Source organism: Zalophus californianus, chromosome 4 (assembly GCF_009762305.2).
Source record: "Zalophus californianus isolate mZalCal1 chromosome 4, mZalCal1.pri.v2, whole genome shotgun sequence".
Lineage (NCBI taxonomy): Eukaryota > Metazoa > Chordata > Mammalia > Carnivora > Otariidae > Zalophus > Zalophus californianus.
The window spans coordinates 106,861,772-106,933,860 of record NC_045598.1 but is presented as its reverse complement, the minus strand read 5'-3'; the positions used below and the strand labels follow the sequence as shown (position 1 = coordinate 106,933,860).

General features: G+C 41.4%; 2 protein-coding genes across 2 annotated transcripts; both read left to right on the top strand.

Annotated features, from left to right (window-relative positions):
• Window positions 1-7,387: 7,387 nt before the first annotated feature.
• On the top strand, window positions 7,388-7,672 carry LOC113926545 (late cornified envelope protein 1A). The gene has a single exon (XM_027601612.1). It carries the CDS (start codon window positions 7,388-7,390, stop codon window positions 7,670-7,672), a length of 285 nt encoding a protein of 94 aa, XP_027457413.1.
• A 12,689-nt stretch (window positions 7,673-20,361) lies between these two features.
• Window positions 20,362-69,249, top strand: LOC113926359 (late cornified envelope protein 6A). Its single transcript, XM_027601148.1, is given in 2 exon segments — window positions 20,362-20,608; window positions 69,116-69,249. Coding segments are annotated over 2 exon segments (381 nt in total).
• The last annotated feature ends 2,840 nt before the right edge of the window (window positions 69,250-72,089 follow it).

The following is a 72,089-nucleotide window of genomic DNA, read 5'->3' as shown; positions in this document are numbered from 1 at the left end:
TGAACTTGTCACTCTACTTCTGAGAAGCAGGGGCTCTGTACAGAATAACACACACGCTTCTTAAGTCCTACATTTAAGACCTAACAGAAAGTGTTTCCAACTTAGTTTCTAAGGTTTGCCCTCCACGGTGCCCCAAGAAACCTCATGCTCCTGCCACACTGAACAATTCACTCGTATGTAGAGTGAACTCAGACTTACTTGTCATCTTGATGCCTTTTTATCTGTGAAGTAGGAGAGTTTACTATCCGTAGCTCAGTATCCAGAACATTTTGCATCCTCAATAAGAGGTAGCTCCTGATGTTATTGTTACAGTACTGGTATTGCCACCACCACCACTACGCTTGGCAGCGTTACCTCCTCTATCTGAAGTCCAATTCCTTCTCTGCCATCTGGACATTTTGCAATTCTGTCCCCCCTTGAAGGCCCACCTCAAATATCATCCTTCTGTAAAGCCTTCTCCAGTCACCTAAGCACTTCCTCAAGCAGGTGGATATTAAACAGTCTGACAGTAACAGTCAGATTGAGCAAGCTTAGCTTATAGGATGTCATACAAATAGAACTTTTCCAATATTACACTACTGTCTTTAAAATATTATTCATTGGGATAATCTTCTAATTCCTAAAGACCTGGGAATCCCTAGTGACTTTACAGCTCTTCCCAAGTAAAGGAAAGTAATTTGTCATTTTGAAGCACAAACCCAGTCTCAGTTCAGAACTTAGAATACCCAGTGTGAGAAAGAGCCCCAGCGCCAGACTTGGTGTAATGGCACATTTGTCAGTCCTGTGGGCTGGCTGATCACAGCAGGGGAAGGGAGCCTGGTCCTCCCCACTTCCTGCCTAACATTTGTTGTTCCTTCTAGTCTTCCAAATGCACTTCTGACCACTGCATGGCCACTGGGGAAAGGGGCACAGTTTCACATGGGAGTGCAATTTTCTTCTGATGCATTCTGGATGCAACTAGTTAGCAGATTCAAGTCTCTGACTCCTCCTCTCATGGACAGTCTAGTGTCTTCCCTTTATCTGTGATGTGAGTGATTCCTCTCCCATGGCAGATCACACCAGGTCACACCTGGTTCCAGTATCTTCTCTTAGACAAGGGATGAAATGGCTCACGACCAGTTGTTCTTCCCACTGTGATGGACGTTTGGTCACAGGAAGCATTAGTACATCATTTGACCCACAGTTGCTGCTTAGGTGACACAGCTGGTCTCGTTTACTCACCATTTCCTGTGCAAGACTTTGGGAATTCCTGAAATCCGGGAGACATCTATCCGGCTCCTCCCTGGAGAAGAATTAAGAGAACAGGGTCCTGAGGTCCTAATCCCAGGAAATTCCTTATTCCTTTTGTCTCCCAGCAGTCAAGTTATCTCCCCCCCCCCACCCCCCACCACCACAGGTCCCAGACTGGCAAGGAACTCATCTCTCTGCTTGTGACTTTCACACAGTTGAACCCAAACTTTGAGACTGGTGAAAATCAGATAACTGAATATAATAGAATTCATACAAGGATTTAAAATGTGATAAAGCAGGCGTCAATCAATAGGAGAAAGATGGTTGTTCAATATCTAGAGCTAGGGAATTAGCTTAATTGAAAAGAAAATATAAATCCTCATTTAACATCATACGCCAAGTTGAGTTCCGTGGGATTAAATAGTTAAATATTTTGGAGAAAATTAAGTAATAAAGGAAAGAGTACCTAGAGCCAAATGTTGATTTTATTTCAGAACAGAAAAAAATGTTCTTAGTATAAACACAATTAAAGAAATTATAAAGAAAAATAGATACAAATACATACATATGAAATAAGATGTTTTGCAAGACAAACAAAATACAAAGGCAAATTTTTGAATATTTTAATATATATGATGTATGATGAACTAATACCTTATTTTATATGTATGTATAAAATTTTGTGTACAATTTTTTAAACAAAATATTTTATACAGATAATGTTAAGTATACTAGTATAATGAACAACGGTGTTCATTATTAACAAATTAAAAAATAAAACATTATAAAGATTACTAAAACCACCCGCCTCATATATATGTCTTCTACCCAGAGCTGTTCACTATTCCATATTTTTAATATTTCCTTCCTGTGTATTTTATATACCTTACTGTATTTATCTTTAACTTATAATTTATTTATAATAAAATTTTAGAAGTATAACATTCACGTGCACTTCAATAGAATTTATTTGTATTTAACTAAACTATATTTTATTTATGGTTTATTTAGCATTGATTATAACATATTTTTAACTTTCTAAATGTGAAAACGTACCCCATGTCTTTGTTACACTTATCTATATAGATATAGCTGACTCTATCTCATTTCATTTATTTTCACTATTGTATGGTATTTTAATGGAACAGTACTCACACTTTACCTATGCATTCACCGGCAGTTTGGTGTTTACCTTGCTTCCAGTTGGTGCTCTATAAATAATCCTATTTTTTGAACATTCTCACACATGCCCTTTTTGTATCCCGTGCATAGACTTAGGAGTGGAATTGGTGGGTCTTTTAGTACGTCTTGTTTTTAGCCTGACTAGTTATTGCCATATTGCTCTTCAAAGTTGTGCAAATGCGTATTCTCATCAGAGGTTATGGGAATTTCCGTCCTTCAACGCTGGTTCCAATAATAAATACTGTCAGGATTTTAAAATCTTGCTAATGTGATGGATATGGTTTTTTCTTGCTTTTCTCTGATTCCTTTCAAGGTTTTTTTCATAACTTATTGGTTAGTTTTTCCCTTCTGGGAATCAATTTTTTGTGTCTTTTGCTCACTTTTCCCTTCTTTGCTTTCTTCTCATTGGTTTGTAAGGGTCTTTACATACTAATTTGTTGTCAATTTTGTGTGTTGCAAGTATCTTCTCATAATCTGTATTTTAGATTTTCACTCTTTCTGACATTATTTAATGAAGGAAGACTTGATTTTTGTATAACCAAACATTATTTTTTCCTTTCTGCTTATGTTGTATTTGTCTCTGACATGCACTTGTTTGTATTATTTGGGGGACTCTTCCCAACCAAAAGTTTATAAGGTTATTCTATAAGATCATTTTTGAAATTTTTGAAGTTTTTAATAAATGTACGTTTTCCGTCTTAGGTCTTCCAATTATGGAATTACTTTTGTATATTGTGTGAGGTGGAGGTGTTAATTCATTGCCCAAATAGATAAACAGTTGGAACAGCACCATTTTTTGAATTGCTTACCCTTACCCCACTTTTCTGTAATCCTGCCTGTGACATGGTTCAAGTTTATTATGATTGTGAGTTGATTTTTAATTACAGTACTCTGTGACATCATTCTTTCACCAATAGCCCACAGTCCTCATTTCAGCCACTTTATATTGCTTGATATTTTGTGAGGCAAGTTCTCATGTTTTGTTCTTCTTCATGGGTATCTTGTCTATTCTTGGCCTTTTGCTGTTTTATGTTAATCGTAGAATCAGCTTGTGAAGTTCCTTTAAAGTTCCTGTGGTGATTTTATTGGAATTACATGGAATCCTTAGATTGAGTTGGAGAGAACCGACATCTTTAAGGCAATGCTGCCTTCGATTCATGGACGTGACATCTCCTTCCATTTGCTGTGGCAGACTTTAATGTCTTTCAATAGAGTTTTCCAACTTTCTCCACTTCTACATCTTTTGAGATGTCTATTCTTAGATATATGTGTTTTTGTTGTTATTATATATAGTTTTATTTTTAAATTATATTTCTAATTGTCATGGTATAACGTATGTGTTCTATAAGAGCTTCAGTTAAGAAATATCTTTTCATGACTGAATATAGAACCACAAAATAATTTTAATCACTATGTATTTCTTTGCATGCTTATATTACAATCTATTATAGGTATTGCGGGTTTTTTTCCAAATTCTCATATTATAAATATAATAGTTAACATCCTTGTGTATTGAGATAGTCATATTTTTGTGATAATATCCACAGAATAGAAGCCCTAAAATTGGAATTGTCTGGTCAAAATTATGTACACTCTACATTTTAATCATTTTACTCATCAATAAATATTATCTGAATGAATGGACCAATAATTTGCCCTTTGGAAAGGTAAAAAAATAATCCCTATTTACATTTTATCCACACCACTTTTTCCTTCCACATCTACAGTCAGTTTATAAAACTTTAAAATTTTACCTATTTGAATGAATGCATGTATTTCATAGGATAAAACAAAATGTCTTTTTTCCTAGTTTTTCCAAATATTTATTGGTCATATATAAATCTAGCATTTTTTTCTTGCCTATTTGCCTCTTTGGTATTATTTCCATTGGGATTTTCTCCTTATTAATTTGTAAAATATAGTTGCATATCAACTATTTTAATCTTATTCATGGAATATGTGTTGTAATTTTACTCTCAATCTGTCATTTCCCTTTCAAATCTGTTTACATGTTGTTCTTTTCCACCTGAATAGTTTTATTTGGAAGTGGATAAACATCACCTTTTCCTTTTATATTACAGTTTTAGGGGCCAGTAGGCATAAGAAATAATCAACTACCCTTTCTTTACTACTTTAAGACTATTGTCTAATAATGTGGGTTACAAAAAAGAATTAGATGGGTGAAAAACTAATTCATGGGTTTACTTAGTGCTGGTCCAGGAGCATAAAAGTAAAATAAGACAGTGTGAAGCTCAGAGTGATTCTATAAGAATTGAATACTTTCAACAATTTATTAAGCAGCTACTGGATTATAGGTAGACACAGTCAAAATAAATTAGAAAACAAATGATCACAGTTATTTCTATAACTTTCCAATGTGAGGCATATGGCATTACTTTTTTTTTAAAATTTACCTTCTATTTCCACTCTAGATCTCATACCTAATCCCTGATAAGAGAAGACCTAAAAGCCAATCACTTGCTTAAAAATTTTTCTCTTATTAAATTGAATACCAGTCATTGACCTCATGTAGTCAAAGCAAGCAGACAAGTCCTTATGAGGTTCCAAACAAGTTGTCAACTTCTCACCCAGATCTTAATCAGACTGGTGGGTGGTTTGGGTACCACATCACTAAAAGCATGGGCTGTATGAACCCTCAGGCCAATTACCTCAAGAATCAGTGCTCAGCTCCTGAGTAAGACTTACCTATGTGAGCCAAGGAATTGATATCCTGACTGCTCCCTTATACGTAAGCCTTTTAATAACGTGAGCAGGAAGACAAGAGTCACTCTCAGGCAACATAGGGACAGACCTCTGCAGTGTAAGGTCTTCACCACATGTATCTGCAGGTTCCAGGTCTTATGCCGATGGCCTAAGTCACATGGGAAAACTATCTGTAAACTCTGAAGTCTTATGCAAATGCTGGCTCTGCAATGGACAAAAAAAAAGAAAAAAAATCTATTGATTGCCACAGCATGCATATAGAAGTTGATTAAGGAAAATGACGATGATGACGATGATGGGTTTTGGTGTGCATAAAATGTGCAAGGCAAAGTTCTTTGAGCTTCAAGTATGTTATCCCATTTAATACTTCTAGTGAACTCATGAAGTAGAGGTTATTAAAGTCACTGTTTTACAGATGAAGAGACTGAGGCAGAGAGGTTAAAAGATTTGCCCTAAGTTATATCAATAGTGTCAGAGCTAGAATTCATGCCCAGGATGTCTGACTTCAGAGCCCCAAACCTAACTCCTAAATAATTCTTCCAAGTCGAGTTGATTTTAAGAGGTAAAGCAGTTTTGGAATGTGAGCTGGACACAACACACACCTAATGCACACAGCACATTTAGAAACATACACAGACACAGACACCTGTTCGAATGCACAGATACACTCACTCCCAATGACAAAATGACTGGAACACATGTGAAAAAGCTTGGAAGCAGCTATGTTTCATTGTTCAATCTAGGAAGCCTAGAGCTAATGAATTAACATTGCAGGAGGGAGAAGGGGAGGGCGTGGACGCCTTATTCCAAGCTGGGAGCAGCTGCTCTGAGCCCCATGGAAGGAGGCAGGAAGGAGCTGCCAGTCACCACCTGTCACAGGACCATGTAGGTGGCAGGAGGCAGTGCCCTCATGCCCAGGTCCTGACTCGCAGGCTGAAGGCAGAGCCCAAGGCCAGGATAAGAGGGCCTCAGGGTCAGAGCACCTCCATACACTCCTCTCCTGAGGTGCTGACAGACCCAGTGCTGCCTGTGCACCGGTAAGTGTCCCCTGGGACTGAGAGCAGAGCCTTCCACAGAGGGAGCAGGGGAGATAGAGAGAAACAGAAAATCTAGAATTTCTGATGAAGGGGATGAGCTATGAGACAAGAGAGATAGGAGACAGCAGGCTGATTTGTGGTGTCTGTGCTCTAAATAAAATCAGTTCTGTATCTTTTTAAGTTTCTCAGGTTTTTGGTAAGTTAAACAGTTCTTCCTTTCAGAAGGAAGAGTTTACTTTGGAGAAATCAACTGTGTCCCTTCCCCAAAGCTTCTACTGGAGTCACAGTGACTCTCAAACAGTGGAACAGAGGAAGCATAAACCCAGACATGCATGGGTCTTACGCCCAGCAGGTGTCGCTAGCAGGTCAGGAGCGGTGCCCGGGCATCTGCGCCAGAAACCCCAAAGTTGGATAGTGAATGATGAATAACGATAACGATAGTGGATAATGAATAACAAATTGAAATTTACGGTGCTAAGGTGTGGAGAAGAAAGGAGACTGTGTGTTGTAGAGGGTACGTAGCATAATCCAACTTGCCACAGTCAGGTCTCGCCTCACTTCTACATTTCTAGAATGATTTGGGTAACCTGCTTTATATCTGTGTATATACATACGCCAAGTGTCATCATAAAAGCTGGTTAACCCAGATATAAATGTGTATATATATAATATGTATGTATTATATTTAATTATATGGGATAGTTTTATTTATACGATATTGTATATAGTATACGATATATGATAATAATATATATCTGTTGAAAAGCTAGCTGCAAAATTCCTCCAAAAGGAGACCCTTATTTCTTGCTCAGCAACGAGCACTGTCATCCTAACCTGGCTCCTAGGTGGGACATTTTCAGAATTCGGAGTGGTGCAGAGCATGGACTCGAGTCACACTCACACTTTGTGAATGCACAGTTTGCCTTCTCCACTTAAAGGACACTGGTTTTGGGTGACTTTGTTGATACAGCTGTCCTCTGTGCTTTGTTAAGAGAATGTCACCATGTCCATTTTATGAAAAGCTCCTAGGGTTCAAATGAGATAATGTGAAAGCAATTGACAGACTATTTTAGAGATAATTTCCCCATTACGTATCTTGAACAGGCTTTTAAAAATGTAGGTTAAAGAAATGATGGTAAAACAAGGGAGACCTGTGTATCCTGGGTCTGACTCGCTGTGTGACTCTCCCTCAGCTCCTGACCCTGCCAGCCGAGATGTCCTGCCAGCAGAACCAGCAGCAGTGCCAGCCCCCTCCCAAGTGTCCTGCGCCCAAGTGCCCCCCAAAGTGCCCCCCCAAGTGCCCCCCAGTCTCTTCCTGCTGTAGCGTCAGCTCTGGGGGCTGCTGCAGCTCTGGGGGTGGCGGCTGCTGCCTGAGCCACCACAGGCGACACAGGTCCCACCGTCACAGACACCAGAGCTCTGGCTGCTGCAGCCAGCCCTCGGGGGGCTCCAGCTGCTGTGGAGGGGGCAGCGGTCAGTCGTCTGGAGGCTGCTGCTGAAGTGGACCCTGAGCCAAGGAGCACAGACTTGGGGACAGCTTTGAGTGGCCAAAACCTTCCTCCAGTTCCTGCTCCCCCTGCTGGGCCTGCCCAAGGGGCTGAGTTGTCTCAGGGAAGGTTCTGAGCTCTGCGCTGGTGGGTCCCTCTGCCCTGGGATTCAGAAGGCTGAATCCTCTCCCCTAATTCCATCTGCCGACCTCTGACACCAACTGTGTTATTTGCCCTGGGATCCCCAAACCGCAGACTCTAATCCACTCCCCAGCTACTCTCCTTGCCGTCTGCTCCATCTGCTCCTCAAATGAAACAATAAAACAAGAAATCTGCTTACCATCCTGTTCTAGACTCTTCCTGGCCTGCTTGCATCCCAGTATTTTTTTTTTTCCACCACCATGCATTCTCTTGCTGCCCAGAGATCTTGGAAATCAAATCTGTGCTAGTTGCATGGTTGGTGATGGGAGGAGGGGAGAGAAAGTGGCTCTGCCTCGTATTCTGACACCATTTCTCAGACAAATACTATGTAGCTCTTCTGGAACTTGAACTTGGACTTTCTTTGGGGTCCAGACAAGTCACCAGGGCAATGCATATTCCATTCCTCCCCTGGTCTCCTCCTCCTTCTCCATTGTGACATTGCCCCAACTCACCCTCCAATTTCTTTCTCCTTCAGTCAAAAAATTTATTTAGAAAGTTATACATGAACTTTCTACAAATAGCCCATGAAACAACCATGATGAGTTTCTAACTAGAAACATCCATATAGCATGTGGCAAAGATTGTAAAAATTAAAAATGCCTATAAGGAATCAGGGAATTTTAAAAAATCAGTTACTTCTCCCCTTTCTCTCCTTGAGTCTTAAGTTCAGTTTTTTCAGGTCAAATATTTCATCTCTATGTTCTGTAAAAAAAATATTGATTTTCTTTTCTTTTTTTTTAAGATTTTATTTATTTTTTTATTTGCCAGAGAGACAGAGAGCACGCACAAGCAGGGGGAGCAGCAGGTAGAGGGAGAGAGGAGCAGGCTCCCCACTGAGCAAGGAGCCTAATGCGGGACTTGATCCCAGGACCCTGGGATCAGGACCTGAGCCGAAGGAAGACGCTTAACTGACTGAGCCACCCAGGCATCCCAAATCTTGATTTTCTTATCAAATTTTTTTTCAATTACAAATTTCACATGAGATTTAATTATTCTTAGTTTTACTTTGAGTCTTTTTATTATTGAAGTATAGTTGACATGATATATTAGTTTCAGGTGTACAACATAGTGATTTGACAATTCTATGCATTATGTAATGCTTACCATGAAAAGTGTGGTTACCATCTGTCACCATACAATGTTATCACAATATTACTGACTATATTCCCTGTGCTGTACTTTTCATCCCTGTGTTTTATTCATTTTATAATTATAAGTTTATACCTCTTAATCCCCTTCACCTATTTTGCCCATCTCCCACTGCCCTCCCCTCTGGCAACCATGTTTGTTCTCTGTATTTATGAGTCTGTTTTTGTTTTTGTTTGATCATTTGTTTTGTTTTTTAGATCCTACATATTACTGAAATCATATGGTATTTGTCATTCTCTGTCTGACTTATTTCACTTGTCGTAATACACTCTAGATCCAACCATGTTTTTGCAGATGGCAAGATTTCATGTTTTTTAAGATTTATTTATTTGAGGGGGGGAGGGGCAAAGGGAGAGGGAGAGAGAATCACAAGCATACTCCGTGCTGAGTGTGGAGCCTGAGGTGGGGCTTGATCTCACGAACCTGAGATCATGACCTGAACAGAAATCAAGAGTTGGACGCTTACCCAATGGAGCCACTGAGGCACCCCAAGATTTCATTTTTTAATGCTTGCCTTGATAGTCATATTATGAACTGAATAAACAGCCAAAACCTCCAATTTGTATTTTAATTCATGAAAAAACACAAGTGTCTGGTGGAGTAGACAGTAGGAACCCATCATGACTGCTGAGATTAATATGACCTCTAGATGTCCCTGTGTCTTTAGTCATTCAAGATTCAAAGTCCCACGAAGAATCGTCCATATTGCTGATCCTCACCATGTGTCTGCCCCTTGGCTATTCCAGGAAGCTAGAAGAGGGATGTATATTCCCTTGGTGTCAGTAACAAGAGAACTCGAACACTATGCATATTGGGGGATCCCTTCCAAAAACGTCAACTAGTATACTAACAGGTATGCAGTTGATTGTTGGCCAAAGTGACACATGACCACCATGTTTTCTAAGTGGGAATTCTCAGGCAATAGGATCCTATATGTCTGAGAATGTGATATTCCAGTTGAGACCAGGTCAAGTGTTCTCTCTCCTCCCTTACACTGGATGCCTCCTAAAGTCCAGTGCTATAAATATCTACTTCACACTAGATTTCCATGAAAGCAGAGGTTGTGTTTCCCTACAAAATCATGAAGATTTTCTCACATATTTTCTTCCAAGGGTTTTATATTTTTAGCCCCTCAGTTAGGTTTTGATCTGTTTTGAGTTATTTTTCTAAATGTTGTAAGTAGGGGACAACTTCATTCTTTTACATGTGGATATACAGTGTTCCCAGCACCATTTATTGAAAAGACTATTGTTTCCTCAGTGAAATGTCTTGACACCTTGTCTGGAATCAATTGACCATATATTGATGGGTTTATTTCTGAACTCTCAATTCTCTTCATTGATTAGATCCAATTAGGTCCAGGCCCCATTACAGGGTTAGTTTTTGAGGGAGTCTTTGAAGCTTGTTCTGAACCCAGGAGGGCTCTACTTAGCCCTCACTTTCTTGGTTCTCTCTGGTAAACTAGTTGTCAGCTGCTCTTGGTCAGCATATTGTTGTCATGGATCAGCAAGCAGCCTCTTCTTAATTGCTTGCCAATAACATCTCCCTTATTTTCCAGAGTGCTTTTAGGTCTGAACTTACCCAAGCTCTGTTCTGAATAAGGGCAGTTCCTTTGGTGAGAACCTCAGAGTCCTCTGCTCTTTTGGCCTGCCCCTTCCTTTGGTCAAAATCTCTGAGCCACTGCTCTGGAGCTGGGAGTGGGGACATTTGTCTGCTTCTCTTGGAATGGCATCCTTCCGGTATAAGTAGGGTGTTATACTGGGGTGGCAACCTCTAGTCTTCTTAAATTGCCTCTCCACCATGGATTTTCTTTTTTTTTTTTTTAATTTTTTATTGTTATGTTAATCACCATATATTACATCATTAGTTTTTGATGTAGTGTTCCATGATTCATTGTTTGTGCATAACACCCAGTGCTCCACGCAGAATGTGCCCTCTTTAATACCCATCACCAGGCTAACCCATCCCCCTACCCTCCTCCCCTCTAGAACCCTCAGTTTGTTTTTCAGAGTCCATCGTCTCTCATGGTTCGTCTCCCCGTGCGACTTACTCCCCTTCATTCTTCCCCTCCTGCTATCTTCTTCTTTTTCTTTTTTCTTAACATATGTTGCATTATTTGTTTCAGAAGTACAGATCTGTGATTCAACAGTCTTGCACAATTCACAGCGCTCACCATAGCACATACCCTCCCCAATGTCTATCACCCAGCCACCCCATCCCTCCCACCCCCCACCACTCCAGCAACACTCAGTTTGTTTCCTGAGATTAAGAATTCCTCATATCAGTGAGGTCATATGATACACGTCTTTCTCTGATTGACTTATTTCACTCAGCATAACACCCTCCAGTTCCATCCACGTCGTTGCAAATGGCAAGATCTCATTCCTTTTGATGGCCGCATAATATTCCATTGTGTATATATACCACCTCTTCTTTATCCATTCATCTGTCAATGGACATCTTGGCTCTTTCCACAGTTTGGCTATTGTGGACATTGCTGCTATAAACATCGGGGTGCACGTGCCCTTCGGATCCCTACATTTGTATCTTTGTGGTAAATACCCAGTAGTGCAATTGCTGGATCGTATGGTTGCTCTATTTTCAACTGTTTGAGGAACCTCCATACTGTTTTCCAGATCCACCATGGATTTTCTATCCTACAAATGAGCTGGGGCAAAGGTGATCAGGGTCCCAGTATTGTAGGCCTGTTGCAGCTGAGGTAGAATCATTGCCTGCCTCTCCAGTGGGAGGTGGGTGGAAGAAGAGAGCTCCCGTGTCTTGGATACTGTCTTGGGGTTTACCCTCTGCAATGTAGAGCTGGAGATGTTGTGCAAAATGTTGGCTTTTAGTTGTTACTGAGATTTAGTAGATTTTCTTGAATAAAAGTTTCTTCATTTGTGGGGCGCCTGGGAGACTCAGTCAGTTAAGCCTATCCTTTGCTAGTGACAATTTCTTCTACTGAGATAGAAACCAAGCATTGAGACCCAGTGGTCTGTCCTCATGATGTTACTTGTAGCCTTGGGTACAAGTCAGGATCGTGGTGCTTTGGCTACAGTCCTACCTGGAGGAAAACTCTAGGGCTACAAGACCTCTTGGCATCTCGTCCTAGAGGGGAGGGCTGAGTTCTGAAATAAGTACCTGTGGTAGTCATGGTATAGATTTCCTGAACACTGTTTCCAACCGAATTCTTTGGCACAACCTAAATAAAAATATCGTAGTATTCTGGAAACATAGTTGAAGTGTCCACAGTGTGATACAGACAACCCCACTTCACTGTAAGTGTCTGATTTTGTCATGGTCTGAGGTTCTTATTCATCTTAAATTAATTGACTCAGGACATAACATATGGAAAGCATTCTGTAAACTCTTTTTGCAAATATTGGTGATAGGGATTTTTTTTTATTGAAGGTAAAAATATTTATTTATTTTTTAATTACTATGTTCAACTAGCCAGCATTAGTTTTTGATGTAGTGATGTAGTGTTCAATGATTCATTACTTGCGTATAATACCCAGTGCTCATCACCACACATGCCCCCCTTATTACCCATCATTCGGTTGCCCCATCCTCCCACCCCACTCCATTCTGTAACCCTCAGTTTGGTTCCCAGAGTCCAGAGTCTCTCATGGTTTGTCCCCTTCTCTGATTTCTTCCCATTCAGTTTTCCCCTCCCTTCCCCTGTGGTCCTCTACGCTATTCCTTATGTTCCACATATGAGTGAAACCAGATGATAATTGTCTTCCTCTGCTTGACTTATTTCACTTAGCATAATCCCCTCCAGTTCCATCCATGTCTATGTAAATGGTGGGTATTCATCCTTTCTGATGGTTGAGTAATATTCCATTGTATATATGAACCACATCTTCTTTATCTATTTGTCTGTTGTAGGGCATCTTGGTTCCTTCCACAGTTTGACTATTATGGACATTACTGCTATGAACATTGGGGTGCAGGTGCCCCTACTTTTCACTACACCTGTATCTTTGGGGTAAATACCCAGTAGTGCAATTGCTGGGTTGTAGGGTAGCTCTATTTTTAACATCTTGGGGAAACTCCATACTCTTTTCCAGAGTGGCTGCACCACTTTGCATTCCCACCAACAGTGTAAGAGGGTTCCCCTTTCTCCACATCCTCACCAACACTTGCTGTTTCCTGTCTTGTTAATTCTTGCCATTCTAACTGGTGTAATGTGGTATCTCATTGTGGTTTTGATTTATATTTCCCTGATGGCTAGTGATGTTGAACATTTTTTTCATGTGTTTATGTGTCTGTTAGCCATTTGTATGTGTTTTTTGGAGAAGTGTCTGTTCATGCCTTCTGTCCATTCTTGACTGGATTATTTGTTTTTCTCGGGTGTTGAGTTTGATAAATTCTTTATAGATCTTGGATACAGCCCTTTATCGGTAATGTCATTTGCAAATATCTTCCCCCTTTTCTGTGGGTTGCCTTTTAGTTTTGTTGACTGTTTCCCCTGCTGTACAAAAACTGTTTATCTTGATGAAGTCCCAAAAGTTCGTTTTTGTTTTTGTTTCCCTTGCCTTTAGAGACATGTCTTGAAAGAGGTCGCTGTGACCAATATCGAAGAGGTTACTGCCTATGTTCTCCTCTAGGATTTTGATGGATTCCTGTCTCACATTGAGGTCTTTATTCCATTTTGAGTTTATCTTTGTGTATGGAAGAGAATGGTCAAGTTTCATTCTTCTGCATGTGGCTGTCCAATTTTCCCACACCATTTATCAAAGATACTGTCTTTTTTCCATTGGATATTCTTTCTTGATTTGTCGAAGATAAGTTGACCGTAGAGTTGAGGGTCCATTTTTGGGCTCTCTATTTTGTTCTATGAGTTGATTGATCTATGAGTCTGTTTTTGTGCCAATACCATGCTGTCTTGATGATTACAGCTTTGTAATAGAGCTTGAAGTCTGGCATTGTGATGCCCCCAGCTTTGGTTTTCTTTTTCAACAATCCACTGGTGATTCGGGGTCTTTTCTGGTTCCATACAAATTTTAGGATTGTTTGTTCCAGCTCTGTGAAAAATGTCAATGGTATTTTGATAGGGATTGCATTGAAAGTGTAGATTGCTCTAGGCAGCACAGACATTTTAACAATGTTTGTCTTTCCAATCCATGAGCATGGAATGTTTTCCTTCTCTTTGTGTCTTCCTCAATTTCTTTCGTAAGTGTTCTGTAGTTTCTAGAGTATAGAGACTTTGGTTATATTTATTCCTAGGTATCTTATAGTTTTTGGTGTTATTGTAAATGGGACCAATTCCTTAATTTTTATTTTAAAATTTAAAATTTAATTTTTATTTTAAAATTTAAAATTTAATTTTTAAAAAATTTTTAAATTTTTAATTTAAATTTTTCTTTCTTCAGTCACATTGTTAGTATATAGAAATGCAACTGATTTCTGTGCATTGATTTTGTATCCTTCCATGTTGCTGAATCGCTGTATAAGTTCTAGTAATTTGGGGGTGGAGTCTTTTGGGTTTTCCACATAAAGTATCATGTCATCTGTGAAGAGAGAGTTTGACTTCTTCTTTGCCAATTTGAATGCTTTTTATTTCTTTTTGTCTGATTGCTGAGGCTAGGACTTCTAGTACCGTGTTGAACAAAAGTGGTGAGAGTGGGCATCCCTGTTGTGTTCCTGATCTTAAGAGAAAAGCTCTCCATTTTCCCCCATTGAGAATTATATTCACTGTGGGCTTTTCATAAATGGCTCTGCAAGAAATATGAAGGGGGATTCTATAAAAGAAGAAAAACCCCAAGAATAACATAGACCAGAAATTTACAGAGACAATCTATAGAAACAGAGACTTTACAAGCAATATGATGGCACTAGGTTCATCTTTCAATAGTTACTCTCAATGTGAACAGGCTGAATGTTCCCATCAAAGGGCACAGGGTTTCAGATTGAATAAAAAAGCAGGACCCATCCATATGCTGTCTACAAGAGACTCATTTTGAACATAAAGACACCTCCAGATTGAAAGCGAGGGGAATGAAGAACCATTTATCATGCCAGTGGAACTCAAAAGAAAGCTGGGGTAGCAATCCTCATACAAGACAAATTAGATTTTAAACCAGAGGCTGTAGTAAGATATATAGAGAGACACTATATCATACTTAAAGGGTCTATCCAACAAGAAAATTTAACAACTGTAAATATCTATGGCCCCAACATGGGAGCAGCCAACTACATAAGCAAACTAATAACCAAAATAGAGAATCATATCGATAATAATACATTAATAGTAGGAGACTTCAACACTCCATTCACAGCAATAGACAGATCATCTAAGCAGAAGATCAACAAAGAAACAAGAGCTTTGAAAGACTCATTGGATCAGATGAACTTTGCAGATATATACAGAACATTCCATCCTAAAACAACAGACTATTCATTCTTCTAGGGTGCACACTGAAATTTCTCCAGAATAGATCACATACTGGGTCATAAATCAGTCTCAACCAATACCAAAATATTGAGATTATTCCCTGTATATTTTCAGAGCACAGTGCTTTGAAACTGGAACTCAACCACAAAGAAAAATTTGGAAGGAATGCAAACACTTGGAAGTTAAAGAGCATCCTTCAGAATGCTCTTCTAAAGAATGAATGCATCAACCAGGAAATTAAAGAGGAACTTAAACAATTCATGCAAACCAATGAAAATGAAAACACACCAGTTCAGAACCTATGGGATACTGCAAAGGCTGTCCTTAGAGGGAAGTACATAGCCATCCAAGCCTCCCTCAAAAAATTAGAAAAATCCCAAATGCACAAGCTAAACTTACACCTAAAGGATCTGGAGAAAGAGCAGCAAATAAAGCCTAACCCAAGCAGGAGAAGAGAAATAAAAAAGATTAGAGCAGAAATCAATGAAATAGAAACTAGAAGAACAGTAGGACAGATCAACAAAACTAGAAGCTGGTTCTTTGAAAGAATTAATAAGATTGATAAACCTCTGGCCAGACTTATGCAAAAGAAAAGAGAAAGGACCCAACTTAATAAAATCATGAATGAAAGGGGAGAAATCACAACCAATACCAAAGAAATAGAGACAATTATGAGAACTTATTACCAGCAGCTATATAGCAACAAACTAGACAATCTGGAAGAAATGGATGCATTCCTGGACACTTATAAACTACCAAGACTGAAACAGGAAGAAATAGACAAACTGAACAGACCAAGAACCAGTAAGGAAATTGAAGCAGTAATCAAAAACCTCCCAAAAAGCAAGAGTCCAGGGCCAGACGGCTTCCCAGGGGAATTCTACCAAACATTTAAAAAAGAAATCACACCTATTCTACTGAAGCAGTTTCAAAAAATAGAAATGGAAGGCAAACTTCCAAACTTGTTCTATGAGGCCGGCGTTACCCTGATCCCAAAACCAGACAAAGGCCCCATCAAAAAGGAGAATTACAGACCAATATGTTTGATGAATATGGATGCCAAAATACTCACCAAGATCCTAGCCAATACGATCCAACAGTACATTAAAAGGATTATTCACCATGACCAGGTGGGATTTATTCCTGGGATGCAAGTGTGGTTCAACATTCTCAAATCAATCAATGTGATAGATCACATTAACAAAAGAAGAGACAAGAACCATATGATCCTCTCAACTGATGCAGAAAAAGCATTTGACAAAATACAGCATCCTTTCCTGATTAAAACTCTTCAAAATATAGGGATAGAGAGAACATACCTCAATATCATAAAAGCCATCTACGACAGGGATTTTTGAATACCTAATAACTAATATGTGCATTGAACCACTGCATACACTGAAAAGGGATAGGAGATATATGAGACATAGCCTCATGCTTGAAATGTTTACAATCTCATATAAACATGTGCACAATAATAAATTACATGTACGACAAACAATAAAGCTTCTGGAAGATTTTCTTGGTCAGACATTATTAGGGAGCCCATTACAGAGGACATAGGATTTAGATTGTTCCCTGGAAGATTTTCCAAAGGCAAAGAGAAGAGGGGAGGATATTCTTAGAAGAAGAACTAGCACAAAAAAAGAAAAAGACAGACAGCCAGAAATAAAGAAAGGAGGGAGGGAAGGAAGGAAGGAAGGAAGGAAGGAAGGAAGGAAGGAAGGAAGGAAGGAAGGAAGGAAGGAAGGAAGGAAAGAATGGAAACATCTATTGCTTAGAGAAATAAGGTCACAAATTGGGACTAGGAATGAGAAGGGATGGCTGATTCTCAGAGATGGACTCTTGTCCCCAGACTAGGATGAGATGCTAATAATAGCAGGAGCAACAGCATTCAAAATACTATCACTCTGATTTGGTATATTTAAGCCGACTAGTTCCATTCTCAACCCACACTAGAATTTGCCTGGCTCTCTGTTTGCTCATCTTTCACTTACTGTCTTATGTTATGTATTAATGTGTAATGTTCTGCATTATCTTTAGAACGAAGGCTCTGAAGCATGGGACAGGGCTCTTACTGTCTCATGTATCCAGGACACAGTAAGTTCTTAGTAAATATCAGATCATAGAATCATGCCTGTAGACCCCTGAGCCAGGGAGAAACAGAGTGGCAATGGAGGGAGGCACATGTCTCGAGTCCTGACCTGGAACTCACTGCACTTGGAAGTCTAGTAGGAGGGTGGACCATTCAGGGGCCTCCAGAAGCCTCACTTCAGGGAATAGGCAAAGCTAGATCCTGCTCTCCTCCAATGAAAGTGCTAATTCTGGTGGGTCAATCCCCAATACCATGATGAACTTCATTGTACTAAAAATGACTGGACTTTGAGACTTCAGGGGGCAAGCGTTATGAGGAGTGGTCTGGGGGAACTGGAGAGGAAGCACGGATGTTCGCCCAGAGAGGAACCTCCAGGAAGAGCCCTTAGCCTTTGATTAGGGGTGGTGGGGGTTGGGTAGTTGTTAGTTAACCTCAAGGAAACACATTTGAGATGCATGAAGTGTCAGAGTGTGGGCTTATGTGGTATGAGTCCGGGTGGGGAAAAGGAACAACTGGTAAAAAAAAGACCAAAATTACTCTGCCCTCCCAGTGCTTAGTGTCCATGACCCCTTTCTGAGGAGCAGTTAGGGCTATTTCTGATGCCTGACAGGGAGGAGAAGGGCAGAGGAGGAGAAGGAGAGAGAGGAGAGAGAAGGAAGTAAGGGAAGAAGGGGTCGGATTTCTGAGGCTCCATAACTCAGGTGCTCCCACGGTCCTGTTTTAATGGACTGAGAAAGGCTTCATACCGTCTCCCACCTTCTATTTCACTTACACGGACTCTCCTCTCCCTTCAACCAAATTACATGTCAAAGCCTCCCTCCCCCTGGGAGCCTTCCCAGATGAAGCAGGTAGGCCCAGATAGTCTTGTCCTGATGCATTTGCTCCAGTATAGCTGCTCCTGTGGCTTTGTCCCACTCTCCACCCTGGTTTGGTCCTTATCTGTCACCCCACACCCCAACCTTGCTCACCTTTGTCCTATGTATGACTTGAAGTCTTTGAGGACAGCCCCTATAATCAGAATATTCTTCTAATTGCTCATCTTTTTCACTGACTCACCTGTTTCCTGAGTCCCTATTGTGTGCTAGGCACTTAGAACACAGAGGAAGGCAAGACACTATCCCTACTACCAGGAGTTTAAATAGGATCTTTTCACATACCTGGCACGTGGGCAGCAATTCTGAGACAGACGCCTCCAGAAGTGAGGGATGGTTTTCAAAGAGACTGTTCCCATCCTAAGCACAGCCAACATGTGCTGGTATCAATTTTCATAAAAGATAAAGGAAAATTTTTCACTCCGCAAAAAGCTTTTCCTTGGGGTCTCTCAAAAATTGCATAAACAGTAGCAGGGTTTACAAATGTTTAACTCTCCACACTTTTCTCAGCCTGATCTGTAAGATGAGGTCTGCCCACTGATTTCTCTGTACTGTTTATGAAAGGGTGTTCCCAGAAGCCTTAGGTGTGGATGGTGAACACAAGAGATTAAGATTTGAGCCACAGAACAAAAACAAGTGCATTTTGGTTTTTTCCTATTTTTTGTTCTCCCAAAATGCAAAGTCTATTTTAATGACACATAGATTATTCCATTCCACAAATATTAATGAGCATCTTCTTTATGTCAGGGACAGTATCAGATCCTAGGAATTTAGAAGTGATAAAGACAAGGTCTTGTAATCAAGGAAGTGGGTAATAAAGGTGATAGGACAAATATGTAGGTCACCTTGGTCATGAGCAGCTATAAAGGCTGTGAGAGGTATCTCTGACATTCAGAGGAGGGAGGACTTGGATGTGGCCTGGTGGACTAGGCAAGTTACCATGGAGGTGGTGACCTTGAACTGAGTGGTAGAAAGCATGGATGAGGGGTGGAAGTGGGCAAGAAGGGTCTTCATCAGACTTGGGTGGCATTGAACTTGGTCCTTCCCCACCAATCCTAGAGAGATCTCCACAGTAATCAGATCCCTCTCAGGCCCCCAGAGATGTCATCTAGACTTGGCCAGTGTACCCACCCCAATCAGGCCACTCTGAAGGCCACAGCCTCTGGTCACTCATTCGCACGGGATTCCCTTTGGCCCACATCCTGCTGCATGCCACTCACTGAGGAATTCAGCCCTGGGTATTGTGAAACATTCATATAAATAGTCCACACACAGCTGCCCTCCAATAATATGTAGCCTGAAGGCTTCCCTGGAGGATCTATAAAAGGCCTCCAGACTCCTCCTTCTGGAATGATTTGTCCACACATCCTCCTCTAGGGTAAGGCTACCTCTGGGTGAGGAGACACTTGTATGTCCCTCACTCAGACGCTGCCAAGGCAGGCCTGATCTCTCCTCTCACTTCTGCCCAGGGGGTAGATAAGCCAGGTAAGAGAGCTTTGGGGCAGGGAGAAAGGAAGGGAGGTGGTCCCCACAAAAGACCTCAAATGATTTAACATGGGAGAAAGTCATAGAAGCCAGAGGGTCTGAAGAAGCGAAGAAGATACACCCAGGCTTAGGAATCTCAGGGCAAAGTAAGACTGAGTGAAGAAAGAGCAGAGATTCATTTCTCCTTTACACCTGACAATGGTGGACCCTGGTCTGGGAAAGTAGACAATCTACTCAACTCAGCTTCACTTTGTTTAAGAAGGGGAGTAAGTTATTAGCTTGGTTCTTGGTGAGTGGGTCCCCTGGGAGTTCCCACCATGGCTTACTCCCCAAATTTACCCACTCAGATCCATTTCTGTCCCTCCTAGGATGGATTTAGCAGATTGTAAATGCCAGCTTTATTTTGACAGCTCCAGCCCATGGAGAAAAGAAACGGATACCCAAGGCCCTGACTTAACTGAATTCTCTTTTTTCCTTTCAGCTTCCACTTGCTAACCCAATGATGTCACAGCAGAAGCAGCAAGCCTGGGAGCCCCCTAGTGCTCCCAAATGCTCATCTCCCCAGTGCCCAACCCCCACCCTGGCTGTCTGCTCTGCTCCTTGCTGTGACCCCCATTCAGGAGGCTGTGATTCTGGTTCCCAAAAGCCTGGGAAGCAGAGTCCTGGCCGTTCTCAGAGGGCTCACCGCAAGAAGCCCCGCTGCCTCAGTGGTGGCACAGTCTACCACATCAAAGAGGAGGAATGCTGAGGTGACCAGCCCAAAGGAGAGGGACATGGGTACAGTTGCCCTCTCCCATCCAGCTTTCTGCACTCACACCGCTGGGAAGCTCAGGCTCTCCCCCTCTAGTTAGTGCTGGGAAACACTTCCTGGCCCCTATAAGCCGCACTCCTGCTTCAGTCTTCCACCCGCCCCTTCAGCTCAGCAGCAACGTGGAGCCTGAGCCCTGGCTGCTGTGAATCCCTGAGGTTGCCAGAGGGACTGAGGCTTCCACAAGTGGATGCTGCCCCTTCTTTCCTTCCAAGATGTGGACTGGTGGTGTTTCAGAGACACATGGTTTGAGATTTCTGTCTCAGCATCCTTATAGCCATCAACCTATGTCATTGCATAATCCTTACATTGAAAGATTTTGTGTGACAAACATATGTTGAGCATCTACTCTATACTGTGCTCTGTGTTCCCAGATGTAATAGGAGATTTGTTTCTGTTCTAGAAAAGCTTACAGTCTAGTGGGAGAAACAGTGTTACATTGTAGATTGAAATATGCAGACTAATAAATACAATTTCAAGGTGATTGACATACTTCTTTTTTTTTCTCACTTTGTGTGAACTCAATGGGGGAAAAGAGTACAAAAGATCAAGGAAAGAAGGGAAAGACTCATCCTGATGGTGTAGATTAAAAGTGGTGTCCCTGGAAAGAGAAATCTGAAGCAGAGAGAGCATGTTGCTTGGGGGAGAACCGACCTCTGGGGTGGGTAGCATTTCAACAGGGCTTTTAAAGACAAGCGGACTTTGGTGTTGGGGATGGAACAAGGATGAGGAACTTTCCAGGTAGAAATGATACTTTTCATGTACAAGTGGGATACTTGCCACTGACACGGATTTCAATTTGGCTAGACTGCCAGCGTGAGAGGATCGTATGGAATAGCTCATAGCCAGGTATGAAACTGCAGCTCCCAAAGGACTTTTGCCCTGGGGTGGGGAGGACCTGAGGTAAAGTAGAGGGGCCTGGAGGGGCTTGAGGCTCAACATGGTTGCATATCAATATAAGTTCCGGGTAATAATTTTTAGTTGATTCCCATTTTCTGGGGGAAACTGAAAATATGTTTTTAACTAAGTACCCATCCCAATGGATTCTATTGCTCAGTCTCAGGGCAGAGAATCAGCCTGTCTACAATTCCCAAAACACAAGATGTCCATTTCCAGAGCTTAGCAGTCCTGACTGCTGGAACCTGGTTTTGCCTCTGCTACGATATATCTCTCTGTATAGGCATATAGATAGAGCATAATTTTATATAATTTTGAATGTGTAATTTTTCTCACTAATCAAATGATGCATGCCTGTATAAAGATGTTTTAATGTAAATAAGCATAAGGAAGATGATTAAGACCAACCAAAAATCTTATCACCTAAAAATAACTACTGCTAATAACTTCAGGATCTATTTCCAAACTTTATAAAAAATCACAAAATAAGATCATTTCAGAATACTTTGTAACCTGATCTTTTACTTAACAGTACGATTGTCAATACTCTTCTGTGCTAACAAATATTGATCAACACTATTATAGTCCATCCTGTGAACGCACCATGATTTGTGTAAATAGTTTCCTGATTTGGGGCACGTATATTGCTTCCACTCTTTTGCTGTCTAAACAACAGTAAAAAAGTTTTTTCGTTGGTGATTATTCTTAGTAATTTTCCTAAGATAAATTTTTAGAATTGGAATTCTAGAATTGTTAAAGACTGTGAAGACTTTTTTCAGACTCTCCAGGAAGACTGCATCTTAGAGGCAATGAAAATGCCTCCATTTAAGAAAATCACTTTGGAGAAAGGGATTTCTTTTGTTCAAGAGCAAGAGTGAGTACTATGTTAAAAAATTACTCTAGTTAGGGGCACCTGATGACTCAGTCATTTAAGTGTCTGACTCTTGATCTCAGCCTCAGGTCATGATCCTGGGGTCCTGGGATAGAGTCCTGCATGGGTTTCTGAGCTCAGCAGGAAGTCTGCTTGAGATTCTCTCTTTCCTTCTCCCTCTGCCACGCCCCCCCGCCCTGCCATGTGCACACTCTCCCTCTCTCTCTCAAATAAATAAATATTATAAAAAATTACTCTAGCTAAAAGAAAAATCCAGTTTGTTGGGGAAAAAAAACAAAACACTTTCTGAAAAACTTGCCAAGTATCTACTTATTTTACTGTCACGAAATCCATACTTTTTTAAAAAAGATTTTTTATTTATTTTATTTGAGAGAGAGAGTGTGAGCAAGCATGAGCAGAGGTGAGGGGAGAAGGGGTGGGGGGAGGGGGGAGGCAGAGAGAGAAGCAGACTCCCTGCTGAGCAGGGAGCCCAACATGGGGCTCCATCCTAGGACCCTGAGATCATGACCTGAGCCGAAGGCAGATGCTTAAGCAATTGAGCCACCCAGGCACCCCATGAACTCCATACTTTCAAAAAAAAAAGATTAGATACTTTCTCCTTCTGAGGGAAAAAGGGTGCTATTTATTGTATAAAGCAATGCCTTATGAATTTTGACATACCATTGCTTGAAATTCCATATTTAGCTCGTAAGTTTTAAATATCCTTGATTTTAGATATTCAGCTATGTTTGTGTGAGAGAATTCTGGGGGAAAAAATCTAATTTTCCCCTAAAATACCAGGATTTGGTTGATTGTGCAAAGCTTAATATGTAAGAATCTCTTTTTTTTTTCTATTTTTTATTTCTGTTCTTTATTGAACATGGACATTCACCAAATAACAATTACAAAAAAAAAGAGTTTTGATAGAAACAAATTTTCTTTGACAAGAGTACTATTTAATAACTGGCCTACTCAGATTCCCTAATCAATACTTGGATTTCCTTTGCTAATTGTTCACCTTATGTATTATTGCATACTACACTGTTTAGCCTGTATCAAATTGATTTTGAAATTTCTACATCAGAAAAAAAAACAGTGATTTGATCATTATTTTTCTTCATAAAGGTCTGCATTTGGAATCTTCACATTTTCTAAATATGTGTGTACATCAGAAATGTCAATATTATAGAGTGTCTTTTTGGTGTGGTTTCATTTTAATATTGTTCATTTACCTTTGTTATATAATAAATAATTAAAAATGCAAACGTCACATTTTGTGCAAAATGGCCTATATCCAAAATCTTACATTTATAGCGACAGCCAAAATAAGTAAGTGGCACTGACAGGGTTTTTTTTTTTTTTTCTACTATATCTAACATCATAGTTTTAACGAATGTTAAGTAGTTACACATTTTTAACATTTCCTAAATAGAAAATTTCATTTTGACATTTGATATTTAATATGATCTCTTGATATTTAATATGCTCTTTTGTCTAATTCTTAAAAAATGTGACTTCAGTATTATATGGACTAAAGAAAGAACATGTAAATTTTTTTAGAAAGCAAGTTGTGACACGTTTTAAAGAGCTCCTTTAGGGACTTTGAAAGAGCCATGTTGAATTCACCTGGGGGAAACTTGGGTGAACGATTCAATAGGTCTCTGTCCTCACCAGTTTCCAGTGCAGTCTTCCAGAAGGGACGTTCTCACCTGGGAACTGAACTGAGCCCAGTGACCTCACACCCTGCCTCAAGAGTGTCCTGCTCTCCTGGGTCTCCGTTGGGAGACACAAGCCCTCACCAGCCTAGCCAACGGTCACCACTAGGGCTGCCAGCCTAGCCCCCGCCCTGGGTCCGGTGCATTTTCAGCAGCTTCCTTTACAATGTCTGACAGACCCTACTTTACTACATATTATATGCTCCATGATATAGCACAAATAGTAATAAAAAGTCATTACTTTTATTTATTCCTGTAAAGTTGCCATTAATAAAATATGAAACCAAAATCATCCTAAGGCAAAACAAGCTATGTCGTGCTGATTTCATCTTTTATTTAGTGGGAAGTCAAGAAATGTTGCCTCAACTTGGCAGGTGAAGAAATAGGGTTTGAGTCACAGTATTTAAAGTTATAGAGGTAGCCCACAGCAGCATGAAAAATAAAACATGTCTAAATAAGAGGAAGGGAGGGAAGGGATGACAAATGTGAGCTTAATCCATTGTGCTTCACTGGGGAAGTGAATAGGTACACCTAAAAGGAGGCAAAGAAATAAATGCATACACAGATTATTTAGAATGAAACTTATTTTTTTTCATATTACAACCTATTGAATTACCTGATTTTTAATTTTCATGTAAATGTACTACTTTATTTTATAAAATCACATCCTGTTTTTATATGCATCTGTGTGAGTCCTAGGCCAAACCTTCCTTAACAGAATGAGTACACAGTCAGACACCTGTCAGATGAAACCCATTTCAAATCTTTGAAGACCCTGAGATCTTATGCAAGTTTCTGTGCCCTTCTATGCCTCAGTTTTCTCATCTAAATATTAGGTAAAATGATAGTATGTGCCTCATGAGACTGTGGAGGGAATTATATGTGATATTATAGGTAACATATTTTGAAATATTTAGCTCGATAAATATTAGTTGTAACTTACATTTGGGGTGCACTTAATTGTTTTTGAAGATTTTATTTGACAGAGAGAGAGAGAGAGTGCTTGAGCGTGCATAAGTCAGGTGGGGTGGGGGAGAGTGAGAGACAGAATCTCAAGAAAACTCTGCACTGAGCATGGAGCCCAAAGTGGGGCTCCTTCTCACAACTCGGAGATGATGACCTGAGCTGAAATCAAGAGTCAGTCGCTTAACCGACTGAGGTTAAGGTGCCCCATTAGGTGCACTTAATTTTTAAAGTAGGCTTTTTTATTGCGGGTAGTTAAGATTTACAGGAAAGTTGCAAAGATGGTACAGAGAATTTCCCATGTTCCCTGCATCCAGTTTCCTCTGTGGTTTAGATCTTATATTAGCATGGTACAATTATTACAATTAAAGAATCAATATTGATATATTATTATTAACTAAAGTCCATACCCATATTCTATTGGGTTTCCTTAATTTTTACCAGATGTCATTTTTGTGTTCCTGGATTCTATCCAGGATGCCACATTACATTCAGTTGTCTTGTCTCCTTAGGATCCTCTCGACGGTGACACTTTTTTAGACTTATCTTATTTTCAGTGACCTTGACAGTTTTGAGGGGTGCCAGTTAGGTATTTTGTAGAATATCTCTCAACTGAGATTTGTGTGGTGTTTTTCTCATGCTTAGAATTGGATTATGGGTCTGGGGGAGGAAGATCGCAGGGGTAAAGCCACCGTATCAAGGGTACATGCTGTCAACATGCCATCTCTGTCGAAACTGACTGACTGTGCTAGTGTCTGCAAGTTTTCCACTGTAAAGTGCTCTTTTTCTTTCCCTACCACACTTCTCTTTTTGGAAGGAAGTCATTAAATGCAGCCCATTCAAAGAAGTAGGGAGTTATGCTCCACCTCCTTGAGGGGACTCTACTACAAATTATTTGGAATTTTTCTGTAGAAAGATTTGTCTGTTCATCCGTCTCTCTCTTTTTTAAACTTTATCATTCATTAATATCAGTATTAACTCACAGATATTGGATATCTATGTTACACTTTGGGTTGTAATCCAATGCCCTGCTGTCCAATAGACAGAGCTTGGAAATATATATGTGTATATTAACTAGTCTCTGCACACATACCCATAATTATTTCTGTAGTTATCCATCTGTGTCTATATTAAGCTGAACATGAGTTCATACTGATGCCTGCAACTCTAATTCAGTCCATGGTTTATTCTAGACTTTGTAAAAGGAGATTTCAAAATGGAGTAAGCAAGCCTTGCTAGGAAGCCACAGAAAGAAGAATATATGTGCATCCTCGTGGAACAAACTATTAACTTTTTACCAGCTGCAAGCGCACAGCCTGAACTTAACTCCCTCTTCACCATGACCCCTGAATTATTCGCATTCTTCACTACAAAGGAGCCAATGTGATTTGACAAGTTTCAATCCCTTATTTGCATATTAACCCAACCAACTCCAGTTAACCAGGTTTCAATCCCTGTTTTGCAGAGAGGACATAAATGACAACTGTACTCATGACCTCTTGCTTTTATAACCCTGTCCCCTCTTGATTTTCCTCAGAACATGAATCAGGTTTCTACCTGAATCTGTCTCCAGAATTGCAATTCTAGTTGCCCAAATTAATGCCTGCTTATTTAAATTTTCAGTGAATTCTTTCTTAGCCAACACCCCCTTCTTGCTATCTGTAACCTCTCAGTGAGAAATCTGGCTCCCGCCATCTGCCACACACTGACATATTTGTTTAATCCCAGTATGCAGATATGGTGTCTTCTATTTTGAAAACAAAATTATGAGATGCGTAGGAGTCAGTGCATGCTAAATGAACAATATTTTCTTACCTCTAGAGCTATAAAGACTGTTGATTAAAGAGGAAAGAATGAGTGAGCCAGCATCCTTGAAGTCTGGGTAAGGATGGGTCAGGGGAAAGACAGGACATCCTTAGGATCAAGGGACTAAATTGAAATGGATGATCTTTCACGAGGACCTCCACTCACTAGAGACCATCTCCCAAACAGGCTCTGCTCGGCTTCCTCTTCCCACCATCCCACCATAGCAGCCCCAGTTCCCACAAACTTCCATCGCATGGTTTAGGCATAAAGCGTGAAGTCATGGACACCTGTGTGGGACTATAGACAGGAGAAAACCTCATTCCATACCCAGACACAGGTTAGAACAAGTTTGGATTCTCCCTATGAACCAGAGTGGGAGAAGGCATAGAATCTTTATCATAAAAGTACATGTGGAAAATCAGAAAGCAAAGTGGGACAGCCTATGAGTAAATAAAAAGGGCATAAATATTCAGTCTGTGACACACACAGTTAATCTACCTCAGACTAATGATTAGTTCTGAACTTCCTGGCAGATAGAATATGTAGAGAGACAAATGGCCTAATAACATAGCTTTCAAGGGAAGTCTTGCCTCTTAACAATGGAGTCTGAAGGAAATTGTTGCAATCATCAGCAATATACTTAACATCATTGCTAAAACAGTCACAGAAGAAAATGGCAAACCACTATTGTTTTGTCTCCCACTGAAAAAAGCACATAGCATTAAAATGAAGTGCTGCTTATGAAATGACAGAGAGGGTCAGCCAAGGAAAAGGCAGATGCCTAAAAGCAGAAGGTCTCTCAGTTCTAGCCAGAACTTGGTTCACCAGGGATAGAATTCACTTGTTTGTAAACTGTGGCCAACAAAATACCTTCATTCTTTATTCTGGTGTGAGATAAGATAAAGGGGCCTAAATGAATGTGTTCCTCACTGCTTTGTTCACCCCCTGGTCAGGCATCATCTGACACCTGACCAGTATAGGACCCCCCCCCAATTCTCTCTCTCTCTCTCTCTCTCTCTCTCTCTCTCTCACACACACACACACACACACACACAAGTCTAACTTCTACACTTCTCTCTACTTAGCACCTGCCATCCTCCTCCTGGAGCTTCAGCAGGCCCTCCCTACATGGTCCTATAGTTGTCTTCATTATTCTGATTGAAGGTCCAGGAATTTTTACCCTTATCTCTGACAGGTTCTTTCTGTTTTGTTTTGATTGCCACAGGACGAGAAGTGACTGGCACACCCTAAGCCCCATGCAAACTCAGTCCCTTCCTGGATCAAGCATTAACTCTACTCCTTTCTCTGGTGCCTAGTTAGTTTGCTCTTACAGGTATTGGGTAGTGAATTGTAGGGAACTTTCCCCTTATAGCTTTATATAATAACCCTGATATATGAGAACCATTTCTCAAATATTTGACTGGAGTTTACCTTAAATTCTTGCCTGATCCATCTCAGTATCCATTGCCACAGCTAAAACCCCAACCCATGCAAGGCCCATGGGATTTCTGTAGAAGGTGGTGGTGGTCCTTAGGGTGAGGTAGGAAGAAGGTTGTGAAACCAGCTTTTCTGGGTCACTGACACATTCTCTTGGCATTCACTGGTATTTATAAATCTTTGGAGAAATAAAAATATTGATCCTCATCACTGAGGGACACAGAACTAGCCAAATAATTAATAATAATAATAAAGTATTATAAATATTATAACAACAACAAAAGACAATAAGAGTCTTTAGCCAAATAACAACAATAACAATAAATTATTATATAAGTATTATAACAACAAGGGATGAAGAACCACCCAAATAATGAAAATAATAATTATTATCCTAAGTATTATAGCAACAACAACACAAAGAGCAATGGCAGCAATTTGTATTTACACAGAGCTTACTGTGGAGGAACACTCTTCTATCACTGTACACATGTTACTCATTTAATCCTCACAACAGCTTTATGAAATAGATATAATTTTTATCACCATTACAGATGAGCAATCGAGGCACAGAGGAAACAAGTGACAAGCCTAATGTTGTGCAACCAATAAGTAAGGGAACTTGGAATTAAAAGCTAGGTGATCTGAGTGCAGACACTTAACTCTGTTGCTGTGCCCCCAAGAGGGTAGTGTTGGAATGAATATGTTCTCCTCTTGCTATCTATGCCCTTCTCCTCCCCACCCACCCCCAAGCATAAACACTGGGTTGGAAATCAACTGACCTTATATTAGTCCTAATTCTGCCACTATTTTCACTCTATGAATTGAATAAAATGACTTATCTGAATCTTCAACTCTCATTTGTGAAAGGAAGTCATATAACCAAGCCAAATGGCATATTTTATTGTTAATTAATCCACTCATTCAATAAGTAATTAAGTGCCAACTATATGTCAAGAACTGCTTTTTTAAGGCATTATTATTATTTCTTTATTATCCGATGCATGCATTTATTAGAGAAAATTTTCTAACAAAATAACAGTCTAAAAAGAAATGGGCTGCTTTGTGAGCTAATGAGTTCTTCAACTAAAAGTGTTTTAATTTAGCACAGAAAGCTCATCATTAGGCATATGGGAGAGGGTATGGAAGCACCAGGTAGAAAACTACACTAGATGTTTGCTAAGAGTCCTCCAGGGCTGAATGATTTTCTGAGTTGCCTGTATTCCCTACATCTTTTAACTGTCTATGAAGGTCCCTGGAAGAGCTTGGAGGAAGGTCGAAGGCTGTGGAAATATTACTAGAATGTTTCGTGGACTGGCTACAATTCTGTGGCACTACAAGAACACTCGAGGACTATGGTTCCCAAACTAGCAGAATCCCCTGGCGATTTAAACATTGCAAATCCTCAGGACTCATTCCATGGAGATTATGACTCAATAGGTCTTAATTGGTGACAGGAATCTGAATTTTAGGGCTTTTCAGATGGTACAACCAGGTTTAGAGTCCCTGATCTATAAAAGCACACAGAGCAAGACCGAAAGAATAGTTTCCTTGTTTCACGTAATCCTTGCTGGGTTGGCTCTACTGCTCTAGAACTGAGACTATGTGATCAGCACCTGCCCTTAAACTCTCCAATGCTCAACTTTTCCATATGTGGTGATATCCACCCAACAGGGTTGTTAAGAGGAGAAAACAAAACATGTGAAATGTAGTACAAATGTGGGGGTGGGGTGGGAGGTGGGTGACCACTGTCTCCAGAAGTGTGAAAGGCTAAGAACTATAGGTTCTCAGAATGACAGAGCAGAAGGTCCTGATGTCACAGATGAAAGCGCAGGCCCAAAAAGTCTGAGGAATTTGCCTAAGTCTTCTTAATGCCTGCCCCCTATGCTCACATTTTATAGTACCGACCTTCCTAGGTAAAGATAATGCGACAGATCCAACTGGAAGCAAGCCTTGCAGTTTCATAGTCCCTGTCTTTCTCTAAAGATTCTGAGATGTCTTAATTACAGGACAAAGGATATAGTCTACTGAGTTATCTCCCTTTGGCACAGTGGAGAGAATGATAGTGAAGTCATTAGCGTGGCGTTGTGATGAGTCAGAGATATTATCAGTACAAGCAGTCTTTAAGAATGGGAGGATGGGGGCGCCTGGGTGGCTCAGTTGGTTAAAGCGACTGCCTTCGGCTCAGGTCATGGTCCCGGAGTCCCGGGATCGCGTCCCGCATCGGGCTCCCTGCTCGGTGGGGAGCCTGCTTCTCCCTCTGACCCTCCCCCCTCTCATGTACTCTCTCTCTCTCTCATTCTTGCTCTCTCAAATAAATAAATCTTAAAAAAAAAAAAGAATGGGAGCATGTTGGAGCGGAAGGCCTGTCCTGCTCACTCTGCTGGGAGGAACCCACCTCTCCCATCAGAAGAGAGGAATGAAGTTCACAAGAGCAAGAAAGCTCTGTCATTATAGGCTGTGGGGTCTTCTTTCCTGGAAGATTTACAAATATCTTCTTGGGATCAGTGTCTAGAGGAAGAGGATAGGCAAAGTGTCCTCTCTTCATCCCTTCCTATCTTAGGACTTAAAAGATATTGTTTGATAGTGACATTTGTAGACACAAGACACCACAGGATGTTTTAGCTATTGCCCCACTCACTGAGGTCAGCTAAGGGTCCAGGGTGGAGCCTGGGATTGAAAGAAGGAATCCTTGCATTTGTTACATAGTAGAAGGATCCTCATGACTATGAAGGACAACAGCTCAGGAAGTCAGTCACCCTGGTTTAGTGTGATCTGGCAGCCCTGAGCACGAGCTCTCATCATTACATCAGGGATCAAGAAAAAAACAACAAAGGCAAACACTCATTTCACAAATGGAGACCCTGAGGCCCAGAAGAAGCAAATGACCCATGGCTGGTCAGTGTCAGGCCCGGGCCTGTGCTCCAGGGATGACCTGCTACTTCAATCCAGTAGAGTTTTCTGCAGTTGGAGACATTACAGAAAAGAAGGGCTGTAATGCCAGAACTGATGATATTGGTGTGTGTCCCCCAGTCCCACAGGAACAGGACTCAGAAGCTGGGAAATGCCTGGGACCACAGTGAATAATTACAATGCTTATATTGTAACTGCAGCTTACAGAACACTTACTCAGTGCTGGCATGGTGTTGATTTCTTTGCTCATAACATTTGTTTTAACCATCACATTATACATGGTCTCTAGCCTGCACTATACAGATGAGGGAGGGTGGCTGGCTTTTGAGGCCACCTCATGGAAGTGATGGGAATATGTTATGCTGAGTTGGTCTTGTCTCCTTTCTTTTATCCACTAATTGGGACGGCTTAAGACCCATAAGGCCAGGTCATTGAACCCAGATCATTACTGTTCCCTCCACCCCAAGAACAGCACAAGCTGCATCAGTCCTTCAAAAAGCCAGGTATAAGTCCCATTGCCTCAAAATGGATGAAAAGACCTAAATGTGAGACAGGGATCCATCAAAATCCTAAAGAAGAACACAGGCAGCAACCTCTGTGACCTCGGCTGTAGCAACTTCTTGCTAGACATGTCTCCAAGGGCAAGGGAAACAAAGGCAAAAATGAACTATTGGGACTTCATCAAGATAAAAAGCTTTTGCACGGCAAAAGAAACAGTTGACAAAACCAAAAGACAACTGACAGAATGGGAGAAGATATTTGCAGATGTCTTATCAGATAAAGGGCTAGTATCCAAAGTCTATAAAGAACTTAATCAAACTCAACACCCAAAGAACAAATAATCCAATCAACAAATGGGAAGAAGATACAAACAGACATCTCTCCAAAGAAGACATCCAAAAGGCCAACAGACACATGAAAAAGTGCTCAACATCACTTGGCATCAGGGAAACACAAATTAAAACCACAATGAGATACCACCTCACACCAGTCAGAATGGCTAAATTTAACAAGTTGGGAAATGACAGATGTTGGCGAGGATGCAGAGAAAGGGGAAACCCTCTTACACTGTGGTATGAATGCAAGCTGGTGCAGCCACTCTGGAAAACAGTATGGAGATTCCTCAAGAAGTTGAAAATAGAGCTACCCTACAACCCAGCAATTGCACTACTAGGTATTTACCCCAAAGATACAAATGTAGTGATCCGAAGGGGGCACCTGCACCCTAGTGTTCATAGCAGCAATGTCCACAATAGCCAAACTGTGGAAAGAGCCCAGATGTCCATCAACAGATGAATGGATAAAGATAATGTGGTATATATATATATATATATATATATATATATATATATATATATACAAAGGCATACTGCTCAGCCATCAAAAACTGAGATCTTGCCATTTGCAATGACTTGGATAGAACTAGAAGATATTATGCTAAGTGAAATAAGCCAATCAGGGGACGACAATTATCATATGATCTCACCCATATGTGGAATTTAAGAAACAAAACAGAGAAGCATAGGGGAAGGGAGGGAAAAATAAAACAAGATGAAATCAGAGAGGGAGACAAACCATAAGAGACTCTTAACCATAAGAAACAAACTGAGGGTTGCTGGAGGTGACGGGGGTGGGGGGATGGGGTAACTCGGTGATGGACATTAAGGAGGGCACATGATGTAATGAGCACTGGTATATAAGACTGATGAATCACTCAACTCTACCTCTGAAACTAATAATACACCATGTTAATTAATTGAATTTAAATAAAAAAGAAAGAAAGAAAAAATCCCATTGCCCTTGGGAGGACCATGAATCCTCTCCCAGTGCTGTTTGCTAGGGTCGGACCCACATGTCTGCTTGCACACTGGGATTCTGGCCCATAGGGGGATTGTCCGAAGGTCTGACTCCTCCAACAGAAGGAAGATCCTTGTTTTCCTTTCTTTCATCACTTGGGAATTAGCATGATAAGAATCTCATGCATGCCAATGCTGCCCTCACCCTTCTATTAAGGGACACACCTAAGACAGGCAGGAATCCATAGCATGCTTGAATCCTCAAATAGACAGGATGGTGAGGAAGTGCTTGGGCAGCTAAGAACAGAATCCAGGAATGCCTGGGCTGTATGCGGACTGGATTCAGCCAAGTAAAGACCCTCCAATCACCTTCCAACTGGTCCCTTTGTCTACAAGCTCATTAATGAGAACTCCCTCGAGTCCAGATCTGATCCACACATCAAACTTATATCCTGGCCATTCACCACAGACTTCAGCTTCTTGAGTAACCAAATCACAGCACCTAAGGTCACCTGAGCTGAGTGATCTTTCTAAAATGTAAATCTCATCAGGTTCTTCCTTTTGCTTAAGTGGTCAAGGGTGGCCCAACTGTCCCTGGTCAAACCTTTTAAAGCACCATGATTCTGTTTCCAAGTTAAAAGGAATGTATACCTTCAATACATAAAGCAGTCAAATTACTCTATAGCTGGGGTGAAGTGGAAGGCCCAGAGTGTTGTCTGCTCAGGCTCCCCCCATCCCAGGCAGCCCAAATAGTCAAGAACTAAGGATTTGTGGTATTTCAAAATGTGATTCAAAATTTTTAGCCCCCTCCCCCATGTGATGATGGGGGATGATGTTGGGAAAAGGAAGGAAATTAAAATGTATTTCCAACCTGCTCTCTGTCAAACATTATCTGTATTATCACAGTAAAATAGCTCTATGTGTTTGTTATATTTTTTAAGAAAAAGATTTTATTTTTTATTTATTTGTCAGAGAGAGAGAGAGAGAGACAGCGAGAGAGGGAACACAAGCAGGTTGAGTGAGAGAGGGAGAAGCAGACTTCCCACTGAGCAGGGAGCCCAATGGAGGGCTCAATCCCAGGACCCTGGCATCATGACCTGAGCTGAAGGCAGACAATTAATGGCTGAGCCACTCAGGCACCCCTATGAGTTTCTTATTGTTAATCCCATTTTTTGTTAATCCCATTTTAAAGATTTAAAAGAAAAAAAAAAGATGAGGCTCAAAAACATTAAATAACCTACCCATGGTTCAGATGCCAGTACCCCGACTCCAAGACCCACCTTCCAGCCTCCATGCGGTGTTAAGATGTGGAGCTGATATAGAAGACGATGAGGGGATGTGGGGTAGGCAGCTGGAAGGGCAGCCACAGAGAGCAGCTCATACTGCCCAGAGGGGTGGCTCTTGGAAGAACTGATGTTTGAATATCCCTGACAACAGGGTTCCAAGGAATGTAATTTGGAAGTCATTAATCTACAGCCATTAATCTATTCACCATTAGTCTAATCTCAAGTACATAACCCAACAAGTAAAGCTCTTAATGTTCTGGGCCCTTCCTTCTTTTCTGCCCAGCTAGTGTCTCAACACTATGCTCTTACCAAATATTATCTCCACTCTTTCCAGAAAAATCATGCCCCTACACATTTCTGTGCCTCCGCCTGTGCTCTTCTTCCCTCTGTCTAGAATGCCAGCTACCCCTCACCTTCTGACTGATGCCCACTCTGTTCCTGAGCCACAGTCTTTTTTAATCTGTAAAATGGGATTAACAATAAGAAACTCAATGAGCTGATGTATTGTGATAGTACAAATAACATGTTTGATGGATGGGAGGTTGAGAATAAATTTTAATTCCCTGTCTTTTCCTCACATTATCCCACTTACATCTTTTTTCTTTTAAGATTTTATTTATTTGTGTGTGAGAGAGAAAAAGTGAGAGAGAGAGAGCACAAGCAGAGGGAGCAGCAGGCAGAGGGAGGAGCAGGCTCCCCGCCGAGCAGGGAGCCCGATGTGGGACTTGATCCCAGGACCCTGGGATCATGACCTGAGCCGAAGGCAGACGTTTAACTGACTGAGCCACCCAGGTGTCCCCCACTTGCATCTTAAGACAAAGAAGTATCTTAATCTTCTCTGAATTCACAAAACCCTGCACATAACCATCATTCAGTAAATAAATGTCCTTAAAGTGGTATTTGCAAAGTTACTATAAGAAAGGAATTTCTGTTGGGATAAAAAATTTTCCTCACTGAACCAGTGGTTCATTGCTGTATTGGGTCAATACAATAGAACAATGTTTTACAAATTTTAAAAATTATTTGTAATATTTTAGTAGGGGCCATGCAGGGAAGGAGCATAACTTTGTCTATCCCTGCTGATCTGGGCTTTAGGAGCTCACATTCACAGCTAGGAGAGGCATAATTATATGAGTCACATACATACACAATGTTCTGCTTTGGCATAACAAGGCAAGAAGTTAAGTAATATCCTCTGACAACTGGGATTGACTAAATAGACTATATGGAGTTGCTACCTCATAGTGTGACTTACCTTCAAATATTCTACATCCTCATATACACACCAGCTGTCTCCACTTTGTGGAGTTCATCCCCACGCGAACCTCCAGACAAAATATGTTCAGGGAAAAGCAAAAACCGGGAAACGCAGCACTTGGGCTGAATGTTAGCTCCTTGGAGGTCTGATGCTCATAAATGCAAATATAGATTTGATCATGTACTGAAATCATCTGGTCCAGTCTACTCTGAAACCCAGAGGCAGTAGCAGAGCCAGAACCAGAGCTCTGTCTGACTTCACTGCAAAGTTCTTGAAGCTGGTCTGTCTGGGGGACCCCACCCTGGGAGGACCTCCCAAACCTGCCGCATGCACTTACTGCTGGCCTGGCCTCCCAAACTACTCTCTCTCAAGGTGTGAAAGGAGGGAGACCTTTGTCTCAACCACAAATAACTCATTAATTCAACAAATATTTTTTGAGCACTTACAAGATGCCAGGCACTGTGCAGGTGCTAAGAACATGGAGATTTCATTCTATCCAGGATGAGAGATACTGAAAAATAAATACAAGCATGGTGTTATAGAAATATGGGGCACCATGACAGCATTTCACAGGAAAAACTAATATAACCAAGGCTGAACATACAAGGATCCAGAACAAAGTAGCAGGGACAGGCCTTAGAAAAGAAAAGAGGCCATTCCTCTTGTAACAAGGAGATCATAAAGGATGGTTGCAGGCATAAGTAGGCTTAAAGACCTGGTAATGGGAAGTGGAAGTGCCTTACATTTGACAGCTACTCTCTGCCCCTTGGAGTAGAGGTCATATCTAATCTATTTAAAGGCATCAAAGAGTATTTGGAAGGTTTCAGAAAAGAGAAAAAGCATGGTGTGTGTGTGTGTGTGTGTGTGTGTGTGTGTGTGTGTGTGTGTGTGAACACGGAGAAGTATATGGAATCACCAAGCAGGTTTGGGCTCAGCCTGGATGGATGGTCATGATCTTATGATGGTGCCAACCTGCCAAAGTGTCTTTTTTGATGTTGTTTTTGTATTTATAGCAGCTAGGCATAACAGGGAGGAAGTGGCCAGGGTTGGGGTTTTGTCAGTCAAGTGCATTAATAAGCCAAAGGAGCAAGAAAATTTATTATATTGGTAAAAAAAGTGGTTGAAATGATAAACTAAACAAAATGGGTAGGAAGTGGCATGAAGAAGGGATCTGGTGGGCACAGAGGTAGTAGATTCCAGTGGACATGACCAAGTAGGTTGAAAAGAAGGGACTAAGGTCAAAGAAAGGGGTGCCTGGCTTCCAATTCAGACACTGCACAACTTTGAGCATCTCCTTTGTCCTCTCTGGCACTAAATTCCTCATCTATGTGTAGAGTATAGGTACTGGGCTGAAATCCTTTCCAGCAGGGCCTTTTATCCATGATGCTACATTGCTCCCACCTATGTCCTAGGGTGATCCAACACTTGTGGCCTTAGATTTTCATCTAAAGCTTCTATTGGATTCCTGCAGAAACCCTAAGTTCAGTCCCCAAGCATGGCCATTGTAAACTCCCTTGTAAATCATGATCTTCTTATCTTTATGGAACTCCTTCTAAATTTTACAGAAGGAAGGGATGCTCTGGGAAGATACTCATGAGGATCCAGTAGTGACCCAGTGTGATAAAGTGGCAGAATGACAGAGAAACACAGGAATGTGGGAAGTTGCCATCATAACCACCTGGTCGGGAAGAGCTTTCACATCATTGTGGCTCATTCCCTTGAATTGGGTGCAGGATGTGTATAAAAGACCTCCTCACTTCACTTGACCTATCCATTGCTTGCCTGACATTTGGAAAACAAGGTAAGTGTCCTTACCAATCTGATGGCAGTTTGGGGATAGCTGGGATGGCCACACCTCAGCTGAATGGGACAAGCCACTCCAGGTTGGAGAGAATGGGAACTAACTGGTAACTGCAGGAAGATCAGGCTCAAGGAAATCATCTGTTGGCTCAGAAGTAGCCCTCTCAGTAGGGAGGAATGTTAATTGAGATTGGGGTTGGGGTAGGGGAAGCTAGTCTGTAGGACAAGAGATACCCACACAGGGCCAAAAACTATAACTGAAGGCAGAGCCCATGATGGAAGAAAGAAAAAAAAAAGGGGGAGATGAAAAAGACAGGTGTAACCATGGACTCAGGCTAACCATGTGGTTTCTAGAATGCATAAATTAGAGTCCATCATAAAAATAATTTAAGACTTTGGAAACTACCCAACTCGCTGCCTTGGAAGTCAGTGGTCCTGGGAAAACCAGGACAGGTAGGAGAAGGTGTTACCCTGCCTGATTTCTCCTATTCCAGGAAAGTGGACTTCTCCACTGTAAAGATATGGGTCTTGGAGCATTAGAATCAGTTGTAGAACTTCAGACTCTGGAGAAAAATAGTGATACAAATAAAGTTTATAGTCACTGAACTTTCAAAATATCTGCATTGCTTTTTAGAGTAACTGAACTTTCTCTAAGATGTCCTGCCAGCAAAACCAACAGAAGTGCCAGCTCCCAGCCAAGTGCATCCCCAAGTGTCCACCCAAGTGGCTTCAGGCCACGGAAATGTATGAAAGACGTCCGTGGAAAAAAATGTTCATTTTAGAACACCTACTAACTCAACAGGAGATTGAAGGAAAGAATGGCAGCAACTCTCTGAACAGAAAAGCGACCACTTTCTCGAAGGTAGGATGTGTGGAGAAGTGAATCAGAGGCCATATTCAGGAAGATAGACGGCGGGGGAGGGGGCTTCCGTCAACCAGCTACGGGCAAGTGATAGAGCAGCAGAGCACAAAATCAGAACTTTTAGAAGTCCACTCCACTGAGGGATGTCGCTCCACTGTCTAAGAGGAGGGTGGAACCCTCGCTGGGACAGTGTGGTCTCAGGACCCTCAGGGTCACAGAAAGACCGGGGGTGCCTGATGGTGGCAGAGTTCCCAGGTATTGGAGCAGAGAAACCAGCTGCAAAGACAGAGCCAAGGAGTGGGCTCTCATCTTGGGGTCGCTATAAACTGTGATCCATGGCACAGTCAGGCCTCTGCTCTTCCAGCACGGACCCAACAAGCAGCAGATCCGGGGAGACTCCCCTTCCTCCCCCCGGAGGAGTGGCATGGGAGCGCACCACAGGAATCTGCTGGGTTTGAAGACTCCACATGGAGTCGTGTGCCAGAGACAGAAAACTTGGTCACTGGCCTGGTGATCACAGAGTGCGTCTGGAAACCAGGGAGACGGGAGTGATTGACTGCTTTCCTCTGGGGGTGCACTGAGGGGTGGGGACCCGAGTTCTTGGCTCCTCTGGAGTGGAGACTGAGACGCTGCCATTTTCACTCTCGTCCTCCAAAGCTGTACAGAAAGCTTGCAGGGAACAAAAGCTCCCAAGGCATACCCGAGCAGATTACTTAGCCTGGAGGATAAGGGTGGGTCAATTCCACCTCCAGCAAAGGCATTTGGGAACCATGGCAACAGGCCCCTCCCCCAGAAGATCAGCAAGAACAGCCAGTCAAGACCAACTTTACCCATCAATGAGAAAGGCAGATCTCCAGCGCCAGGGAAATACTGCACATAGAATTCATGGCTTTTCCCCATGATTCTGTAGTCTTTCAAGGTTAATTTTTTTAACTTTCTTTTTTTTTTCTTTTTCGCTTTTTCGACCAACATCTTATCAATCCCTTTTTTAAAAAAATCTTTTTAGTTTTCATTTTTAGAGTCATATTCTATCCCTTATACTAATAACCTTATTTTTGGTATATATATATAAGTTGTACTCTCTTTAAAATTTTGGGATACAGTTTCTTCTAACAGACCAAAATATACCCTAATCTTTAGTGTATGGCTTTGTACTAGTCTCCTGCCTGATCCCATTCTCTCCCCCCTTTTTTTAAATCCCCTTCTTTCTTTTCTCAAACAGCTTCTTATAAATTCCTTCTATAAAATCTTTTATAATTTTCATCTTTATAGTTATATTCCATCCCTTCATCTTATTAACCCTTATTTTTGGACATATGTAAGTTTTTCTTTCTTTAAAATTTTGGGAGGCAATTTCTTCAAACAGACCAAAATATGCCCAAAATCTAGTGTGTGCAACTGATCTATGCACCAGCCTGATCAAATTTGATCATATTCTGGTTTTTATTGTTTTGTTTTTGTTTGTTTTTATCTTTTTCTTTTTCTTTTTTTTTCTTTTTTCTTTCTTTACCTTTCTTTTCCCCGATTTCAGGTATTTTCTTATTTGTTTAGGGTATATTTTCTGGGGATATTGTTACCCTGTTAGCATTTTGTTCTCTCAATCATCTATTCTCCTCTGGACAAAATGACAAGATGGAAAAAATCACCTCAAAAAAAAGAACAAGAGGCAATACTGACTGCCAGAGACCTAATCAATATGGACATTAGTAAGATGTCAGAACTAGAGTTCAGAATCATGATTTTAAAGATACTAGCTGGGCTTGAAAAAAGCATGCAAGATACTAGAGAAACCCTTTCTGGAAAAATAAAAGAACTAAAATCTAACCAAGTCGAAATCAAAAAGGCTATTAATGAGGTTCAATCAAAAATGGAAGCTCTAACTGCTAGAATAAATAGACAGAAGAGAGAATTAATGATATAGAAGACCAAACGATGGAAAATAAAGAAGGTGAGAAAAAGAGATAAACAACCACTGGATTACAAGGGCAGAATTTGAGAGATAAGTGATACCATAATATGAAACAATATTAGAATAATTGGGATCCCAGAAGAAGAAGAAAGAGAGAGAGGGGCAGAAGGAATATTGGAGCATATTATAGCAGAGAACGTCCCTAATTTGGGGAAGGAAACAGGCATCAAAATCCAGGAGGCACAGAGAACCCCTCTCAAAATCGATAAAAATAGGTCAACACCCCAACATCTAATAGTAAAACTTACGAGTCTCAAAGACAAAGAGAAAATCCTGAAAGCAGCTCGGGACAAGAGATCTGGAACCTACAATGGTAGAAACATTAGCTTGGCAACAGACCTATCCACAGAGATCTGACAAGCCAGAAAGGACCGGCATGATATCTTCAGAGCACTAAATGAGAAAAATATGCAGCCAAGAATACTATATCCATCTAGGCTGTCACTGAAAATAGAAGGAGAGATAAAAAGCTTCCAGGACAAATAAAAACTAAAGGAATTTGCAAACACAAAACCAGGCCTACAAGAAATATTGAAAGCGGTGCTCTAAGCAAAGAGAGCCTAAAAGTAACATAGACCAGAAAGGAACACAGACAATATACAGTAACAGTCACCTTACAGGCAATACGATGGGACTAAATTCGTATCTTTCAAAGGTTACCCTGAATGTAAATGGACTAAATGCCCCAATCAAAAGACACAGGCTATCAGATTGGATAAAAAAAACAAAACCCATCAATATACTCTCTGCAGAAGACTCATTTTAGGCCCAAAGTCACCCCCGATTGAAAGTGAGGGGGTGGAAAACCATTTACCATGCTAACGGACACTAAAAGAAAGCCGGGGTGGCAATCCTTATATCAGACAAATTAGATTTTAAACCAAAGACTATAAGAGATGAGGAAGGACACTATATCCTACTTAAAGGATCTATCCAACAAGAAGATCTAACAATTGTAAATATCTATGCCCCTAACATGGGAGCAGCCACTTATATAACCTAATTAATAACAAAAGCAAAGAAACACATTGACAACAATACAATAATAGTGGGGGATTTTAACACCGCCCTCACTGAAATGGACAGATCATTTAAGCAAAAGATCAACAAGGAAATAAAGACTTTAAATGACACACTGGAACAAATAGACTTCACACATATATTCAGAACATTCCATCCCAAAGCAACAGAATATACATTCTTCTCGAGTGCCCATGAAACATTCTCCAGAATAGATCCCATCCTAGGTCACAAATCAGGTCTCAAACAGTACCAAAAGTTTGGGATCATTCCTTGCATATTTTCGGACCACAATGCTTTGAAACTAGAACTCAATCACAAGAGGAAAGTTGGAAAGAACTCAAATACATGGAAGCAAAAGAGCATCCTACTAAAGTATGAATGGGTCAACCAGGAAATTAAAGAAGAATTTTAAAAAATCTTATCAACCAGTCAAAATGAAAACACAACGGTTCCAAATCTTTGAGATGCTGCCAAGGCAGTCCTAAAACGAAAGTATATAGCAATAAAAGCCTTTCTCAAGAAACAAGAAAGTTCTCAAAAACACAACCTAGCCCTACACCTAAAGGTGTAGGGAGAAAGGTGCTGGAGAAAGAACAGCAAATAAAGCCTAAACCCAGCAGGAGAAGAGAAATAATAAAGATCAGAGCAGAAATCAATGAAATAGAAAACAAAAGAACAGTAGAACAGATCAATGAAGCTGGGTGCTGGTTCTTTGAAAGAATTAACAAGATTGATAAACCCCTGGCCAGACTTATCAAAAAGAAAAAAGAAATGACCCAAATCAACAAAATCATGAATGAAAGAGGAGAGATCACAACCAACACCAAAGAAATACAAACAATTATAAGAACATATTATGAGCTACTCTATGCCAGCAAATTGGATAACCTGGAAGAAATGGGTGCATTCCTAGAGATGTATCAACTACCAAAACTGAGCCAGAAAGAAATAGAAAACCTGAACAGACTTATAACCACTAAGGAAATTGAAGCAGTCATCAAAAATCTCCCAACAAACAAAAGCCCAGGGCCAGATGGCTTCCCAGGGGAATTCTATCAGACATTTAAAGAAGAATTAATACCTATTCTCCTGAAACTGTTCCAAAAAATAGAAATGTAAGGAAAACCTCCAAACTCGTTTTATGAGGCCACCATTACCTTGATCCCAAAACCAGACAAAGACCCCATCAAAAAGGAGAATTACAGACCAATATCCTTAATGAACATGGATGCAAACATTCTCACCAAAATACTAGCCAATAGGATCCAACAGTACATTAAAAGGATTATTCACCACGACCAAGTGGGATTTATCCCTGGGCCTGCAAGGTTGGTTCAACATCCACAAATCAATCAATGTGATACAATACATCAATAAAAGAAAGAACAAGAACCATATGATCCTCTCAGTAGATGCAGAAAAAGCATTTGACAAAGTACAGCATCGTTTCTTGATCAAAACTCTTCAGAGTATAGGAAGAGAGAGTACATACCTCAATATCATAAAAGCCATCTATGAAAAACCCACAGCCAATATCATTCTAAATGGGGAAAAACTGAGAGCTTTCCCCCTAAGGTCAGGAACATGGCAGGGATGTCCACTCTCACCACTGCTATTCAACATAGTATTAGAAGTCCTAACCACAGCAATCAGACAACAAAAAGAAATCAAAGGCATCCAAATCGGCAAAGAAGAAGTCAAACTCTCACTCTGCAGATGATATGATACTTTATGTGGAAAACCCAAAAGACTCCACCCCAAAACTGCTAGAACTCATTCAGAAATTCAGTAAAGTGGTAGAATATAAAATCAATGCACAGAAATCGGTCGCATTCCTATACACCAACAACAAGACAGAAGAAAGAGAAATTAAGGAGTTGATCCCATTTACAATTGCACCCAAAACCATAAGATATCTTGGAATAAATCTATCCAAAGAGGCAAAGAATCTGTACTCAGAAAACTAGAAAATACTCATGAAAGTTTGAGGAAAACACAAAGAAATGGAAAAATGTTCCATGCTCATGGATTGGAAGTACAAATATTGTGAAGATGTCAATGCTACCTAAAGCAATCTACACATTCAATGCAATCCCTATCAAAATACCATCCATTTTTTTCAAGGAAATGGAACAAATAATCCTAAAATTTGTATGGAACCAGAAAAGACCTCGAATAGCCAGAAGAATGTTGAAAAAGAAAAGCAAAGCTGGTGGCATCACAATTCCAGACTTCAAGCTCTATTACAAAGCTTCATCATCAAGAGAGTATGGTACTGGCACAAAAACAGACACATAGATCAATGGAACAGGATAGAGAGCCCAGAAATGGACCCTCAACTCTATGGTCAACTAAACTTCGACAAGGCAGGATGTCCAGTGGAAAAAAGACAGTCTCTTCAACAAATGGTGTTGGGAAAATTGGACAGCCACATGCAGAGGAATGAAACTGGACCATTTCCTTACACCACACACAAAAATAGACTCAAAATGGTTGAAAGACCTAAATGTGAGACAGGCATCCCTCAAAATCCTAAAGGAGAACACAGGCAGCAAACTCTTCAACCTCAGCTGCAGTGACTTCTTCCTAGAAACATCACCAAAGGCAAGGGAAGCAAGGGCAAAAATGAACTATTGGGACTTCATCAAGATAAAAAGCTTTTGCACAGTAAAGGAAACAGTCAACAAAACCAAAAGACAACCGACACAATGGGAGAAGATATTTGCAAATGACATATCAGATAAAGGGCTAGTATCCAAAATCTGTAAAGAACTTATCAAACTCAACACCCAAAGAACAAATGATCCAATCAAGAAATGGGCAGAAGACATGAACAGACATTTCTGCAAAGAAGACATCCAAATGGCAAACAGACACATGAAAAGGTGCTCAACAGCACTCGGCATCAGGGAAATCCAAATCAAAACCTCAGTGAGATACCATGCCACACCAGTCAGAATGGCTAAAATTAACACATCAGAGGACAGATTTTGGTGGGGATGCGGAGAAAGGGGAATCATCCTACACTGTTGGTGGAAGTGCAAGCTGGTGCAGCCACTCTGGAAAAATGTATGGAGGTTCCTCAAAAAGTTGAAAATAGAGGTACCGTACAACCCAGCAATTGCACTAGTGGGTATTTACCCCAAAGATACCAATGTAGGGATCTGAAGGGGTACGTGCACCCAGATGTATATGGCAGCAATGTCCACAATAACCAAACAATGGAAAGAGCCAAGATGTCCATTGACAGATGAATGGATAAAGAAGAAGTGGTATATATATACAATGGAATATTATGCAGCCATGAAAAGGAATGAGATCTTGCCTTTTGCAACGATGTGGATGGAACTGGAGGGTATTATGCTGAGCGAAATATGTCAGTCAGAGAAAGACATGTATCATATGACCTCACCGATATGAGGAATTCTTAATCTCAGGAAACAAACTGAGGGTTGTTGGAGTGGTGGTGGGTGGGAGGGATGGGGTGGACGGGTGATAGACATTGGGTAGGGTATGTGCTATGGTGAGCACTGTGAATTGTGTAAGACTGTTGAATCACAGACCTGTACCTTTGAAACAAATAATACATTATATGGTAAAAGAAGAAGAAGAAAAGAAGAAGAAGAAGAAGAAGAAGAAGAAGAAGAAGAAGAAGAAGAAGAAGAAGAAGAAGAAGAAGAAGAAGAAGAAGAAGAAGGAGGAGAAGGAGAAGGAGAAGGAGAAGGAGAAGGAGAAGGAGAAGGAGAAGGAGAAGGAGAAGGAGAAGGAGAAGGAGAAGGAGAAGGAGAAAGAAGAAGATAGCAGGAAGGTAAGAATGAAGGTGGTGAGATCGGAGGAGGAGAAGAACCGTGAAAGACTATGGACTTTGAAAAACAAACTGAGGGTTCTAGAGAGGAGGGGGTTGGGGGATTGGTTAGCCTGGTGATCAGTATTAAAGAGGGCATGTACTCCATGGAGCACTGGGTGTTATACACAAAGAGTAAATCATGGAACATTACATCAAAAACTAATGATTTAATGTATGGTGATTAGCATAACATAATAATAATAATAAAAAAAGAAGGTAGTGCCTCCTATGAAAGCCCAGGATGGGCTGACATTTTGGAGGCTCCTCAGAGTAAATGAAGAAGCTTGAATGTTGAGTGAAAAGTGTGTGGATTTTGTGTGGGAGGAAGAAGGCTAGGTCACTGATAATTGACCCTAAATGAAGAAGGAATGATAAAGACCAAAGCACAATGTGAGCAGAAAATGTGAAGTTTATTGTCACATCAGGAAACAAGTCAGAGGTAAAGTTAGATTGTCTAGTGAACAATTGGAATGATGGGTCAAACAGAAATATCTACCATTAAAATATTCCAAGTGTCCTTGGACTCTTTCAGCCTCCAAGTTATAGGGAGGAGAAAGAAAAAGAGAAAGCGTCTGGTAGGGGCAGGCCCAGGATTATTTTCTCTCCCTTTGTTACTTTTTGTGGTCCTCAGGGCCCAGGTCAGCAGCAGCCCCTAGAACCATGGGAGCAGCTGAGGCGCCCCCCACCACACACACACACACACTCTGGGCTCACACTCACAGCTGTCGGTGTTCTGGTGCCGGTGCCAGTGGAAGAGAAAGAGCCTCTGGTGTTTCGGGCAACACCCACCATCCCCAGAGCTGGGGCCACAGCAGAAAGAGACTAGAGGGGGATATAGGGCTGGACAATGGGGTGGACACTTGGGGAAACACTTAGGGCTGGGGCACTTTGGGACACACTTGGGAGGGGTTGACACTGCTACTGGTTCTGCTGACAGGACATCTCAGCAGGAGTTAAAGCAACATTAATTCCAAATAGTGCATCAAACATAGAAGAATATGTTCTATTCTCAAACCATTTTCATATGCTAGTAACATGTCTTTAAAGCATACTCCCATTCCAGAGCAAAAGTCCCATAGATGAGTGTAGTTGGCATTTCAATTCTGTGCACAGAATATATGCTATATACCAAGATCAGTTTGTCACCATTTTATCCACATGCCTACAAAATGAATTCACAACTAAGCAGAGACCCATCCTCTTCAGGTGTATCAGGTGTGTGATATCTGATGTCCAGGAACACTAAATAGAGACCACCAGAGCTGCTCACTTTCCTTCTGGACACAAGGACTATGCTCCCCAAGTCTGAGCCCTGCTCTCCCAGAACCCTCCCTATGTTTCACCCCTGATTCCTCCTCTTCACTCCCGTGTTTTCATTCACCACATTCAGGCCCAGAGATGCCTGCACAGACTGACTTACTGAGACCACACTCAGAGTTAGTTCAGGCTCCTGAGATGTTATGGAAGATGAGGAAGAAGGGCCAGGGGTACCTTTTACAGGGAAACCCTAGGTAGGGCTCCAAGGTGAGCCTTGTCTCTGAGAGTTGCAGGAGCAATTTTTACACTACCAAGGAATTAGTGGAGCCATTCCTGACATCCCTACCTCAAAGTCTTCTCCTTCCAGAAAGCCACAGTTGCAACCAGGCTTCTCACTAGTAACCAAGAACTGGACAGGCCATCAACAAGCCACATCCGTCCCCAAAGATGAGCCTCAGATTGTCTGATGTTCCCAAGAAGCTGGTCACTAGGCTGAGGCTCCAGAGCCCTGGGTCATCACATGCCAATTCCTTCTCATGAGATGGGTGGTCACTTGTTTCTCTCCAGGCTTTGTGAAGTGAGGCATAGTGCAGGAGGAGTAGGAATGAGATGATAGAAAGGATTAAGAGAATTTTTCAAGAAGAATATATAAGAATTGATATTTCTTTATATGTTTACATTGGAGAAAATGGATAAATCAAGGATTGTACCAAGTTCCATGACCAGGGAAATGATCACATGATGTAGACAGAACACACATTGGGAGGGAATGGATTTGAGGTCCTAGCAAGACCTTCAGGTGGAATGATCCAGGAAACATTTACAGATTCCAGCTCAGAGGTTCTTAATTCCCAAGCTAAAGGGACTAGGAAGCAAGCTCCCCCCTGGTATTCATCATTGTTTGTACACACATCCACTATGTTTATTTGTTTGAGCAACCAACTGTACCAACTAGTCTGCGGGATCCCAGGAGGACAGGAATAGTGTTTCTTTACTCAGTGAATCTCACATTCTGATGGGATCCAAACTGTGGAGATCAACACAAATAGCCAGAACATTTGAAAATATGGAAGACACAGCTGATGAGCAGGGACCACTCATGAATAGCATGCTGTGACACTCAGTTCAGGTCATGATACAGGGACGAGGCACCTTAAAAGGAAATTGGACATGGGAGCATATAGTGAGGTTCTTCTCTATCCCCTGCCACTGAGAAGCAGGGGGATTGGCTCTTTTCTGCTTTTTTTCTTTTTTTTAAAGTTTTGTTTATTTGAGAGATAGAGAGAGTGAGAGAGAGCACAAGTGGGGAGTATGGAGAAGAAGGAGAAACAGACTCCCTGCTGAGCAGAGAGCCTGAAGTGGGCCTTGATCCCAGAACCCTGAGATCATGATCTGAGCCAAAGGCAGATGCTTAACTGACTGAGCCACCCAGGTGCCCCATCTTTTGTGCTTTTCTATTCACCTCCAGTCTATCAATGTGTGTGCATGCATGTATAGGTGTACACACATGTGGGTGCACACACACACTTCATATAAACACACATACACTCCTATCCATTAGACCTACATCATGGTTACAAATACCTCCTCTCAGAGAATCAGGAAACTTAGAATGACAACAGCAATGACAGAGTAGATTAAATGAAGTTTCCCACAAATCTCATTACAAAATAATGATTCAGGAGATGAATTTCAACACCATCTCCTTTGGATCATTTGGACTTCTCCCATGCAAAGAAGAATTTCAGAAGGTCCAGTGGGTTGTGAGCTTCTCAGAGTAGAGGTTGAGTCTGATTTACCTGTGAATCCCAAATTCCTGACCATTGTGCATAGACTCCAACCAAGTCACTAAAGGAATGTCTGTTTAACTAAATACTTTGTTCATGTGTTGATTCATTTCATCCTTGACCTGGAAGCTCTTGGAAGGCAGGCCCTGTATCTGAAAGTAAATAATAAATAGGTTGGAGATTGGACACCTCCAGGCTAAAAGAGACTTAGAGATTATCCACTGTCTTCCTTATACTGGGACCTCAGTGAGGGTGAGGTCAGCTCTCTTTTGCTCACATTCTGTCCCTGTCTGTGGCCCAATGGCTGGCACATAGTGTGCTCTCAAAATATGAGTAACCTATCTAACCCAAACTGTGATCCCACAATGACAAATGGAACTCAATCTCTTGGTCAGCATCACCCCCACCTCACCCTGTCCCCACAATAACTGTGCTCCCAGCTCAGAAATCCCCCACATGATGAACCTTTCCCAGGTGTCTTATTATAGTTTAGGGATAAGCTCCTTGAGAGTTGGGAATCTAGTGCCCATCTAACAAAAGCTCTAGATGCCAGTCATTTATTTTAACATACATTTTTAAGTATCTTCTATGTGCCAAACATACAACACATTTTTTCATTTCTTAATGTTCAAACCAATGAATAAAACTATCATTTTAGTAAAGAACACAACTACTTAGGAAACAAGTGATATTTCAGAGGTTTGTACCAGAGCTAAAATGTACACCAGGCTTCCTGACTATAGGTACAGAGGTCTGAATTCTTTAGCTTGTCTACTTCTACCAAGTCAAGTGTTCATCTTTGTCTTCTAACCAAGCCAAGCGTTCGTTGTCTTGACAGCCATCAGTGTCCCCATAACTAAAAGAAATTAAGGTAATACAATCTCCTCTTGGGGACAAGCAGATTCAGAGGCCCCACCAAAGGGCAGACCCAGAAAGGATGGGTGGATGGAGAGGATTTTTCCCAATTCAAGTCTCCTGAGCAACCAGCCTGAGGACAGTGGGTACCTAAAGCAGACCTAAGACATGAGCTTGGAGTGTGAGAGGGAATCAGGATGGAATATTTCCACAATGACAAAAGAAAAAAAATACAAAATGAAACCACCTGTAGCTTAGACCTGAGGTCTCCCAGAAGACATGGAGTCTTTGTGCAGGCATTACTGCCTTGGGGTCCTGAGTGGATTCTCCAGGGCTCCAGCCTCAGGAAGGATGTGATTGGAAAAGCCCCTCAGACCCCAGCCTCAGAGGGGTCTTCCTGGGAGGCAGGGAATATCAGGAATGACCCAGCAGGTGTCTTATTATGCAAGAGCCACCTCTGTCCCTCCCGGAGCCAAGCCTGGGGCCTATAAAAGACCCCAGCTCCAGAATCTCATCTGCCAGAGATCCCAGGGATGAGTCTGTGTCCCTGCCTGTGACCAGGGTGGGTGGGGAGTGGAGTTCAGAGGGGCTCTGAGCAGGACAAGGGAGGAGGTGACAGTTGGGAGGTGAAGAGAGGAACAGAAGGGTGAGGAGGAAGGAGGGTGAGGAAAGAGGGTGACATCTTTGATTCCTGCCACACTGAGCAGGAATAAAATTCATAAGAGGAGAGGATTTTATTGTGGCTTAAGAAGTCATTGTCACTTTGCCACTCAGGTAACTGCCCTAAACTGGACTGAAAGGCAAGTGTGTTGACCTCAGCTAAATTAGGGTCTTATCTTCACATTAAGACTTTGGTACTTAAAAGCCTTTCAAATATGGCATGCAGGACCATGAAGGTAGAAACCCCCTGGAGAATGTTCCTTTGCACTCAAGAACATGTATTCTGTTGCAGTAAGATGGAATGCCCTGTATATATCTGTGAAGTCCATCTGGCCCAGGGTATCATTCAAAGCCCTTGTCTTCTTGTTGATCTGCTTAGGTGATCTGTCCATTGCTGTGAGTGTGGTTTTGAAGTCCCCTACTATTATTGTATTATTATCAATGTGTTTCTTTAATTTGGTTATTAACTGGTTTATATCATTGGCTGCTCCCAAGTTAGGAGCATAAATATTTATGATCGTTTGATCCTCTTGTTGGCTACACCCTTTAAGTATGATATAGTGTTCCTCTTCATCCCTTACTACAGTCTTTGATTTAAAATCTAATTTGTCAGGGCACCTGGGTGGCTCATTTGGTTAAGCATCTGCCTTCGCCTCAGGTCATGTTCCCAGGGTCCTGAGATAGAGCCCCACACTGGGATCCCTGCTCTGCAGGGAGCCTGCTTCTCCCTCTCCCTCTGCCTGCTTCTCCCCCTGCTTCTGCTCTCTCTGTCAAATAAATAAAATCTTTTAAAAATTTTTTAAAAATAAAATCTAATTTGTCTGATATGAGGATTGCTACCCCAGCTTTCTTTTGATGTCCATTAGCATGATACATGGTTTTCCACCCCCCTCACTTTCAATCTGGAGGTATCTTGGGGTCTGAAATGAGTCTCTTGTAGACAGCATATGGATGGGTCTTGCTTTTTTCTCCAATCTGATGCCCTGTGTCTTTTAATTGGAGCATTTAGCCCATTTACATTCAGAGTAACTATTGAAAGATAGGGATTTAGTGCCATTGTATCACCTGTCAAGTCCATGTTTCTGTAAATTGTCTCTTTCTTTCTGATCTATGTTACCTTTGGCCTCTCTCTTTGCTTACAGGATCCCCTTTAGTATTTCCTGCAGGGTTGGTTTAGTAATCACAAATTCTTTTAGTTTCTGTTTGTCCTGAAAGCTCTTCATCTCGCCTTCCATTCTGAATGACAGCTTTGCTGGATAAAGTAGTCTTGACTGTATGTTTTTCTCATTTAGTACCCTGAATATATCATGCCAGCCCTTTCTGGTCTGCCAGGTCTCTGTGGATAGGTCTGCTGCAAGTCCAATGTTCCTATCCCTGTATGTTAAGGACCTCTTATCTTGAGCTGCCCTCATGATTTTCTCTTTATCTCTGAAATTTGCCAGCTTCACTATTATATGTAGGGGTGTTGATCTATTTTTACTGATTTTGAGATGGGTTCTCTCTACCTTCTGGACTTGAATGCTTGTTTCCTTCCCTGGATTAGGGAAGTTAGCAGCTATGATTTGCTCAAATATATCTTTTTGTCCCTCTCTCTCTTTCTTCTTTCTCTGGGACCCCAATAATTCTAATAGCCTTTCACTCAAAGACTCCCCTTATAGTTCATTAATTGTTTTTCTCTTTTTTCCTCAGCTTCCTTCTTTCCATCATTTTGTCTTCTTTCTTACTGACTCTCTCTTCTGCCTCATTTACCCTTGTTGTTAGAGCATCCATTTTAGACTGCATCTCAGCTAAAGTATTTTTAAATTTTGGCCTGATTAGTTTTTTATTTCTGCAGTAAGAGATTCTCTAGTGTCTTTTATGCTTTTTTCAAGCCCAGCTAGTAACTTTATAATTGTTATCCTGAATTCTAGCTCTGACATTTTACTTATATCCATATTGATTAGGTCTGTGGCAGAGAGTAATACCTCTGATTCCTTCTTTTGTTGTGAATTTCTCCTTCTTGTCATTTTACCCAGAGAGGAATAGATGAACGAGAGAACAAAATCAAAAATATCAACCATGATCCCAGCGAAATACACACTAGACAAATCTGAAGGGGTCAGACCAAAAAAGAAAAGAAAAAAAAGGGGGGGGGGGGGAGAGGGATATAATCTCACAGGTGAACAAAACAGGGTGGTCCTCTTGGTCCTGGGTGTATTTTGGTCTGTTTGATATAAGACACTAAATCCCAAAATTGTAAAGAAATACTGTATGTATGTATGTATATATATATATATATATATAAAATACTGTGAAAGGAAGCCAAAAATGAAGAATATATCTGTAAAACGTAAATGTAAAAATGAAAATTAAAACAAGACTTAAAAACAAAGAGTTGATAAAATGAGAAATTAGTTGAAAAGGGAAAAAAAGGAAAAAGAAAAAGAAAATTTTAAACTGAGAGACTAAATCCCCATGAGATAAGTCCTCAAATTCTATATACTATTTTCCCCTAGTGCAGTTTTTCAGTTCTGAGTGATCCATAAACTTGGTATTCAATTGATGTTCCTGCTGGTCTTCTAGAGGAGGGGCCTGTTGCACTGATTCTCAAGTGTCTTTGCCTGGGTGGAGCTGCACCATGCCTGGCCAGTGGGTCAGGCTCAGTGTAAGCTTATTCAGGTTGCTCTATGTGGCTTTTGTTCCCTGAAGGCTTTTCATGCGGCTTTAGAGGATGAAAAAAAAGTTAGAATGGCAGCCCCCCAGACCTGAAAGATCGGGGCCCTCACTCTTCAGGGAACCCTCAGGGAAAAGCAGTCAATCCCCTTTGAGGCACCAAACTCCACAGACTCCTGCACTGCACACCCGCACCAATTCTCCCAGGGTGGGGGAGTTGAGGGTCTCACCACAGCTTCCCAGCTCATTGGGTCCCTGCTCAGAGAGTGGTTGTTTGATTGTGCATGAACCCATGCCATTCCTCCCTGGGGAAGGTACAGGGTCTCCCAGCAGTTGTGGCTTTCTGGATCCCTGCTTGGAGAGCAGTTGTGCAATCATGCAGTGGGCTCTCTTCCTGGTTTATGGCAACACCTAGCTGAGAGGACATTCTGGGGCTCCCTAATTGTAGCTGGCTTCCCCTGCTTGAAAGCTTGGGAATTCTGCTGCACTCAGGCACCCCCATTATTTCTGTGACCCTGGGGATCCTGAGACCACACAGTCCTACCTAGAATTCTGCCCTACTTGGCCACCTGAGGGATGTCCCCCACAGGAGCAGACTTCTAAAAGTTCTGATTTTGCATTCCACTGCTGTATCATTTTCCAGTAGCCAGCTTATGGATGCTCCCTCCCCCCACAGTTTATCTTCCCATATATCCCCTCAGATTCACGTCTCTGCACCTCCTACCTTGCAAAAAGTGGTTTCTTTTCTATTTGTAGAATTGCAGCAATTCCTTTCTTAGATCTCAGGTTGAATTCACAGATGTTCAGAATGATTTGATAGATAACTAGCTGAATTCAAGCGATCAGATGAAATGCTGGTCACCTATTCTTCTGCCATCTTCTCTCTCCCCTCAGGAAATGTCCAATTTAGTACAATTTAAACTTTAATCTCAGATCCTCCCCTCCATTTCTGCTTAGGCTTTTCTCTTCCCACATAAATTATGCAAAGGCAAGACAAGAGGTTGAGAGTAGGGAGAGTGAAATATCCCGTTAACTGGTCCTGCTACCAAACACCGCCTGCTATTGTTGGTTCTCTTGTAGGAGACATGTGACCTGTTGGGATCTTCTGACAGCATGGTGACACAGATTTTGTGTTGACTTATTGCCCTGTGTCCTTAGACAACCCTCCTTAGCAGAGCACTGGCACAACAGCTTAACCCTGGCTACCACCCCCTGTGTCCAATTGCCCCACCAAACAGTAAGCATGCAGGCTGGCCTCAGGCTGCTGGTTTTCTCTAACCTGCCCATTCCTTTCCTCTCAACACAATAGGAACAGAGAACAGATACAACATGATAGCCTAAAGAAAGATTGAAATGCTCATCTCTCTTTCTTATAGACACCTCTAACCATAGTGAGTGGTCCTTTTGGAGCCTCTTCACTTGGCTATGAATGGTTTGATCCCTATGTAGCTGAATTCCTGGGACCAGATGAAATTTAGGTCTCCTACTCCTCCTCCATCTTACTCCTCCCCCCAAGGCCATAGCTTCTATCCCTGCCTCCTATCTGCTTGACCCTGAGATCCAAGAGCAATGAGCTGAGCCCCACAGGAAATGACCCTCCCAGGCCCCGTGAAGAGGTGACTTTCTCCTGATGCCATCTCATTTTCTGCCCTTGAGTACTCCTCACAGAAGGCTCCAACGCTCATGGGCCTGTGTACAGGCTCTCAGGTGCCTCCCTCCCTTTCCCTGTGGGTCCACAGATGACTGGAAAGTCACACAGGCATTAAAAGGGTGGGAACCCAAAGGACTTCATGCTTCTTGGCATTGCAGATTTTATGGTCGGGGACAAGAGTACCTTCTATCCTTTTATTTGACTGTTGCTAAAGTGTTATCAGTATATGATCCTGATTTCCTTTTTCCTTCTCTTGTGTTGTCATATACCTCAAGTGCACACAATGGCATTAATCATAACCCTTGGGGCATGCATATTACCCTCTCATCTTTGATTCATATGGCCCTCTTTATGTATTCATGTATTTGTTCCTCTAAATCTATTTATCCTTTTATCCTATATTTTATTAAATAATTAAAATAATTATTGTTCTTGGGGTGCCTGGATGGCTCATTTGGTTAATTGTTTCCCTTTGGGTTCAGGTCATGATCCCAGGATCCTGGGATCGAGCCCCACATCAGGCTCCTTGCTAAGCAGGGAGAGTGTTTCTACCTCTCCCTCTGCCTGCTGCTCCCTCTGTTTGTGCTCCCTCGCTCTCTCTGTCAAATAAATAAAATCTTTAAAAAAATAATTATTATTGTTATTTTCCTGTTTGAGCACATTGATATAATTCATTGAAGTATGTTTTTTAATTTTATAAAAGATATGCTATACATAATATTTTTATACTTAATGTTATATTTCTCAGATTTGTTCAAATTGTGTTTCGCTATAGTTCTTTTAGACAACTGTGCATACACCACAATTTATATATTCTCTCTCCTATAAATTGGTAGTTTCCATGGTTTCTAGACTTGACTATGCTCTAAGCATTCTTGTACATGTCTCCTAGAGGCAGAATTACTGAATCTTGGTGTATTTAATATAAGGATAATAATACAGATTAATGAATAATGAGGATTTAAATCTATGAGAGAATGTTAATTAAATTTTTAAATGACTATGCAAACTTTTATGCCCATTATCCTTGAATATATTTAAAATTATCTAGTCCTTTAAAGTTTTGTACTATTTGCTTACAAAACCATCTATGCTGGTCTTTTTGGGTGTGTGTGGGAATGTTTTTAATAGGGCTGTAGGGGCTCCTTATTAAAAGAATATTCATGTTTTTGTTTTTTCTTGAGCTTATTTTCATAGATTATATATTTCTATGTATAGATTCCACTTTACCTAAGTGTTCAACATTGTCAGTATATAGTTATTCATAGTATTTCACTTTTATTTTTTAGTCTCTGTACTTATGAAAATGTATAACATTTTACATTATTTAATTACAACTTCCCACTTTTTTAATTCTTAATTTTTAATCTTTTTACTATTATGCTCAATTAGCCAACATATAGTACATCACTAGTTTTTAATGAAGTGTTCAACGATTCATTAGTTGCATATAACACCCAGTGTTCATCCCAACTTATGCCCTCCTTAATACCCATCACCCAGTTACCCCACCCCCCCCACCACCCTCCTTTCTGTAACCATCAGTTTTTTTTCTGGAGTCCAGAGTCTCTCATGGTTTGTCTCCTTCTCTGATTTTTCCCACTCAGTTTTCCCTCCCTTGCCCTGTGGTCCTCCACATTATTCCTTATGTTCCGCATATTAGTGAAACCATATGATAATTGTCTTTCTCTGCTTGACTTATTTCAATTAGTATAATCACCTCCAGTTCCATCCATGTTGATGCAAAAGGTAGGTATTCAATCTTTCTGATGGCTCAGTAGAAGTCCATTGTATATATGAACCGCATCTTCTTTATCCATTCATCTGTTGAAGAATATCTCAGCTCCTTCCACAGTTTGGCTATTGTGGACATTGCTGTTATGAATATTGGGGTGCATGCCTCCCCTTCTTTACACTATAGCTATATCTTTGGGGTAAGTACCTAGGAGTGCAATTGCTGGGTCATAGGGTAGCTCTATTTTTAACATCTTGGGGAACCTTCATACTGTTTTCTAGAGTGGATGTACCAGCTTGCATTCCCACAGCGTAAGAGGGTTCCACTTTCTCCACATCCTTGCCAACATTTGCTGTTTCCTGTCTTGTTAATTTTTGCCCTTCTAACTGGTGTAATGTGGTATCTCATTGTGGTTTTGATTTGCATTTCCCTGATGGCTAGTGATGTTGAACATGTTTTCATGTGTTAATGTGTCTGTTAGCCATTTGTATGTCTTCTTTGGAGAAGTGTCTGTTCATGCCTTCTGCCCATTTCCTTACTGGATTATTTGTTTTTTGGGTGTTGAGTTTGAGAAGTTCTTTATAGATCTTGGTTACCAGCCCTTTATCTGTAATGTTATTTGCAAATGTCTTCTCCCATTCTGTTGGTTGCCTTTTAGTTTTGTTGACTGTTTCCTTTGCTGTGAGACAGTTTTTATCTTGATGAAGTCCCAAAAGTTCATTTTTGCTTTTGTTTCCCTTGCCCAGCTCTGTGAAAAATGTCTATACATTGTTAGTGTATAAAAATGCCACTGATTTCTGTGCATTGATTTTGAATCCTGCCACATTGCTGAATTGATGTATGAGTTCTAATAACTTGGGGGTAGAGTCTTTTCAATTTTCCACATAAGGTATCATGTCATCTGAGAAGAGAGAGAGTTTGACTTTTCTTTGCCAATTTGAATAACTTTTATTTCTTTTTGTTGTCTGATTGCTGAAGCTAGGACTTCTAGTACTATGTTGAGCAATCGTAGTGAGAGTGGACATCCCTGTTGTGTTCCTGACCTTAAGGGAAAAGTTCTGTTTTTCCCCATTGAGAATGATATTCGCTGTGGGCTTTTCATAGATGGTTTTTATGATATTGAGGTATGTTCCCTCTATTCCTATACTTTGAAGAATTTTAATCAGGAAAGGATGCTATATTTTGTCAAATGCTTTTTCTGCATCAGTTGAGAGCATCATATGGTTTTTGTCTCTCCTTTTGTTAATGCAATCTATCACGTTGATTGATTTGCAAATGTTGTGCCACCCTTGCATCCCAGGAATAAATCCTACCATGGTGAATAATCCTTTTAATGTACTGTTGGATCCTATTGGCTAGGATCTTGGTGAGTATTTTGGCATCCATGTTCACCAGAGATGTTGTTTTGTAATTCTTTTTGTTGGGGTCTTTGTCTGGTTTTGGGATCAGGGTAATGCTGGCCTCACAGAACAAGTTTGGAAGTTTGCCTTCCATTTCTATTTTTTGAAACTGCTTCAGTAAAATAGGTATTGTTTCTTCTTTAAATGTTTGGTTGAGTTCCCCTGGGAAGCCGTCTGGGCCTGAACTCTTGTTTTTGGGGAGGTTTTTGATTACTGCTTCAATTTCCTTACTGGTTCTTGGTCTGTTCAGATTGTCTATTTTTTCCTGTTTCAGTCTTGGTAGTTTATAAGTGTCCAGGAATGCATCCATTTCTTCCAGATTGTCTAGTTTGTTGCTATATAGCTGCTGGTAATAAGTTCTCATAATTGTCTCTATTTCTTTGGTATTGGTTGTGATTTCTCCCCTTTCATTCATGATTTTATTAAGTTGGGTCCTTTCTCTTTTCTTTTGCATAAGTCTGGCCAGAGGCTTATCAATCTTATTAATTCTTTCAAAGAACCAGTTTCTAGTTTTGTTGATCTGTCCTACTGTTCTTCTAGTTTCTATTTCATTGATTTCTGCTCTAATCTTTTTTATTTCTCTTCTCCTGCTTGGGTTAGGCTTTATTTGCTGCTCTTTCTCCAGATCTTTTAGGTGTAAGTTTAGCTTTGTGCATTTGGGATTTTTCTAATTTTTTGAGAGAGGCTTGGATGGCTATGTACTTCCCTCTAAGGACGGCCTTTACACTATCGCATAGGTTCTGAATTCGTGTGTTTTCATTTTCATTGGTTTGCATGAATTGTTTAAGTTCCTCTTTAATTTCTTGGTTGACACATTCATTCTTTAGCAGGACACTCTTTAACCTCCAAGTGTTTGCATTCCTTCCAAGTCTTTCCTTGTGGTTGAGTTCCAGTTTCAAAGCATCATGATCTGAAAATATGCAAGGAATATTGTCTATCTTTTGGTATCAGTTGAGACCTGATTTGTGAACCGGTATGTGATCTATTCTGGAGAAAGTTCCATGTGCACTAGAGAAGAATGTATATTCTGTTGTTTTAGGATGGAATGTTTTGTATATATCTATGAAGTCCATCTGGTCCAATGTGTCATTCAAAGCTCTTGTTTATTTGTTGATCTTTGGCTTAAATAATGTCCATTGCTGTGAACGGAGTGTTTAAGTCTCCTAATATTAATATATTATTATCAATATGTTTCTTTATTTTGGTTATTAATTAGTTTATGTACTTGGATGCTCCCACATTGGGGGCATAGATATTTACAATTTTTAGATCTTCTCGTTGGATAGAACTTTAAGTATGATATGATGTTCCTCTACATCTCTTACTACAGTCTTTGGTTTAAAATCTAATTTGTCTGATATGAGGGTTGCTACCCCAGCTTTCTTCTGATGTCCATTAGCATGATACATGGTTCTTCATCCCCTCACTCTCAATCTGGAGGTGTCTTATGTTCAAAATGAGTCTCTTATAGACAGCATATGGATGGTTCCTGTTTTGTTTTTTTTTTGCAATCTGAAACTCTGTGTCTTTTGATGGAAGCAATCAGCCCATTTACATTGAGAGTAACTATTGAAAGATATGAATTTAGTGCCATTGTATTGCCTGTAAAGTCCCTGTTTCTGTAGATTTTCTCTGTTAATTTCTGGTCTATATTACTCTTGGGCTTTCTCTTCACTTTCAGAATCCCCCTTAATATTTCTTGCAGAGCTAGCTTGATTGACACATATTCTTTCAGTTTCTGCCTGTCCTGGAAGCTCTATCTCTCCATCCATTCTGAATGACTTCCTTGTTGATAAAGTATTCTTGGCCACATGTTCTTCTCATTTAGTACCCTGTATGTGTCTTGCCAGCCCTTTCTGGCTTGCCAAGTATCTGTGGATGGGTCTGATATTATTCTGATATTGCTCCCTCCATATGTAAGTTTCCTTCTCTCCCTAGTTATTCTCAGATTAGATTCTTTGGCTGTAAGATTTGCAGGTTTCACTATTATATGTTGGGGGTATTGATCTGTTTTTATTGATTTTGGGAGGGTTCCTCTCTGCCTCTTGGACATGAATGCTTGTTTCCTTCCCCAGATTAAGGAAGTTCTCAGCTATGATTTGCTCAAATATGCCTTCTAGTCCTCTCTCTCTCTTCACCCCCTTGGGGATCCCAATAATTCTGACATTTCATGGCATCATTAATCTCTCTAAGTCTACTTTCATAGGCTACTACCTGCCTATTTTTGTTTTCCTCAACTTACTTTTTCCATCAGCTTATCTTCTAGATCACTTGTTCGCTCTTCTGCCTCATTTACCCCAGCTATTAGAGTTGCCAGTTTAGACTGCATCTCATTCATAGCATTTTTAATTTTGGCCTGATTAGATCTCATTTCTGCCCTTAGAGATTCTATATTGTCACTAATGCTTTTTTCAAGCCTAGCTGTTGACTTTATTATTGCTATCCTGAATTCTAACTCTGACATCTTGCCTATATCCATATCCATTAGTTCTGTGGCAGAGGACATTGTCTCAGTTTCTTTTCTTTGTTGAGAGATCCTCCTCCTAGTCATTCTGTTGAGGGAGGGTTGAGCAAATGAACACAGTCCAAAATATCAACCACGACCCAAGCAAAATGTACCCTAGACAAAAATCTGTAGTTGTTGGAAGCTACCACAGATAACAAACAAAGCCCAGATGATCCAAAACAATAAAATAAAGGTGGGGTGAGAGATTATAATCTCTCAGGGTGAACAAACCAAGGTGGTCTGCCTGTTCCTGAATGATTTTTGGTCTGTGTGTTAGAAGACACTATATCCCCAAATTGCAAAGAAGTCAGAACTTATATTATATATATATATATATATATATATATATATAATCAAAATAAATTGAATAGCGTGAAAAACGAACTAGTATGGGGCATAAATCTATAAACATAGATGTGAAAAAAAGTTAAAAAGCAACTTAAAAACAGAAGTTTGGAAATAAGAATCTATTTGAAATCAGAACAATTTAAAAAAAGAGAGAGAAAGAAAAAAAGAAAGAAAAGAAACAAAAAAGAAATGCAAAATTTTAGCCTGAAGTATAAATGAGTCATGAGTGAATGCCTGGAGCTCCCTGTATTATTTTCCCCTAGCACTGGAGTTTTACAGCCCTGTGGGAAATAAGCTTATCATTCCCCTGTTCTTTCAGTCTGTTCTGGGGGAGGGGCCTGCTGCTCAGCTTCTCAGGCATCTTTGACTGGCTGGAGTTGCCCGACCCCGTGTCAGGGGGATGGGCTTAATATGAACTGGTCTTCTGTGTGGCTTTTGTTCCCTGGCAGCTTTCTGCACCTCTTTAGAGGGTCAGAGGAAAATGGCCTTGTGGGAATCTCTGGCCAGAGCTGCAACGTCACAGTCCCCTTTCTTCAATAAACTCTCCACGTCAAACCATTTCCACTTCTGTGTGTACCAAACTCCACAGACTTGTGCTATTTGTGCGCACAGCAATTCTCCCGGGGGGGGGGGGGGGGGTTACAGGGATGTCTCTGTGCTCTGTGACTTTGCAATTGCTAGTGGCCATGGGCTTGCACGTGCACCCTCTTCTGCAGCTCCCAGGTCACGCTGGGTGCTTTTGGGAGTCACACCACCCTGAGAGCTGTTGCCCAGTCATTGGCCGGCCTCTTTGTGCACCAAACCACTGAATCCCCTGGTTTCTGACCACTGCACCTCTCCCGGGGGAGTTCCAGGGACCCTCAAGCATCTCTGCACTTTGTGACCTTGCAATTGCGAGTGGCTGTGAGCTCACAAGGGCACCCTCTTCATCATTCCCAGTTCATGGCTGAGTGCTGCCCCAGTGTCCTTTCAGGGGCCACACCACTCTGAGAGCAGTTGCCCTGTCATGGGCGCAAGCCATTTTATATCTCCCCTTGGATGTTAAGCAGCCTGCACCTTCTAGTCCTTTTCAGGGTGGTCAGGCAGAGTGGTCTCCCTAACATCCTGGCTTATGGTATATGGTGACCAGAGCTGAGAGTTCCTTCTGGGCTTACTGACCATAACCAGTCTCCCCACTCCACTGCTCTGGCACTCTATTGGGTTAGACTCTTCCATTCTTTCTGAGTATCCTGGAATCCTGAGACCACAATGATCCACCTAGAATTCTGCCCTATTTATCTCCTGTGCCCTTTTCAGAAAGGGATGTCTCTCACTGAAGCAGATTTCTTTAAAAAAAAAAAAACATTGTATTTATTTATTTGAGAGAAAGAGAGAGAAAGAGCGCAAATACAAGCAGGCAGAGGGGCAGAGGCAGAAGGAGAAAGAGACTCCCCACCAAGCAAGTATCCCAAAGTAGGGACCAATCCCAGGACCCTGGGATCATGACCTGAGCCAAAGGCAGATGCCCAACCACCTGAGTTACCCAAGCACCCCAACTGGAGCAGATTTCTAAGGGTTCTGATTTTGTGCCCTGGTGTTATATCACTTTCCAGTGGTTGGTTTATTGAGGCTCCCTGCTCCCCTCCATTTATCTTCTGATATTTCCCCCAAAGGTTCAAGGTTCCACACCTCCTACCTTGCAAAAAATAGTTGTTTTTCTGCTTTTAGAGATCCAGATAAATCTTATATCTCAGGTTGAATTTGTGTGTGTCCAGAATGGTTTGATAGCTATCCAGCTAAATTTGAGGGACCAGATGAAACAAATCTTGGCCCCTTCTTCGACCTTCCCTCTTTTTATCTAGATTAATCTTGCCAGGGTTTTTTTGTCTATTATAGAAGTGAGATTTCTCCTTATTTTAAGGATGGGAAAATTTGCCAGATTTCAATTTCAACCATTCTGAGGCCTCAGGTTATGGTGGCCAGGCAGCTACCATGGAGGCTTAAATTGCCTCAAGAGTCAAGTCAGGGCAGCACAGAGAACCCCTGGTCCCAAGAGGAGCTCAGAAAAAAATTGATTTTCACCAGCTGATTTTCTGGTGTTTGGGCTTATAAAGTAGGGTTCATTGTGCACCATCTGATCCCTGATCTCATGCAGGTTATAACACAGATCCAGCTCTGGATCATTTCCCTCATAATTATCTCCATTCAGAATCTCCAGTACTCACCAGAAGAGGAACTTATAAGCCTAAGAGACACAATATCTAAATATCACACACGTTTAAAAAGGTTCCATTAAGATCAGAGATATTAGAAATGATTGACCAATACCTTATTTTAAAAAAGAATTATACACATACCAGGCATGGGAAAAAAATGAAGAAAAAGACAAAATCATCTATGAAATACCTAAGGAAGAATAAATATGACTAAATTAGAGTTAAAAGATAAAGAAGTAAAAATGAAAAGAGCAAGAAAATGAAACAAAAAGGATCAGAAAGTGATAGAAAAGAGACAATGGAGATCCAACATTCATATAATTTGTACACCTGAAGAAGGAAAGGAAGACAATGGATCAGAACTAATACTTAAAACCCAGGGATGCTTATTCCAGATAAGAGGGAGTGAACATCTCTTTCTCCTACTAAATACAACCATAAATCCTGGACAGACTGTACAGAGCAAGTTATTTGAGAACTCCGAAGTAGCAGCAGGCAGACAGAGAAAGAGCTCCAGAATTCAAAGTAGAACTGAGTTGGTGATGGGTTTACCTTTTCTTCCTTTGGTATTTCCTGGTCTGAACTTAATACAGCTGGAAACCTGGAAATGAGCACTGTGGTGCAGATACAAAGCTTTAGGAGAAGCTGTTTATGTTTGGCTTAAGGATGCAACAAGGGGGAATCCTAATTTTCAGGTAGAGTATAGAAATCCCCCATTTTTTGTTTTTGTCCTCTCAAACCCCGTACGTTAGGCAATTCCAAGGTGGCAGTGGCAGTAGATGGCAAGGGGACTGCCAGAAGCCAAAACTTCAGGGAGAACTTTTCTCTCCATTTGGTGGAGCTGTGATCCCAAAAGGTTGGGGCCAACCCCTGTTGTTTTTTTCTCTCCCTATGTCCTCTTACCTCTTGGTTTGGGACATTGGCCTGAACATATTAGTATGCACAGCAGGGTAGGTGGAGTCTTGATCTTTGGCAGCAGAACCATAAAGAGGAAGCTCAAAGATTCAGAAAGTATGGGGGAGATTGCAGAAGGGTAGAGAGAGAAGGCTAGGAAAGTGACCTTACAGCATTGTTTATGAAACTCAGGGTTTACTCCTCCAGATATACATGCGTGGATCTTGTCCTAATGAGCAAATGACAACAACAACAACAACAAAAATCATGAGAACTTAACTAGCAGAGAGTCTACTTCCCAGGTGCCAGGCTGACCACTGGTTGGCACTTACTCTGGACAAACATGGAGAACACTACAAAGACTCTGAAAACTTAACTGATACTGGAACCACATCAGACAGAAGGTGGCTGGAACTTATGAAATGAAGCTAATCAGATTAACTGTCTATTAAAACAAAAATATCAACATTTTCCCCATGATTTAATCAAGACCCAGAGTCTCATGGCATAATGTTAAAAATATCTGAGATACAAACCAAAATTATTGCAGAAAAAAAACATTAATTTCAACTCACATGGAAACTGATGATTAACAGAAACCAATGTTCAGATGACACAGACATTAGATTTATCTGATAAAGATTTTAAAGCAGCTATTATGAAAATGCTCAAATGAATGAACATGAATATTATTGAAACAATGTTAAAATTTAAAGTCTCTGCCAGAAAAAAAGATATGAAGAAGAATTAATGGAAATTTTAGAGCTAAAAAATACAATAATTGAAATTTGAAAAAAAATCACTGGATGAATTCAATAACAAAATTACAGATGACAAAGGAAAGAGTCTGAACTTGAAGATGGATCAAGAGAAATTATCCAGTCTGAACAACAAGAGAAAAAAAAAAACTAAAAAAGTTAACAGAGCATCAGGGAACCTAGAGGACAATAACCAAAGGTACACCATTTATGTTAACAGAGTACCAGAAAGAAAGGAAAATCAATGTCAGAGTGAAGATATGTTTGCAGAAATACTGGTTGAAACTTTTCAAGTTCAGTGAAAGATATGAACATACAGATTCAAGAATCAGAGTAAACTCAAAACAGGATAAGCTCAAAGAAACACAATCACATCAGCTCAAAACCGAAGGTAGTAACAATCCTGAAAACAAGAGAAATGATATATCTCCTAAAAAAAGACAAATATTCAAATTATGCAAATTTATCCTCTCATTTAGAATACAGCAGAGGCTGGAGGAAACCACCATATTACTTTTAAAGAATTGAAAAAAACAAAAAACAAAACTGTCAGCCAGATATTTACATCTAGCAAATAATTCTATATCTTTCGGGAATGAAAGTGAAATAGAAACTGGGAATTTGGAGCCAGTATGCGGGGCCCATGCCCTGGCACTGTATGCATGTATGGGCCATGGGCTTAAGGGGGCATTTCCTGAAGGACCAAGGAAGGTGGGCCATGGGATGAATTGGGAAGAGAAGAAAGTTTGTTGTTTCTTTGTTTGTTTCCAAGAAAGAACAGGGTCATAGAGTCTTGAGAAACCAGATTCTCGACCCAGGGGCCAGGAATCCTCACACAGCCTCATGGATTCTGAGCCTTAGGAAAGAATATAATTTGATGAGGTTTGGGTCTGCAGCTTCAGAAGAGTAACTTGGGATCTCCCCAGAAGGGATGGATTGAAGAGGCAGGGAGAAGAATGTCACCCTGCAGGTACCCAGGGGTGGGAGGAACCTGTTCCTGCTCTTCCCAGAACCATGGCTCAACCACAGCCCAGCCAGGGGCAGAGCCTATAAAAAGCATCTCAGATACCCACTCTTCATCCATCCTCAACCTCTGTGACTGCCCTGTCCACATCTGGGCCTGACCAGGGTGAGTCTTTCAGATGAGGGGCTGTTGGAGATCATGGGGAAGGAAGGGAGGAGGGAGGAAGGGAAGGAGGAAAGATTCTGCTTGGGTCTAGTAGTATCCAGCCTGGGAGTTACAGCCCCTAAGACTGGATGGTGAGGGATTAGTCAGCTTAAATTCTTGCCAACATCTGGCCTCTGGCAACTGAGACAGCTGGCTGGAAGGGCCAGTCCTAGTCCATCTATTCTTACACACATATTCGTAGTGCTTAGAGAGGATGGCAAAGGCACACAGAGAAAATGGTGACAGCTAATATTACCATGAAATGCCAGCTGGAGGCTTAATCTTGAATATAATTTTCTTTCTTCCTTCCTGCCAGTCTGCCTCCTTTCTTGTCTGCCTTTCTATTCTCATTCATTTATTTGTTCATATATGATTCATATATTCAACCATTATTTCCTAAGCTCCTACCAATTTACTTGCTGTTCTTCTAGACACTGGAATATAGAAGTGTGCAAACCAGGTGGGGGAATCTCTGTTCTTATGGAGCTTTCATTTTAGTGGGGGACCCACATTTATTGGACATGGTCTATATATCTTGTCTTAAGGATATAAAAATGAACAAGATGGAAGCTTTGGCTTGATCCTGTAAGTATGAGTGTGTGTGTGTGTGTGTGTGCATGTGTGAGTGTGTGTGTGTGTGTGTGTGTACTCATGATTAATTCCAGATATCAGCAGCCTTGGAGTTAATTCCAAAGAGGAAATAATGGCCTAAGATTTCACAAGTTGTTTCCTAAACAACTGCATTGGTTTCAGGTTGACTGAACTCTCACCTAGATGTCCTTCCAACAAAACCAGCACCTGTGCCAGCCTCCTCTTAAAGGGCCCATGACCAACTGCCCCCCAAAGTGTCCCCCAAAAAGCCCTCCCAAGATGACCTGCTCCAACCTCTTCCTGCTGTGGCCCTAGCCCCAAGACTGTGTGGCCTCAGCTGACTGTGGCCAGAGCTCCAGCTATTGCCCCCACTTTGGGTTTGCTTCCCACCTGGGATCTGAGCATCAGTTGAGTAACCAACAAGCCAAGTACTGGCACCAGTCTCATGCTCTTTGTCCTTCAGTCCCTTGTTATTCCTTGATGAGTGCCAGCTATGGAACATGGCCATACTGGACCTGTGCCTCAGAAGCAGCCATTGGTACAGTGGCCTTAGGGCTGGCTACACTTGCATTCCTGATGTTTGAAAGTGATTGCTCTGAATGAGCTGCTTTGCAACAATAAATATTTTTTAAAACCCCTTGGTTCCATGATTTTTGATTCACGTTTCCACCATACTTACCATGTAGACTTTCAAAGAATGTCTTCTGAATTAAATGCTTTGTTCTCCCTGTTGATTTTTGTCTTTGAACTAAAAGCTCTCAGAAAGCAGGAACTTGTTCTGAAAATAGGGTTAGATCAATAGGAGAACAGAATCTGTCCATTTAAAAGCAGACAATAAAGGACAATACTCTCTACCCATCCTCCCCAACCCCCCCCCCACCAATCAGACATCAGACAATGTGCGAGTAAGTCTGTTTGTCTGTCTTAAGCAGGAGGCATTAGTATATCTTTTTTAACTCTAATTTTATTCTTAATACCTTTATTAACATATAACTCACATATACAGTTCACCATTTTTAGTGTACAATTCAAGATTTTAAGTATATTCAGAGTTGTGCAATTATCATGACAATTCAGAACACTTCATCGCCCAGAAAGGAGCCCTGTTCCATTCCCAGTCACTTCCTGACTCTTCCCAGACCCTGGAGGCTGCACATTCACTTTCTATCTCTATGGATTTGCCAACTCTGGACATGTCATATAAACAGAATCCTCCAACATGTGGCATTTGCAACCAGCTTCTTTCACTTAGCATCATGTTTTCAGGTTCTTTCTCTTTTAAAACAAATGGAAAAATAAATGGGTTAATTTATCTAGTGCAACCCAGAATAAAAATACTGAATACATGGGTCCCTGGTTGGCCATCACTTCCTGGCAGGAAATTAACTCACTCTCTTTAGAAGCCCCAGAAATAATTTATCCTTAAGGGGGAAGTTTTAAAAATCATCTAGGTATTGGAGTACTTGGGTGGCTTAGTTATTAAAGTGTCTGACTCTTGATTTAGGCTCAGGTCATGATCTCAGTGTTGTGAGATGGGGCCCTGTATCGGACTCCCCACTGGTGTGGTACCTGCTTGGGATTCACTCTCTCTCTCTGCCCCTCTTCTCTTTGACTCTCTCTTTCTCTCTCTCTCTCTAAAAAAAATTATCTAGGTATCTGTTGGAATCCAAATCTCGAAGCCAGGGCTCTATATCAGAAAATCAATCCCATATGTACTGGGGCAAGTACCCGATACATGGCATTAAGTCTTCGTTAAACATATGCTTATTAAGCATTGATCAGGTGCAGAATATTGAGCTAAGCCCTTCCCACTTCTCATGTAATATTCAAAACAACTCAGTGAGCTAGGTATCATTATGCCTGTTTGACATTTGGAGCTAGGACACATCATATTCAAGCACTTTTCAAAATCACCCATTTGAGATGTTGCAGGTTTCCTGATTCTGGTATTGGATCCAGTACAATTCCTCTGACTAAGGCAGGTGCTTATCTTTTGGAGGAATAGTTGATTCCCTGCTCTGGAAAATTGAAAAACCAGAATTCTGGAAAAGAAGGCCTGGTTTGAAGCATTTCCCAATTTCTATTAGGTGAATACTCCCAACTTGGTTACTTTCAAGCTACCAACAGTGAAGACACTGAGCACAGTTGGGGAAGACCTGTGTACTCAGCCCCCATCCTGAGCTCCAGTCATGGGGCTAGAGACTCAGGCATACCAGGTCTTCTTCCTGTGCAGTGTGGCACAAAGCACACACATAGCCCTCTTTCCCCGGCCTCCTCCACCCCTCTGTTCTGCTTTTGCCTCCCAGCACCCCTAGGTCCCTCCTCCTCTTCCTCTCTTGTCCTGCTCAGAGTCCCCTCTGGGTTCCACTCCCCAACCACCCTACTCACAGGCAGGAGCACAGATGTATCCCTGGGGAGTCAGGTAGATGAGATACTGGAGCTGGGGAGTCTTTTATAGGCCCCAGGCTTGTCTCCAGGAGGGTCAGAGGTGGCTCCTGCACAACCAGGTGGGTGCTGGGTCATTTCTGACATTCCCTGCCTCCCAGGAGGCTTTGGGAGCTCCAGAGACCCCTCTGGGGCTGAGGTCCCAGGGGCTTTTCCAGCCATATACTTCCTGAGGCTGGAGTCCGTAGAGTCCATTGGACCCCTAGGGACCAGCGCTTGGCAGAGGGGTTCCTTACATTCCTCAGGGCCTATCCTCTGAGGAAAACTTACTTGTGTGTCCTGCATCACCTAGTTGAGAGCCTATGCGTGTACTGAGAGAATGGGCCATCAGGGGGTAAGAGTACTTTATGCAGGCTTATAGGATAGAGCAGTCCCAGCTTCCCTCTGAAAGAAGAACAAGAAGCTCATTCCATTAATTATTTAATCTATGTACTTTTATCTGGAGGAAAGAGTTGTTTCAGGTTCAGCTGTGGCTTTATGATCTCAGCATCATTCCTCTTCCACAGGTATATTGATTTGAAAAGAAGTATATTATGACCTTTGATTTGGAATATTTAGAGTTTCCTTTTTATCTTTTAGGTTGGCTGAGCTCCCGCTGATATGCCTGACAGCAGAATCAACAGCAGTGCCAGCCCCCTCCCAAGTGCCCCCCAAAATGTCCACTTGTGTCCCCCCAAAGTGCTCACCCAGGTCCTAACCCCATGCCTCCTCCAGTCTCTTCCTGCTGGGGCCCAGCTCTGGGGGTGGTGCCTGATGCTTGAGCCCCCCCAGGCCAGGCCCTTCCACTGGTGCTGGAACCAGAGCCCCAGGACTGTGAACATGAGCTCTGGGGGGCTATGGCCATTGCCCCATAGAGCAGCTGCTGGGGGAACTGAATGACCAAGGAGTAAGCAGCCTGATGCTTCCCTCCACCCACCTCCTCTTGTCCCATCCAGAGGTTGACAGAGACCAGGAAGACCCACAGTTTCCTGGGAAGAGCTCTGTGTGTGACTAGGCCACCCAAATGAGCTCAGCCCGGTACAGACCTCCCTTCCATGTTACCATAAAGCTCTGAATTCCGACTCACAAAGCCCTTAGTGGTCCCCTCTTTTTGTGATCTCCAGTGTCCCCATATTTCAAGGCTTCAAAGCTTTTCCTCAAGATGCAGGGCATGAGCTGGGGAAGTGAGAAGGAAAAGCTGCTCCGGGGTGGATGCCCTCTGACTACAGGGAGGATGGAGCTGCAGAGGGTCCACTGACCCACAGCAGGCCCATCTTTCCCACCATGCTATGCAAATGTTCCCCTGCCCTGTGTGTGCCCAAGAAGAGAGGGGTTGGGCAGCTCGGCTGTGTAGACTTGTGGGCATCTGGGAAGAGGGACAATCCTCCACTGCAGGGATCTGCCCTATGTTAGGGGGAGTAGTTGGGGGAGTGTTGAGATGCTCCCCCAACATATAATACATGGTCGTTGATGTTCCTTTGAGGGTGGGGATCTGGTTCAGAACTGTGTGGGATCCCTGGTCCCCCTTCCCAGTATCTGAACTGCTTCCCCAGGACCTGGTCTTGTCACCTGGCCAGCATGTGGATCCCATGGGTGCCACATGAAGAGTGGTGGGGATATTTAAAGTGTAACTTAGGAAGGAAAGGATAGGGCTCCTTCTCTACCTGTCTTCTGGGTTTAGTGGTACAGATGTCAGGGCAAGGAAGTGCTTGCTCTGGGAGGGAGGGGTGGCAGATGTCTAGGGAGGGGAGGCAGCAGGGCACAGTGGGACTAAGAACTGATGCTCTGCAGATTCAGGCTGAGAGGCACATGAAGATGACAGAGGGGCAGAGAGGTTCCTGTGAGGGTGAACCTCTAGTTAAGATACCCAGTTCCCTCCCCACACTGACTGCTACCTACAGAGGAGTGACAGTCATGCAACTGGCCAGAGCTCTGACTGTCCATTACAGGTTGCCCTCTGCCCTCTGTCACTCTCACTTGTTTATGCTCTTCCTTATGTTTGGCAGTCTCACTATTAATTGAATTTTCAAGTCCCTGACCAGTAGTAGTTTTGAGCTTGTTAAAGTATGTTTATCGGCCATTTCTACAAAATGTATTATACTGTTGTGTTATTTCCTTTCCTGTGTTCAAGACTTTGATTTATTATGGATATTAACTTTAATCTGTCTTTATTAAAATATTTCATGTGTCAGATTTTATAGACTTTATTTATAATATATTTTGTTACAGAAACATTGTTAGTTTTCATGTAACCAAATATGTCTTTCTTTACTTTTACAGCTTCAAGGTTTCTTGAGTTGGTTAAACTTCCATTGTCCTTAATGTTTACATGTTTGTAACCAAAGCAACCTCCCCTCAAATAAAAGAGTATGAAATGGGCTCACCAAGCAGGGGCCGTAGGTTGCTCTGGGGTAGGAGAATCTCACAAGGAGGTGGCCTTGGGTCTGCTCTCAGGAAATTCTGACTAAAGAAGGAGCAGAGCCCTTCCTTTCCCAGGATCTGTGATGTGGGCTGCTCACACTCTGTTCCGGGAGCAGAATCCCTGCCCTAACTAGACTTCCATACATAGGTTTCCAGTCCAATGATTCATTTTTATTGGCATCTTGCCTGTGTTTAGGATTTGTGCAACATAATAATAGTCATTTATGCCAGAATCACTAGAGAGCACTTCCAACTACAGACTAGGTAGAAAATTCTATCTGGTAAGCCCCCTGAGCCCCCAGAGGGCCAATCTAGGAGTGGGGGAGGGTAGGAAAGAAGCACTGGGCCTGGATGAATTCTTGGCTTTTTGGGTCTCATAACTGACCCTCTGAGGGCAATGCCTCAGAGCTATGGCAGCAGCCAGAGTCTCCAGACTGTCATTACCGCTGACACAGCTCTGCAGCTCATGTCAGTGGGCTTGGCGGTGCCTGTGGTAGCTCAAGCATTAGCTAGCTGCTGCCAGACCTGTATCCATACCACCCCCAGGGCTAACAAGAGGCCAGAGCTGGCCACACTGATGGGCATATTGGCAGGCCCTTGGCAGGAACTGGGTAGACAGGCAGGATATCTCAACAGGAGTTAAGTCAAGTTGAATGTGAACTGAACAGCAGAACATACATATAAACCTAGAATAAAGATATTTTTATTTTTTCTAAACAAGTGCTTGTTTTTCCCTATCCTTGTAAATAATGGTCAAAATCCATCAATATTCATTAATTCCATTAATTGCCCATGTTACCATTTCATGGTTGTTTTGTGGCCTTGCCAGTGAAGATGTGCTCAGTCTGGTTTCAACCCTTGCCTACCAGCACCCCATGTGTGACGAATTAATTAAAGGAACAATGAATCTAACTCAAAACTGTATCAGATTCCTTACTCTCCTCCCATTCACTAGCAAGATTAAATGAACCATTTGGTTCCCATTACCCTCTTGACTAGAAATAATTATTTTTCTTAGAACCCTGAAGGCATGAATGTGTATCCCCAGGAGAGTTTTCTATTAGCTTGCTTCTATTTTGAAATAAATTTTCTGAGGACAGGAAATGAATATTTTTTCCATCTCTCCATCTCACATACCACCTAAGCAAAGTGCCTGGATCTAGCACGCAGGTTTTTAAAAATTGACATTATTGAAGCAGCTTCCTTGCGCCTTCTCATGTGCTAAGCAGCCCCCCCTTTTTAAAGATTTTATTTATTTATTTGAGAGAGAGAAAGCAAGAGAGATCACAGAAGGAGAGGGAGAAGCAGACTTGTCGCTGACTGATTGGAGAGCCCGATATGGGGCTTGATCCCAGTACTCTGAGATCATGACTTGAGCTGAAGGCAGCCACTTAACTGAGCCACCCAGGTGCCCTGTGCTAAGCCCCTTTTAATGGTCCTAAGCATTAAGTGAGGAAAATACTAATCTGCACATTTTACAGTTGAAGATTTATATTGTCTAAACAAAGTCTTTGGGATCACCAGCTCATAAAAGGCAGAGCTAAAATTTGACCCCTGATCGCCTGATGCCAATTCAAGAGACTATTTCCTTATAATAAATACATATAATAAGAGATTATTTTCTTGCTTTATAAAATAGTAAGCATCTTGATTTCTAAAGGAACAGGTTTAGTCACA

Coding starts and splice junctions, on each gene's coding strand:
- LOC113926545 (XM_027601612.1), top strand. CDS start 7,388: ATGTCCTGCCAGCAGAACCAGCAGCAGTGCCAGCCCCCTCCCAAGTGT.